This window comes from Impatiens glandulifera, chromosome 1 (assembly GCF_907164915.1).
Source record: "Impatiens glandulifera chromosome 1, dImpGla2.1, whole genome shotgun sequence".
Taxonomy (NCBI): Eukaryota; Viridiplantae; Streptophyta; class Magnoliopsida; order Ericales; family Balsaminaceae; genus Impatiens; species Impatiens glandulifera.
Window position 1 is genome coordinate 152764768 of NC_061862.1, and position 60948 is coordinate 152825715.

A 60948-nucleotide genomic window follows, 5' to 3' on the forward strand; every position below is an offset into this window, starting at 1 on the left:
CTAAACATATTGATGTGAGGTATCATTGGATACGGGATGCGTTAGATGAAAAGTTGTTGATTTTAGAAAAGGTGCATACAGACGATAATGGCGCCGATATGATGACTAAGGCACTACCACTAAACAAGTTCAAGTTTTGTTGTTCAACCGCCGGGTTGACAACATCTTTCCCATAGTTGTGAAGGGGGAGTTTGTTGGGTTTTATTTGGGCTCCCAACTATAAAAAGGCCCAATAGGGTTCAAGTTCACTTTTAATTCATTAAGAGTATTATAATATTTAAAGGGTTATGTCATAACCTAATTGCTCTAGTATAAAAAGAGCGGCAGCCGTCATTAGGAAGAAAAAGTCAAAAAATTAAAAGAGAGGAAGAAAGAGAAATTATTGTAGCAGACTTTCGCCTACAGTCACGCAGGTTCATCAAACTCACGTCGGAGATTCAAACAGAGTTTTTTTTTCTGGGGATTAAAGGTTCTTCCTAATTTAAGTTTTTATTTGACTTGTTTGGGACAAAAAAAGTTGTATCTTTTTGGGTATGCCCTTTTTATCTTTCTGCGGTATTAAAGGTTGTTATACCTTGATTGTATTCTCAACTCTGATTTTAGTGAAGCTTGAACTGGACGTAAAGTCCTGTGGTTTTTACTCCTTGTTTTGAGGAGGTTTTCCACGTAAAAATTCCATGTGTGCATTGTGTTATTTATTTCCGCTTTTACTTGTGCTTTATTTGCTCTTAAGTTTTTCAATCAAGTAGGGAATAAAATATACGTTTTTCCCAACAAAAAGAACCGGAAGACTCCTCAAGAAATGCGTAGAGTCACGCGCCCAAGGTAAAACTCTGCTTGTCCTGATTATTATTCAGATTATCTATTGGGGAAGAAATGCTTATTCTCGAGCTACTTGAGACTCAATTATTTTATGTTGTTTTCTTATTCACAGTGGAAGGGAAATGGACAACCACGGGAGACGGAGTCTAGAGAGGTCCTCCAAGCGTCGTATCTGTTGTTAGTTCTTTCTCCTGGCTAATTTCTTAATGCATTTCATTTTGATCAGATTATTTCCTATTTTAACGCTCATTGGAGCAGTAAAAACTCGAAATTACGGCTGTTAGGTTCACTTATCCTCTTGTTCATGGTGTCTAGAGGTCAAATAGTGAAGAAGATATAGTCTTCATAAGTGTGAGTTGAATTCTTATCATTTCCACGAGTCTTCATTATTTGTCATTTATTGATCACGAATAAAATTTGTACCTTCATTAGATTTTTGAACTTGGGCAACTTATTAGGATGAAGAAAATTATTTCCAAGGAGCTGACATAAATTTTCTTGAAGAGATTAAAGCGGTAAACAATGAACATATTTATGTAGTCTTTTAGTATGTTTGTGTGCCTATGTTAAAGATGATCGTAACAAATTTATAGGTACAATCTCGTTCTTCAAGTTGTGACTTTTATAGAAGAATTGATGTACTAGTAAGCAAAAGCAGCTGATGAGCTACTCTCCAAAGGAGTGGATTTGGGTAAATTCTCATCTCTTTTAGGCACAATTAGGATTTGACTAACATAAATTTCAATATCATAAATTGCAAAAAAAAGTGATGAGAAGTGTCATTTATGAGTTCTCTACTTAGTTAAAATATAAGACATTCATTTTTTTTTTCAGAGTTATATAATTAGCTTGCATAATTTTGTTGTTCACAAGTTCTTCTAATGCATATTGATGGAAGTGAGGAGAGTTGGAGCAAATGAGTTGTAGATGATTACTAAAATGGGAGTAGAGCTCTAATGCCTATGAATGAGAAGTGATGAGAGTTGAGTATTAAAATGTGAGTAGAGGCTAACTTTCACTTTTGTGTATTGATAGAAACAATTGAGTCACACATTTTGTTTATAAGTGAATGATTTTTTTGTTAGTAAATTTGTACTTACTCCTTTTTAATTAGTTTTTTTTTAATTATTATTATTAAATATAGTTGATAACTAAGAAAATATGTAATGTAATACGATAAATAATTAGGAAAATAAAATTTTAAAGAAATATATTACTTTCCAACAAATATTTTTATTGAATTATCACGAATTTTTTGATGAATATTCATGTGAAATTAGCACTAATTTTTCGACGGATATTCATACTAAAATTAACTCGAACTTTCCGAAGGATATTCTTATCGAATTATCACGATATTTTCGACGGAGTTTCCTACGGAAAGTTTCCAGTGAAATAAAAATCGTCACAAAAATTTCTGACGAATTATGTATTCGTCCGAAGATTTACCGATCGATATACCTCCGTTTTTATATTTATTATAAAAATAGAAAATATGTCACTAATTATAAATTCGTCAGAAATTATGTAAAAAATATACGTCACAAATAGTGTACCTCTTAGAATGTAGTGTTAAAACATGTTTTTTTCAATTATAGGTAAATATATGAATATAAGTTATAGGTAGTGATCACATTGGGGACAGTTGGAGCGCAGAATGTATTTACTATCTCTGTTCTGTTTTTATTTAGAGGATTTTTTTATTAACATTCTCGTCCTGTTCGATTTTGGGAAATCTCCGCGGGCACCGTTTATACCATATTTAAATATATATATATAATAAATTTATATAAATTGATTTTTTAATATAATATATTAAAAATTTATATTATTATAAAAAATAAACTTAAAACTCTTTTAAAATATATTGAATAAATAAATATATTAGTGATTTTATATATTTAATTGAGTTTATATTATTTAGGACAAAATTGGGGTGAGATCGGGACGCGGGACACAAATATCATTCTCGTCTCATCCCCGATCAACTACCGATCAAATCAGAGAAAAACCGCTCTCAAACTGGATAATTCGGTTCAATTAATGTGAGTCGGTTTCAAATTCCTAACCTTAATTCTAGGATGTTAGTAGTTTAAATATTTCATGGAAAATCTTCTTATTGATGCAATGTTGATATTTATCGACAAAGTTTTAATGTACCTAATTGAATTAGAATTATAAAGGCAGAATATAGCAGACTAATCTACGGCTGGAGGTAGAACGGCAACAGCGTGGAACAACTAAAGGAAGAGAACGGCAACTGGGTAGGCGCAGGGAGGATTTTGACAGAGAGAAGAAAGAGAGAGCACAAGGGAGGGTAAGGGAGAGTTTTTGCCAAAATCCCAATTTAAAGGGTCAATATCGAAAGATATAAAAAAATCTTTTGGTATTAACTTTTAACTAACGACCGAAAGATTTACCCATTTCTTTCGACTTTGTCCTTAATTAACTAGAAATTTTCTAAGTGTTGGGGATGGACAATACCGAAAAAATTGAGTAATATTTTTGATAAGATCCATATATTTAGAAACCAAAACACCGCTTAGAAAAGGAAAAATAAATTAGTGAAGAAGACAATTACCGAGAGAATTGGAGATAATCTTTCGGTATATGGTGTCAAAATTGACATATTTACCCATATATTTCGACTTTGGCCTTAATTACCCATAAATTCTCAAAGTGTTTGAAAGAGTCAATAACGAAAGAATTGGGTAATACCCTTAAATACCGAAAGAGTTGATATAAATATTTCGGTATTTAATTCCTTCAAATTTAATAATTAATCAGATTTAAGCCTGATTATATTTTATCTTTAAAAAACTAAACACAATCTATATGCTTCGATAATTAAACAAGATCCATATATATACTTCAAAACTAAAACACCACTTAAGAAAGGGAAAAAATTAGTGAATAATGTCAAAACCGACAAATTTAGTCTAAATCTTTCGACATACCCCTCTAGAAAAACCCAACACTTAGAAACAATTCTTATTTTTTGGAAGGGGCCAAAACCGACAAATTTAGTTTAAATCTTTCATCTAGAAAAACTACAAAACTTAGAGTTTTTTTCCTGTTTTTTGGAAGAGGCCAAAACTGACAGATTTAGTCTAAATCTTTCAGCATATATTCCCTCCAGAAAAACTCCAACAAATAGAATTTTTTCCTATTTTTTGGAAGAGTCATAACTCGACAGATTTAGTATAAATCTTTCGGTATTTCTCCTTCAGAAAAGCCTATTTTTGGAAGGATCTAAAGCCGATAAATATACACTATATTTGTCGGTATTTCATGACAATACCGACATATGTGGTGCACATGTCGGTATATATTCTCATTGACGACATATTTCTGTATTTCAGTATTTAAACCGAAAGATTTATATATTTGTTGTCGGTATTTAAACATAAATTTAGAGTTTAACAACAAATATTATAACCGAAGTTCAAATTTATTTCAAAATTAATTTATAACTTTTCCTTTTGACATAAAGATGAAAATGTTTAAGCTCCATCAAATTGGATAGATAATTATTTAGTAGAATTTTGTTTGAAATAGTTATTTTTGAAATCATTTTGTGTTCTTATTTAAATCAACTTTAAAACTTAAATACATCATGAATTGATTAATAAAAACTCAATAACATTTCCAAATTTATATCTATAAGACTAGAAAAGATCTTAGACAAATTAGAATAGAGAATTCAATTAAATCAAATTTATTTTCTCAATAGAATTTTATTCTAATGTCAAAGACTTAAGAAGAAGGAGAGGAGAAGAGTTAAAAAATTTAAAGTTATAATTTTTTGTTTGTTTGAAGAAATCTGATAGTGAACTAGAATATTCAAGGCTAAAAAGTTAGTCATTTTTCTTATTAGTAAGGACTTATTCTTTTTTTTATTTTTATAAAACTTTGCATCCTTTAAAATAATTTAAATTCAATAGATAATTTATAAAATTTTACTAGTTTTGTTTTAATTTATTACAAATATAAGATATAAGATGTGCTAATTCCTAAAATTATATAAAGTGATTTTTTTATATAATAAATATTGTAATATATTAAAAATTCATATTATTCAAAAAAAATTATAAAATATGAAGAAAAAAATTATATATTATTTGTGTTTACTAGTATTTAGGAAAAATGACAAATTTCATGCCAACAAAGAAAAATCAAATTCTTATTTATTAACAAATAAAAAAATAAAATTTAATAATAAAAATAAAAATAATTCAAATTAAAATTAAAATTAAAATTAAAATTAAAATATATAATGGTTAATTTAATATATTAAGTATATAGATTGCAATGTCTGATTAAAAAGTAAAACTGAAATATAGATACAAACAAAAATATAAATACAAATATAAAAAATGTATTATCTAAACATTAATTCTTTCAAAATCAAACATCATAATAAATTACAATTAAGAAATTGTTCTTAACCATCACTGATGGGTAAATCAATCTCTATTAACAAGAAAATTTTGTATAAACAAAGGAAGAGAGAGAAAAGCTCTAGAGATACGATCGACACAGTTAGCACATCATAATTGACGACACGATTAGCACGGTTGGTACGATCAACACCAACGGCACGAACGACACGATTCGCGAAGTAAGTGTCGATAACCCTAAATCTCTCAGAATTTTGTTGGTAACTTTTTCTGGATGCTTATTTCCTAATTGCGAGCGTCGGTGTGTTCTCTAATCTTTGGTGTTCTCGGAGGTTGCCTTTTGAAACGGTTTTGTCACTAAATCTTTAGGGTTTCTGAATTTCCCTATTTCTACATTTATTCTGCTTTATTATGTGTCATCTTCTTCAACAATAGGGAAAAAGAAGAGTAATAAAGCTAAGGAAGTCAAAGAGTTTGTTATTGAAGATCTCAAGGAGATTGCTGAAGAAGTCATTCAAGAAAAACATGACAAAAGCAAAGGAAAATCAAATGTTGTAGAAAATTCTGAAGAAAATAATTAAAGAAAGCAGGGGAAGAAGACTTTTGAAGAAATTAATGTAGGAAAGCAAGGAAAGAATGAAGGAGTCTGAAAGGTTGGTTACAATGAAAGAGCCAATCTATTTGGCCTCAAAAACCAAATCACCAAGCTTCTGATGCATTCTAAAAAAGGAGAGATTGTTCTTAATAAGGAGAAAGTCCAACATATAACAATTCAACTCAATATTCATTATCTACAGGACTGGAATTTGCTGGAAGAAGGAAGAATATGAAGAGATAGTAAATTGGTCAGTGACTATAATGAGGGAGTTGATTAAGGCTCCTAAATCGAAGACCTATATAATCAGGAGTAACACTACCTGGAAAGTAAATGAGGTATGGAATAAAAATGCAGGAAAGAAAGCTGAAGACCATGCCTATAAAGGAAATATCTTCTTGGGGGGTGTTAAAACAAAAGTGGAGGTACTTAATTCTCCTTTTGAATTTAAATTTCCCTATGAAGTAGAAGAAAGTGCATAAAGGAATGGGAAAATGTGGTGGTACGAATTTATATTGGAAAAAACAGAGTATCATTCTCAATCACTAAATAAGCTTTAATGAAGTGAAGGTAGCAAAAGTAAGTCTAAAAAACCGACGTGGCATGCCACGTGGGTAAGAGAGAGAATTTTTTATAAAAAATACTATTCGATAAAAATTCAATCCAAAACCCACCATTTATTTCTCTCTCTCAAACTTTTGGGTCTTGAAATATCTAGAAATGACACATTTTGGGTCCCGAAATCAACACCAAAACATGCGTAGTAGATCTTTCTTATTTGCAAAAATGAAACCCACAATGACTTCATCTCGTGTATCTATGTTGATCTTTTCAAAAGAAGATTTTTTTATCAGCCGTTTTGCAATATGTTTTTCTTCATGTACAATCTTTACAACACTAACCACCATTTGTAAAATATTTTCTGTTTATATAGCCACCAATTCGAGTGTTTTTAAAACACTAATCACCATTTGTAAAGGATTTTCCTCTTGTACCACCACTTCGGGTGTTTTTTTCAACTACAATCTCTTTTTCTTGTACCACCACTTCTAGTGTTTTTTCAACTACAAGCTCATTTTGTTGTACCACAACTTTGGGTATTTTTCCAACTACAATCTCCTCTTCTTGTACCACCACTTCGGGAGTTTCACTTTCTATAGTGGGTATTTTTCCAACTTTGGGTGTTTTTTCTTTGAAGTATTTTTGAACTGAATCCCTAAGACGTTTATCATTGTCCATAGCATTATATAATACGTAGATCGAGTTGTCATACAATGGCGACGTGTCCCAATCAACACTTACATCTGCCAACACTTTTGTGGCCTTGGTAACAATCTATGTAGATGTATCAATCTGCATCAATGCATCATTAAAAATATGCATCCTTGTTTTCTTCTGAGGCGTTGCCTTCTGAATCATCTCCTCATTCTCTTCGTCCTATAATTCATATGTCATACGTGGAAGAGGTGGAAGTGGAAGGCGTCCAACATCGTTTCCACATATGTTGGTTTCGAGTGCATTCCGCCTGTTTTTGGCGACTTGAACTTGAAACCCGATTCACCGCCGTAGTGCCCTTTACGCCCATTCATTCCGAAGCCTCGAGTACGAGCGCGAGTAAGATATTAAACGTCCCTCGTATGGATCTACTGCATGAACCTATTCCATCGCCTCGGCTGGATCGACATGAATGTTGAAGGGAAGGCGGAAGCAAAGGCATTAGGATAGGAATGACAAGGATAAGAACTAGAATCTTACATGTGCCAACTCTGTTTCCATCCTAACCTTCAACTTACTATCATTCCAACATGACAGTATAGGAAATCGACGTTCATCATGAGGTATTTGGAGTTTAGGGTTGCTGACCCTATATAAGTAGCACAGCTGAAAATATACATATATTGATTGAATAAATATGTTAAAAATATTTACATTTGAAACCACCAAAATAAACTAGTGATGACAAAGATTATTTACGATGAGAAATGTCTGTGGTCCTTGAAATGTCGATTTTCGTTCAGCTTCCATTTTTCGCATGATTCAACTAATCGTCAAGTACGAATTTACACCAATAAAACTTTTGGATATTACAAAAATCTAAAATAGATTTCAGAATTCTAAACATTCAAGTACAAAAATAGATTTTAGGATTATTAACAATGCATATACCTATGTGTCAGTTTTGTGATATGCCTGAATAGTTGACCCTGGTGCGATGTCTAGAGAAAGCAACTGACAACACATAATAAGAAGTCTATCTTAAAATTATTGTTAGTTGCTTTGTTCTTCAAGATTTTCTTTGGCATATCGGTCACTATAGGACCGCCACCTGCTGGTTTACCCCCATCGAGTAGTAAAGGCCGTCAACTTCGTATCGGTCTCGTTCCCATCGTATTCTGCAATCTCCAACTCCCATTTGGGGATGCCCAATACAATTTTAACATCCTGTTCTTCGATTTTTATTTTCTCGCCACTCTTAGGATGAATGCACATTTAATACAGTCAAACTTTCTGACGAGATAACGAGAGATTTCGTCGTGGCATTTTGAAAGGGATAGTGACAAAAGAGATCCAAAGCCTATGGCCTTCACAACCTCTTTTTGTTGATCAGATAGTAGTTGAAGAAGATTGAAAAGGCCATAAAACGAGGTCCTCGTTAAAAATATGTTGTGGACTTCTTTGATTTTTTGGAGAGGGTTCGGGTGAATTCTCTTCTTGGGTCACCTTCCTTTTACTTTTATTTGCTTTACAAAAATAAAAGAAGCAAATGAACAAAAATAAATGAACCATGAACAAAAATGAGATAAACATACAACTAAACAGATAAACTTACTGATAAAGAGATAAACATTTATACATAACAGAAAAAAATTACGAGAAAAGTTGTCTTGAAATGGACATTTCAGGACAAAAGTGTTCAGAAATTTCAAAAAATGTTGCATTTTGGGTCCCGAAATGTCCTGAAATATCATTTTGGGATGCTTTTGTACTGAAATGTGAGCATTTCGAGTGCAGTTAAACCCAAAATGCAGCTAAACCCTAATCGCTAAACAAAATATTGATATCAAAATTGTTTCTATGTTAAACCCTAATCGCTAAAATATCAAAATCCTTTCTATGCTAAACCCCAATCCCTAAAATATCAAAATCGATAAACCCTAATCCCTAAAATATTCGTTTCGAAAAAGATGGATAACATGGTGTAGGGATTTTACCTTGGAGTTCGTGGAGTCTTGTCGAACGATGAACCTGGACCAGACTAAAAAGAAGAGAAGAAGTATGAAAGACTTACCATTTTCGTAACGAAAGGAAGATAAACGAATGAAAGAGAAAAGGCTTACCATTTTTTATCAGACGACAATAAAGATAAAAATAAGAAGAAGACCGCTGAAGTCGTTCAAAAAATCGCCAAAGAAGAATGAAAGGTAATGAATCGTCGGAGAAGGAAGAGAGATTGAGCGGGAAAAATATGAAACGTTTTATATATATATAATTTCACTTCACCGATTTAAACAAAGAAAAGAAAATAGTATATTTTTTTTTGTCAAAGTGACGTGATAATATATATCTGTCCAAAAATATAACTCCCTATTGATTTTGGATAAATATGAGAAATTTTGGCTCATAAACATAGAGCATATTTATAGTAGGTTGGTGGATAAATATAAGATTTTGCCCTAATTTCCGGACATACCAACACTCTTACCCACTTTCATGTATAAATATGGTATTTAACCCTTTAATAAACCGAAGTATTTTCTTATTAATTTTTTCATTAAAGGCTTCTCATTGTGACGTCATTTTTCTATAGAGGTTATTTAGATAAGTTTAAAGATGTAAAATATTATCTCTTTCAGGGACGATCCCAGGATTTTGAACTGAAGTGAGCTTGAAAAAAAATTTAAGATAATCTTAAAATAATAACGAGAAAATTTTGAAAAAAACAAGTATATAAAAGTAGGTTTTACCAATTTTTTAATAATTAGATAAAAAAAAATGAATTATATTAAAAAAAATTTAAGAAATTAAGGGTAATGTTATATTTCTATCGTAAATATATATATATATATATATATATATATATATATATATATTCTTTTTGGGTGGGCTTCGGCCCACCCGAGGCCTACATAGATCCGTCTTTTCTCTTCTGTAGAGAGTTGGAGACTTACCAAAAAAAAAAAAAAAAAAAAAAAAAAAAAAAAAAAAAGTTGTTAAAGTTGGCAATAGAGAACTTCATGGTTTTTTGTTAACAGAAAACTTAACCAAAGTTGTACACTAAGGTCAAGATAGTGTGAAAATAACAATTGTTGAGGTAGCATATCATTTTGTTATAAGTTATTGTTTTATTGAATTATGTAATATCTAGAATTAGTGTCTTAATTATCTATTTAATCAATTATGCAAAATTTCTTTTAGATTCTTAGGCTACCAAGGTTTGATAAGAGAATAACTGTGTTTTTTTTTTTTTTTTCAGAAAAGAAGTTTCACATAAATGTTATAATATAAGCTAAAAACAGGGTCAACACAGTTCATTTAAGTTCAAATTCGATTTCAAGATTGAGACACATTTTGGTAATTTCTAAAGATTGAGACACATTTAATTATAAAAGTGAAGCTGGAATTTTCTTGCCCATCTATATTTTATTTATGTTCAACATCATGCATGAAGTACTGCACATACACTTTTGATTCACTAATTAAGAAACAACACATTATTTTAATACACTGCTCGGATCACACAAAACCCTAGCTTGTTGATATGCGAAAAACAAACACTAGATCTGATCTTGATCCTCTTGCTGCAGCCTTTTCTTGTGCTGAGATTGATCAGAAGGTCCCTTGAAGAAAAACTCTTCGGATTGGCTCTCGAACACCTCCCTGATTTCTTTCTCCTGTACCCCACCGAAAGACAACTCCAACGCAGTCTTCTCCAGCTGCCTTATTATATTCCTCCGTCCAGCTAATGTATTTTTCTCGTTCTTTAACCCATTCACTTCCAGACTGAGAAGTTCCAGGTTCTGACTGCCATGACTGACCGTAATGACCGGATGTCCTGCAGGCACTACATAGATGACACCTTTTCGCAACTCCCCGCTCACTTTCACGTAGGCATGTTGTTTTTGTTGGTCATGAGATTGAGGGGACGCCAGTTCGAAGTAACCTTCTCCTCTGATCACGAAGACTATCTTTGTGGCCTTGGAGTTGAAGAGCGGAGCTGTCATGGATCCCTTGGTGATGTTCGCAAAGGAGACCCCAACGTTCAGTTCGCGCAAGTCCTTGTTGTCATCGGCAGCAACCTCGAACAACTGTCCGTATTGGTTTGATTTTGATTCAGAGGCATAACGCTTCTCGAATAGATTCAAAGGACCTTCACTGCCTCTTCTGAATGGCCGACGAATTCCAGCTGCCTCTTCCTCCTGTGATATGGCTTCAATCTGTTGTTCCGAAGCTTTAACGATTACTCCCTGGTTCTGTTTTTCGAACACCCTCTGGAATTTCTCCCTCTTAACGTTGAAAGCAGACTCGAGCAGTTCTGGGCTGAAAACGTTGAAAAATGATTCGTGATCTTTACCTGCAGGACCAAAGAATGACTCGAAATGGCCCGGGGTTGAGACGGGCTGTAAAAGCTTGATCACAACGAGCTTCTCTTTTCTATCTTTGTTAATCAAGTAGACTGTTGTACCGGAAGGGATTCGAATGATATCGCCTCTCCTTAGACCGAAAGTCTCTCTTTTGTCCTGCTGGCGAACCAGGTTGATAGTTGCTTTACCCTCGGCCACGAAGAAGAGGGCGTCGGCATCCAAATGGTATGGAACTATGAAAGTGCTGGGATTGGCTTCGAGGATGGAGACGCGATGGTTATTGAGGCCTGCGAGTAGCTTTGACCTTTCGGCAAAGTTTTGAAGAAGCCTAATTCTCCCATACTCTGACTCGAACTTTGTCTGAAAGTGTTGGTCTTCGAAGACGTAGGGCTTCCTCTCCTCCCTGTCTTGGCCATGAACTACTAGGTTAGTAGATAGCACTAGGAAGACGAAGAAGAAAAGAAATACGCTCCTAATTGTGATTGCCATTTTTACCAACAGATGGTGATGTGATGATATATTGATCGATCAAGAACATATCTATATATATAGAGAGAGACTATCTAGTAGCTATAGAGAGTGAAAGGATATGAATGAAATAAAAGTTACAGGTGGTTACTAGTGCATGCATGGAGGAAAACAGCTGTCGCCGCCGGAAGAACAAACCAACAATAAATTGAAGCTAGAAAACAAACAAAGAGATAATCCGTGAGCGTATGCATCTGGACAGATCCACGTCTATGTTAACCCGGAGAGGATATGTTCCTGCTTTGCATGCCAGATTACTTGCGTCTTTAATTTGTACGATGGATTGGAATGAAATGAGTGATTTATTTATTCCTTTATTCCTTTATTTTTAAAGTTTTTATTTACAAAAAAATATAAATATACTGTAAGCCCAAATTTTTGCCGTGAAATTGATGATTAATTATTATTTTTATATAAATTAAAAGTAATGATAGGTCAGAAAAATTGGTGAAAGAATGTGAGAGAACAACATGATGCATGTTATAGGGTGGAAAAAGAAAGGAAAAAAAAAAATATAACCAGAGCCCCCATTTTCTTTCTCATTTCACAATGACAGGGAGAAGAACTATGGATTCATATATTCATGCTTTTTCATGATCCAATCAATTGAGATATTCATGTTTTCATCTATGGATTCCAATAAACCCAATCCATCCCCTTCAAAATATGACTTTTCAATTTCAAAACCGTTAGCAAAACCAAATAAAACCCTAAACCCGACGATTCTTACGATTTCATGGATCTAAGGCTGATAGATTTAGAAGGTAAGAAAGAAAGAAATTACCCAAAGAGAGATTCTCAAATTTTCATATACTGTAAAAGTATGTTACATTATTGTTTATACAATAGCAATTATAGACAGTTAGATTACCTTATACTTAATATTATTTAAATATATAATATTCTTAATTATATTAATTTACACTCCCCTCAAGTTGGGAGATACAAATTGTGCATCCTTAACTTGGTACACAAATCTTTAAAAATAGTCCTTGGTAGCACTTTGGTTAGAACATCGACAATTTGGAACCATGATGGTATGTGGGAGAGTTCAATTAGCCCATTGTTGACTTTCTCAACGATGAAGTGTCTATCGATCTCAATATACTTTGTTCTATCGTGATGAACCGGATTTTTGGCGATAATAATGGCTGCAAAATTATTACAATAAAGCTTAATTGTAGTATCATTAATAACACTAATATCTTTTAGAATTCTAACGGCCCAAAGTCCTTCACATAACCCGAGTGTAAGAGCTCCCAACTCTGCTTCGACACTACTTCAAAATACAACTGATTGTTTCTTGATTCTTCGCGTCACAAGATTACCCCACACATAAGTACAATAAGTCGAAGTGGATTTTCTATCTGATGTCTCCGACCCAATCAACATCCATATAAATTAACACATCCTTCCTTTCATTTTTAAGGAACATTCATCTTATTATCATATCCCCAGAAGTGGAAGCGGAAAACGATATTCAGGAGTATGTCGTGCAATGTCCAGCACAATTAAGTCATGGAATATTGATCCTTCTTCACTAGACACAAAATAAGTAAACATGATCTGAGATCATGGGTGTATACCACCAAGACGTTGGTTGTTGTGTGTCCAGATCGTCCATACCAACAATATGAATGTTCCGCATCTTGATAGACTTGTACATGAGTAACGTTTATAGCACCAATGCAATCATATGAGGGCATAAATTAGTTAGTTTATTACAAGAAATAAATCTCTAAAATAAAAAATAAGAACTTCCACCTTGAATATTTGTCTTAAAGGTGTTTTATAAATTTTTGATGAACAACATTTTGATCAATCATAACTATCTCAAATTCTATAAAACGTATTAAGAGACCGTTCACTTAGAATGACCAAATGCTATTCTAAAAAGAAAACATGTTATGATCATGGGCTAAATATTGTAATGTCATCACAACTTATTCCTCCATTCGGATTGAAGACCATGAAATAGCTTAATCATATTTTTCCACAAATTATAATTAAAGGCATTGTTAGACATCATCAACAAGTTGCATGCCTGGATTAGAAGAATAGCTCTCTATGTACGTCCTTAAGATATATATATATATATATATATATATATATATATATATATATATACATATATATATATATATATATATATATATATATATATATATATATATATATATATATATATATATATATATATATATATATATATATATTCCTTTCTATTTAATTTATTTATTTGTACTTTTTTAGGTTTATTTAAAAAAAGTCTGGATTTTAATTATTTTAAAAATGGATTAATACATTAATATTTTAAAATTAATTATTTATTTTAATTCCCGTGCAATTAGTCTATATAAGTATTTTAAAAAATATTTTAGTTGGTTTGAGATTATTTATAATATTATAAACTAGAATAAAATAATTGGTTAAAAAATGTTTAATTTAATTATATATTATATTTATAAAATTTAATAATTCCTAAATTTAGAAGGTAAAAAAAAGTTTGAGAAGGAGAATGAATGAATGAATATAACCTAAATAATAAATTTCAAAATAACCGAGATCCTTGATTTTGCTGACATTTTTATGAATGGTAATAGGGTTTGGTTATTAATTTAAGGGTGAGGTGTATACATTGCTCTTATATATTGTATATTTTGATATTTCAACCTCATCACTCTCACTTTCTTCTATTTTCAATTTCCAGTAAAAGAGAGAAGAAACCGGAATTACTACATAATCGAAAACCATGTGCCATGGTAGCCAACAGAAAAAAAAAAAAATAATACCTTGTGTTAAGGAATGACAATAGTGTGGTTGTCGTTAACATTCACAACCAGTTTTTACTTCGAAATTATTTTACTACCGTCCTGTCAAGTCTGTTTTTAGGGAATCTCTGTAGGACACCTTTTATACCCTATTTTCTAAAAATAAAATAATTTTTTATATAATAAATTTATATAAATAGATTTTTTAATATATTAAAAATTTATATTATTATAAAAAGTTTAAAACTCTTATAAAATATAATAAATAAATAAATATATTGGTAGTTTTATACATTTAATTATGTGTATAATGTTCGGGATAGAATCGGGGTGAGAGTGGGGCGGCACTGCAAATGAGTCAAGTCGTCGTGAGCTGCTTGCGAGCCGCTCGGTCAAATGCCGGCTTGTGCTTGACTTTGATCGAGTTCGAGTCGAGATCGAGCCGACTCGTTTAATATTCAAGCCGAACTCGAGCTCATATAATGTTTGCTTGATGACTTGTCGAACTTTTTCGAACCTAATAATATATAATATATTTATTTATTTAATATAAAAAACTTAAAATTTAAAATATTTTTTTTTTCTCTCTTTTCAAAGCCATATAGAAGGCTCACAATCCACATTATTATATTCTATTGTCATAAAGCAAAACCTTAATTCCTAATGTATCAAATCTTAAGGGACTCTTCGTCTATTTTTCTCATGTCTTCACCGTTTCTTCTTCTTTTTCCATTTATTCTTCTTCTTCACTCTTCATCATTTCTTCTTCTTTCGCCTTCATCATTACTTTCACTCATTCATAATTGGTTAATACATTTTTTATGTTATCTCTCATCTACACAATTTCTCTCGTTCATTCGCAAGAAATTTATAGGTAAATTAAAATATATTTCATTTCTACTGTAGCTAATACTCCTACTATTAGATAACCTTGATTTTTTATTATAAGAAATTTGTGCTTATATAGATCATTCATAGATCTATACAGAAAACACTATTATATATATTGATCAATTAGTCAAGAACAAAATAGTTTACATGAGTTAGATTGATGATAGAAAAAAGGGCGTGGACAATATTATATTATATATAATATTAAAAAGAAACAAAATTAATAAATTATATATAATATTAAAAAAGATAAAAAAATATTAATATATTATATATAATAATAATAAATATTAATATATATTTTGTATATATTATGAAGAAATAAAAAAATGTTATTATATATTATATATAATATGTTAGAGAGAAAAAATGAATTTATAAAATTAATAATATATTATAATATATAAATAAATTAATAGATTCTTGCTATAAATAAGTTAATAAATTTTTATTATATTTGTATTTAAATAATTAAATATATATAATAATAATATTTAATAGAAAATAGGTTAAATTTGTTTTTTTGATATCTACTATTAAGTAAGTTAATTTTTTTATTATTTGTTTTAATATGTATTTTTTATATTAATTATTTTTAAGCTTAAACATTTCATATTACTAAATGAAGGTAGTTGTATTTGTGCTATGTTTGAATAATGTGACTTAAAAAAAAATTAATATATTCAATGTTCAAACAATTTATATAGTTTTGTATTTTGATTTTGGAATTTTATATTTTATATTTTTGATTAGTAATTGTAGTTTGATATTTTTTGGATTATCATATTTTTGGAATTTTAAATAGTTATGATTGTTTCATATTTTTATTTTAAAATATTGTGTTTTAAATGTTAAATATGTATGAAAGTTTAATTTTTCATTTTGAAAATAATTTTTTTTTTATTTCGAGCTTGAGTTTGATTTTGAGCTCGAGCTCGAGCTTGAGTTCAAGCTTGAGTTTAAACTTTTCGAGTCGAGCCGAGCTTATAGGTAAATAGTTGAGTCGAGCTCGAGTTCAAATTTATAAACTCGTTCGAGCTCGAGTTCGAATCGAGCTAATAAACACTAAATCAAGTCGAGCTCGAGCTTAAACAAATTAGAGCTCGACTCGACTCATTTGCAGCCCTAGAAGGGAGACACAAATATTATACTTGTCCATTCCCGGTCAACTATCGGTCAAACTGGGGAAAACTACCTCAAATGGGGAAATTTGATTTGGTTACCATGGGAGATTTCAAATTATTATCTTTACTTGTGTCTCGTCGTACATGCATACTTATTATTCTATGTATTTATGTATTTTGTCTCTTCTTGATTATTATTATTTAGGGTTTCGTATTGCGTTATTTAAAAAACCTAAGAGAGAAGAAATGAATTAATAGTAATGATTTTGAAAAATTAATAATCGATTTAAAATATATTCATATTAAATAAAATAAAAATTAATAATTTTAAATAAATGGTATTTTAATATTTTAGTTAATAAATTGAATGATGTTAGATAAGAGGAGAAGTGAAATGATGTTTGATTTGTTTGAGTTATTAAAATACCTAAACTCAAACCGAACAATGTCTTAGGACTAGTTTGATTCAAGCTATACATCTTATTAAATTATTAAACGTTTTTATTTGATGTGTGGTTTTTGGTTTTATCGAAATTATTCATATTTATTAACTCTAAAAAGAAGAGAGAAAATTAAAATATAAGGATATTTTTATAATTTAACAAAAAAATCTAATATTTTACAAGTAATTTTTTAAGGAAAAAACCCTGAAAAAAAAAATCATTTCATCAAACAAACCATGTTATTCAGTTTATGTTTGATATCTTTAAACACACAGTTTAAATGTATTATTATTTAAAATATTACATGTATATTAAAAAGTAATATTTAACTTATATATATATATATATATATATATATATATATATATATATATTGAAATAATTTAATAATATTATATAATTAAATGTATTATTATTTAAAACATTAATCACTAATATTTTTTAATTAATTTTTCTAAACATCAATATCTAATGATTAATTACTCAATTATATATTATATCATAAATAATATAATTTAAAATAATAATAAATATATAAAAATATTATATATATATATAAATATATATATATATCTTAAATTCAAATAATTTACAATTTTATCTTATATATAAATTTTTTTTTAAATAGTTTATATATTATAAAAAAATGATAATTCATAATATTTATGTTTCTCTTTGAATTTATTTTATTTTATTACTATTTGTTGAGAACTTTTTTGATTTGATTAAGTAAATTTAATATGTGATGAAATGTGATGTTTTTTTTCAAATAATTATATATATATATATTTAAAAATGAATAATATTGAGAGAAAACATGTATTGTGTGAAAGAAAAAAGGTTCACTAATTTATCATGGTGTGTGACAGAAAAAAAGGTTCACTAATTTATCATGATCGAGAGTGATAGCTACAAACATTTCGAATCTTGTTTATTTTCAATGTTTATGGTTAGATGATTATCTCAAATATAAATGGTTTAGTTTGATTAATCTTTTTCTGTTTTTTTGGCTCCATTATATTGGTTGAATTTATTTATTTATTTATTATTTAAATATTTTTAAATAATACATATATTACAAAATGATTAGAATAGTTTATGCTTATCTCCACCAAAATATAAAAATAAAAACTAATAAAAATATTAAAATAATAAAACCACGTTACTCAATGAATTCTCGAGAAGAGAATAATTTTTCGACCGACTACATCAATTTTACGGAAAGAATTTCATATAACGTCTTAATAATAAGATTATAAATAATATGCAACTATCATTGAAGATTTAACAAATTCTTGTTGTCAAATAATTCACAAAATAAATAATTTGTAGTGTAACTTCTGGGAAAATACTTTGGTCGCGTGACAAGCTCGAGTTTCGAGAATTTCAACATCAACTTTCATGTCAGAAATCTTTTTTTAAAATAAAACATTATTTTAGAAGATGTTGAATAATTTCTAATAGCTTTTAAAATTAATTATAAAAATAATTAATTTTGGTTCAAATTTAAATAATTCAAAATTTTACGTAATCAATTTATAATTTTATATTTAAGAAATTCGTTGTTTAAATTAATTAAAAATAATTAATTTGAAAGATTATTTCTTTTAAACAATATCGTCATATAATTTTTTAAAATTAATAAAAATGGCATACGTGTACAAACGTATTAGCTAGAGTTTTTTTTATTTCGTAGATTGGTGATATACAAGAAAGGCCTTTCGCGTTCATCCTCCGTACCCGTTTTAAAAACGGTTTCTATTTATAAATTTGGCTTTTAAAAATCTGATTATTCTTCTAGTCCTAAACATGCATAAGCTTTAGCGTTATTTAAAAAATTGTAACAACAATTATTTAAATGTTGGTACATGTTGTTGATGACAACTAGAGAGGAAATTACCTGAAGAACATCAGTTTAGAAGACATTAAAATTTAAAATTAAATCATAAATAAGCCTTTGTCAAAATACTTTTTTTAGAAATATCCCAAAAATATTTTGAAATCAATTTCTAATTTTTCAAGATTTTTAGAAAATGGTTTAGAGTTTTAAAATTATAAAAATAAATTTGGAATTTTAAAAGAGGAACAAAACAGGCCTTCGAGCCAATGTGATAGGATCGACTTTATCGATAGAGACGGGGGTCTAGCTAAGGATGAAGGCTTATGAAAAACAGTTTGAAAGAAATCCTGTTAGGGATTTAATTCGCTTTCTATTCTACGCAAACTTGTGTAAACACTTGAAACGGATTTAAGGCGGAATTGTTTACTTGAGTTTGAAGCACAAGATGAAATATGAAAAGATGATAGAAATGAAGAACACATCAGTTTGTTTATGGATGTTCGGAGAAACTCTCCTACGTCACCCCTTCTTCCAACCACCGGAAGGATTCACTATAAGATGATAAGAATCAAATACAGTTTACACACACTTAGCTCACTATTGAACAGAACACTTTCTGTTCAATTACAGATGAAGAATATCACTCAGCTAAAGGTGTTTTGATTCTAGCTCTCTCTCTCGATTCACACACAGTACAATCAGAAAGAAGCTTCACAGAATAAGTTCAGTAAGCAAGATGATTGAGTAGTTTCTCTCTCTGCAAAATCAGATTGCTTATTCGTTGTATTCGCTTGTTCGTAAGGTAAGGTTACTCGTAAGGTTCTTCGTCCGTTGTCCTTATGATTGGTTAAATACTGAGCATGAGCTAACGGTCGAATCTTCAAGAATGATACGTGGCACTCTTCCATTGGAAAGCCTCCATTGTACACAGAAGGATCTGAGCACAAGGATCGTGGCCGTACAGAACTGGTAGTGCGCCGAATATTCCATCAGGGATGTACTTGCAAAACGGGTAATGTGAGGAAAATTCTCTTACGTGGCATTCCTTGATTGGATGCATATAGCTGCTGTACTAATCTTCAAAAGAAAGTGGAGCAGATGTAGGGTACAGCTATAGCACGTGGGTAGGAGAAATGATAGATTCAAGCGTACTGCTTAAACTGAGCATTAGACGTATTTCAGTTAGACGGATTGTGAGAATCAGTCTAATGAAATAGGTCATCTCCTTCTAATGGAAAAACGTCTATTAGACCGCCTGGTCTAATAGAATTAGACTAGCGTCTAATTACAATAACCATTAGACTGGCACGTCTAACTCCACTGAGTTAGACTGGCACGTCTAATTCCGGTTCTACCTCAGACTTGTCTGAAGGAGTTAGACGTACGTCTAACTTTCACTAATTAAACCACACGTCTAATTATTCAATAACCATTAGATCGGCACGTCTAACTCCACTGAGTTAGACTGCACGTCTAATTTCGGTTCTACCTCAGACTTGTCTGAAGGAGTTAGACGCACGTCTAACTTTCACTAATTAGACCATACGTCTAATTATTCAATAACCATTAGACCGGCACGTCTAACTCCACTGAGTTAGACTGCAGGTCTAATTCCGGTTCTACCTCAGACTTGTCTGAAAGAGTTAGACGCACGTCTAACTTTCACTAATTAGACGACACGTCTAATTATTCAATAACCATTAGACCGGCATGTCTAACTCCACTGAGTTAGACTGCACGTCTAATTCCGAATATCAATTAGACTACTCGTCTAATTACAAGTATATTAGACTACACGTCTAACTCCGATGAGTTAGACTGTACATCTAATTCTATTAGACTTACGTCTAATTCCGTGTATTCATTAGATCATCCGTCTAATTCTTTACATCTATTAGACTACACGTCTAACTCCGATGAGTTAGACTGTACGTCTAATTCTATTAGACTTACGTCTAATTCCGTCTATTCATTAGACCATCCGTCTAATTCTTTACATCTATTAGACTACACGTCTAACTCCGATGAGTTAGACTGTACGTCTAATTCTATTAGACTTACATCTAATTCCGTGTATTTATTAGACCATTCGTCTAATTCTTTACATCTGTTAGACTACACGTCTAACTCCGATGAGTTAGACTGTACGTCTAATTCTATTAGACTTACGTCTAATTCCGTGTATTCATTAGACCATCCGTCTAATTACACGTCTATTAGACTGTACGTCTAACTCCAATAAGTTAGACTGTGCGTCTAATTTTATGCGAATGAAAATCAAAATCGGTGTAATGACCCTCATTAGATCCAAGTCTTATAACATATTGTCTCAATACACCTGTATCGAAACTCATAAATTATTTCATTATCAAAATATCAATGGTTAAATTATTTCAACACTTAGTCGAAATAATTTGACCCAACACAGTGTCCTAGGTCCTAGGTTCATTTTATCGGTCAAGGGTTAAGAACCTTCGGTCTTAGGTCAAAATCCCCTTGCTTCAGGTTTGGGATACTTATTTGGAGTGCAGGAGTCCCTCGGTATGGGTGCTAAGGCCTCTCGGTCCTTGGTTAGAATTCAGAGTCGGACGCTTCGGTCCTAGGTGGAAGTCATCGGTCCTAGGTTTGAGAGTTCTTAGTTGAATGTGAGACTCCTCGGTTGGACATCTCGGTCCTAGGTGAAAGTCATCGGTCCTGAATTCAGTAGTTCTCGGTCGAGTGCGAGACTCATCGGTCCTAAGTCTGAATTCTCAGTTGGATGTAAAAATCTTCGGTCGGACCTCTTGGTCCTAGCTGAAAAGCCTCAGTCCTATGTTAGATTTCTCGGTTGGACCTCTCTCTCCTCAAGAACATCAAAATTGCAAGTTTTACAATTTTGATGGAGGTTTAGATTCTTTTATCCAAGGGTCTGGGTAGTTTCAGAAAGCTCACATTAACATTTAGAACATCATCCCAATGTATCTACCGACCGAGGTGATGATTAATTCATTCAAAACAATTTATGGCCAAAAATCGGGTTTTTGGTTTAAAAGTTGTTTTGAAGTAAAAAGGAATTTGTAAATAATTTCTTTATACTTCATATACTTGATTGATACCAAAATATGAACACTGGCTATTCATTTGGATCATTCAAGAACTCAAAATTTTCATTTATTTTGCTTTTGATCAAACATGATCTGGACTAATTAAATATGGTCCAAATAGTTGTCCAACATCATTAGAAACATGTTGGAAAGTTTTGTAAGTTGTTGTTCTTGAGGATTAGTTCAAGAAGAGCAAACCTGGTTTTTGAATTTTCAAAATTCAAATTTGGGTTTTCTGTTTAAGGTTGATTGATTGATTCTATCCTAAACAGGAAGCTTGAAAATGATCTTACGATGATTTCTAATCCTAAAATTCAACAATCAGACATTATACAAACTTGTGAAACTTGAAATATAAAATTTCAAATTGAAGTATGAATTAAAAGGTGATTGGAAACATACCAAGGATTGAAAACACATTCCTAAGAACTTAAGGAAGTTTTTGGGATGCCTGTATCCAAACTTTAAGGCCTTATGCAAAGATTTCGAAAAATCTAAAAGCTTGAAACATTAATGGCGGATTTCTGATTTTATTTGATTTGAAGCAGGAGATTGGATCTTTTGGCTTCATAATTGTTGGTTGGAGGAGTCAAGTGGACTTAATCAGCCAAAAGTCATTAATGGCATTTTGATTGTTCTTCATCTAACTTGCCGAAATAGGCATCATTCCTGTCTATAGATGTAGGGTGATCATTTCACCTTTCGAGTCAGCCGAAATTGTGGATTAACGACGGAGTTCCATCTTTGAAAAGTCAAATATGGTTGTCGTCCTTATCCCTCCAGCGTTCGCGATGAAGAAGATGGTCGCAGACGAAACAGTGTCATTTTGGGCGATGTTGGTGAACGTGAAGCGTTCCGTCAAGGCGCAGGTGGTCTGTCTGTGTTGGAGGAGACGTCGTTGGAGCGACCGTTTCGTGATCCACTGCTCAGCGTACGCGTCTTCTTCTTCTACAACGGGCGACGCAGACTACTTCTGGGCGTTTGATGACAATCCAGCGTCCATCAGATGGTCGCGACTTTGACTGTAACTATTCTTCCGAATTTCGGTTATACCCGACTGCATATTTAATTTTTTTATAAATTTTAAGAGTTTGTTTGAAATTTATTTTTATTTCACCCTTTTGGCTTTAATTATTTTCTTTTAAAATACACAATATATTAAAAATAAATATGACAAATATTTTGCTAATTTATTTTATTTTTATTTTTATTTTTATTTTTATTTTTATTTTTATGTTTTAGGGTTAAATAAATAAATTTTGGCCTAAATTATTTATTTTAATCCCTTAATTATTCTAAAATTATTTTAAGATAAAATGAGTAAAATATTTATTCCAAATAATTTTATTTTTTGTTTTGGTCATTTTCCTTAATTAATTATGTTTTAATTATCACAATAATTAATCTAACTAATATTTTTAATTAGGTTTTGGCCATGAAGTTAAATATTTTAATTTTATTTATTCAAAAACATATAAAAATACTTATTTTAATTTTATAAATTGGGTATATAGATGTATAGTTCTTACCGGTATAGTTACCCAAATATACATGTCTCTCATCGTAGACGCTTCAATCGAAACTTATCAACAACTATCAAATGACTCGAACATAATTTAATGATTCGTAAGAGGTGGATATTCATCCTAAGGTTTTGAGTTCGAGCCCGTCAGGCGACAAGTTTTACGCCTGGTTAAATGGATAAGTGTGTTTGCGGGTTACATACTTAATCCGTTGTCCCATGTTTTTTAAAAATTTAATGATTTTGAGTAAAGATGATGTTAGGATCTAGGTAGCCGCTGGAGGACCGGGGGTTGGACCGGTTAGCGGTTCTCACTCGAAGGGTGGTGGTTAATCCGGTTAGAGATTAACACCGGGGTTTCAATACTACACAACCTGTCACAAACCCTTGAACTAGGTTCAAGCGCGGAAGAGGTTTGCTTTCAGGTTGAAGCGGCACACTTGTATGATAGGCAGAATCGGTATTGTATAATGGAGATTTGAAATTTGATGGGTCGGCTTCGGTAATCTGGAAGTTCGGCTTGGATAGGGTTAAGTCGGTTATAGCGGTACGGATCGGTTAGATAATGAAACCGGCAGACAGTAAATAATAAGACAGATTTTATGGATGTTCGGAGATAAAACTCCTACGTCACCCCTTCCTCTCGAAACCGCGAGAAGGATATTCACTAAGGAATACAAGTACAATCCGATCGAGACTTATTTCCTGCTCGATAACACTCTTACAATTTACACCGAAATTGTAAAACACACTTTAACTTTAGCACTTAGGCTTTCTTAGAACAACACAGTCTTATCACTTGTAGAATAAATGCTCTTAGAGTTTCTCACTTGTCCCACTGTGTCGCGCTGTGTCCCACATTTACTCTTCTTCAACTGCCCCTTTTATAGGTGAAATATGTCAACGGTCATATTTCACTGCCTTGAATCTGATTGGCTGAGCAGAGGTGCATTGATTCAGTGTTTCAGAGATTCAGACATGCGGTCGTTTCCTCAGACCTGATGGTCAACCTCAGACTTGCAGTCTGTTCTTCGGGTATGTAAGACAGACCTGTTAGGTTTGTCTTTTACTCAATGTAGGCATTGTCTGTTGGACAGTTGTCTGTACTTGGAAGATCTTCTTTCTGACTTATCCCGAAGTGGAAAGATCTGGTAGTACTGTCTTCTGCAGCCTATAGTCTTTCCTCAGACTTGTATGGATATGGAAGTGTTCAGTCTGTTCCTTTGGTATCATTCTCACCAGATACCCGAATTGTCTTCTTGTACTGGTCGGCCATTTGTCTTAACCGAATGACTTTTGGTATGAGTGATGTAACCGGACTTCTTCCAGTTATTCCTCTGCCTTGTGACTGATCGGCTGTTTGATGTTTCCGGTTTTAAGCTTTGGCCGATCCTTTCTTTGTGCGGTCAAGTTCCAGGTATTCTTGGTCGATTTACTAGCTTGACCGGTTAGTTTTCTTTAGCCGGTTCTTTTGTTTATCCGGTCTGGTTCCTTGTTCCTGCATGGAAAGTTTATTTAAGTTAGGTTTATTTGAACCGGTCTGATTTTATCTAACAGATGATAATGGGGAAAATCGGATGAAAAATATATTTATCATACACGCTCTGTTTTACTTCAGATATTTTTTATTATCATTCCCGTCCCGTTTTGTTTCAGGAGAATCCCAACTTGACGTCGTTTATAGCATGTTCTCTAATATATATATATATAAACGGATTTTTTTTAATATAATATATATTGAAAATTCATATTTTTATAATGAAATAAATTAATGCTTTTTTTTATAAAATATACCGCAAAATAAATATATTTGTGATTGTTATTTTAATTGTGTTTATAGTGTTTGGGACAAATTTAGAATAAAATCGGGACAAAATCAGACGGATGACACAAATATCATCACTACCTTATTCGCATCCAACTACCAATCTAACCCAAAAAACTGTCTCTAACGGCACAAATCGATTCAAAATGAGGAAAAAAGTTATAATTTTCATTCCTAAATTTAAGTGATACTCTAGAAGGAACTCTAGATACCTGCATTTACCAACATTATAAAAATAGGTTAGTGGTCTATTCCACCAACTTATAACCCAAAAAACTGTCTCTAACGGCACAAATCGATTCAAAATGAGGAAAAAAGTTATAATTTTCATTCCTAAATTTAAGTGATACTCTAGAAGGAACTCTAGATACCTGCATTTACCAACATTATAAAAATAGGTTAGTGGTCTATTCCACCAACTTATAACATATACAACAAACATTTCTTATAATACAATTTTTTTTTTCACAAATATATATTCATAATATTCAGTTTGTTTTAATGCAACGTGTTTAATAAAATGAATAACTTAACATTTTATTTATTTATTTATTTTATACATATTTAATATTTAATATTTAATATTATATATATTTAGATAGTATTTAGATATATTGATCATAAAAAACATTATTAATAATAAATAATTTAATATTCAAATATATATTATTTCATTATATTATATATATATATATATATATAAATATGTATATATTTAATATTTTAATTTATTATAAAATAAAATAAAATGTATCAAAATAATTTGAAATTCTAATTGTTTTATAATGAGATTAATAATTTAAATATATATATTCTTTACATTTGTTAAAATTAAAATTAATTTTAAAAATAATTTGATTTTTAATAAAATTTTAATTTATATATAAATTTGCTTATAATATATTTTATTATGAATAATTATTTAAATAAAATTATTTAAAATAAAAAATCTTTTTAAGACAATGACTAATAATTTTATTATATTAAATATATTTTAATAATATATTATAAATAAAACCCTAATTATTAAGAGCACGTGTCAAAAAGTAACTTTGTTAATAAACCTAATAGTGAGGATATTATTGTGACTATCGTTCAATTTTCTGATGCTAAATATCAATAGCATTTGAATCCTTGCATATTTGTGAATGTTAATTACTTTCTTTCGTCACTCTCATCTTTGAGCTTCCTCTTTATAATTACGTCGAATCCATAGATAAGTCAGATAAAAACTATATATAGAATGGAATGGATGCTTCATTGATTGATTAATTAATAAGAGAAAGCAGATGGCCACATTTATCAAATAAACTGGCCTACAGACTTGAAAGGAACACAACATAACATAAACCTTAATTAAGCCACATATTACTAGCTAGCTAGAAGAAAACAAACCATTCATGCATGCATACATAGTGCAGGACTTGTCCTCTTAAGGCTTCAAATAGCAGATCTGATCCCTTCTGCTAGCTGCTGAGAAGACTCTTTAAAGGGATTCAGGAGTTTGACATCAGAATGACCTGCTGGGGTTGAGACGGGTTGTGGAAACTTGATCACAACAAGCTTCTCCATTGTATCTTTGTTTATCATCAAGACTTTTGTACCCAACGGAATTCGAATGATATCGCCCATCTTTAGACCCAAAGTCTCTCTTTTGCCCTGTAGAATCAAGTCTATAGTTGCTTTACCCTGAGCCACGAAGAAGAGGGCATCGGAATCCCAATGGCCTGGAGCTATCAAAGTGTTGGGATTGGCTTCGAGGATGGCCACGCCATGGTTAAAGAGGCCGGTGAGTATCTTTGACTTTTCCTCAAAGTTTTGAACAAGCTCAACTCTTTCATGCTCATCCGTCTCAAATCCATTCTTCAAAATTGAGCATCCTTGCATACATATGTATGCAGCCATGGCCGGTTTCGGAGCGAGGCAACTTATGCAGTAGTCCACCTCCATCTCAAGACCCCTATAATATTTTTTATTTATTAAAAAACTACTTTACAAATGTTTGTAACCTAATACCTAATCTAAACTATTATAACATTTAAATAACTAAATTTGTATTAAATAAAATACAAAATTATTAATGTTTTTAATATGACAAGTTAAAAAAAAATTCGCCAAACTTCTGGACTGCCTTGCATGCAGCATTGAGAATGGATATGTATCAACAAAATAAATAGAATTATTATCAAAGGTTTTAGCTCTGAAACAACAATTATAACTATATATGCATGATTAGCTATATATAAATGAGGCTTTTCTTTTGTAATGCGATAGGAGACTAGGATAATAACATTCTCCGGTACTTCATGAATTGATGAAATTTTGTTGAGAAATGAATTTGACACTTAAGCTTTAATTATTATTACTATTATTATTACTTTAAATATGGAAGGAGTTGAGAAACGAACACTGGATTGTCCAAATTTTTTACAATTTCGCAAGCAGAAATGCACTGATCGTAAGCATGATTCCCATGAACTAGATCAGTAGCTAGTACGAGGAAGGCGAAGAAGAAAAGAAAGGGAGATATGATCCTTGATTTTGCTGTCATTTTTGCAAATTGTGATTTAGGGTTAAGAGTGAGGTGTGAACATATATAATGATCTCTTCTTATATGTACGTGTATATATATATATATATATATATATACTAGTTGAATGAAGCCGCGTGAAACTCGTGTATTTCTTTTTTATAAATTTTCAGGATTTTTTTTTAGAAAGAGTAGTCCTTTATCACACAATGTGAAAAGACTCCACATTGTGGGGGCATGTATGAATATTATTCCATGTCTTTTGTATTTATGTGATTATTATTGTTTCAAATTATTTTTAATTTATTTTATTTTTAATTTTAAATAAAAATGTAAAATGAGATATATTCAACAAGGAAAGTGAAAATTAATGAAATTAAATATGTAGAGGTTAAAATAATAGGAGTTTAAACTTAATATAAAAAAATTATAAATAAAAATACATTTGAAAGGAATTAAATTATGGGAAAATATATAATATTTAAAAAAATTATAAATAAATAATCATTTTAAGTTTCTTTAGGCTGGGTCTTGTATTATATATTGAATTATTCAATTTTCATATACATTAAAAGAAAAAGAGAAAGAAGATTATGGAATTATTCAGTTAAAATTATTTAAATAATTCAATAGAAAAATAACATTTCAATTTTTCATATATCATATAATTCAATTAATTTAAACAATAATAATTCAAACAACACATGTGTTTTTTTCTCACTCTATAAAGACTGAATGATTATTATTCCTGTCTTTTATCTTTACGTGATTATTATGTACGGCCTGTTTCGCTTCTTTTATATTTTTTGGTGTAACTTCATATTAAAATTTCAAAAGAAATTAGCTCTTTTTTAATTAAATTATTAATATGAATATAAAAATAGATTTGTAAGATTATTTTGGAATTAAAGTAAAACTAGAATGATACATCAATTTTTATTTTTTTTTTTAATCAAAACAATTTCAGATGGAGTTGCATAGACATTTTGATCTTTTAAGTCAATTTTTATCACTGAATTACCTTGATGGGTTGACTTGCAAGACTATTGAAGTTATAACATAAGTGAATGTCAATATTTACAATTACTTTACTATTTTGTGTTACCGGTGAGAATCACATTTGATTCGGTGTTTAAACGTTTAACGTTTGCGTAATAAGTTGTTACAGTAATTTTACATAATAAGCTCACGTAAAAAATTATAGTCAAACACATTTTGCGTTTAAACTCAATTTTATCGCTACCTCCCCTTATCGTTTAAGCTACTAATCTCAACATTTTTATCTATCATCACTTTTAAATATTTTTTTATTGGGCTAATAAGAATAATATTCCTTATACATTCAACTAAGTTAATATCTCACTATACATGATATTGCTTTAAATTTGATCTTTATACATTTGTTTTTGTTTAAAATTGCTCCTTGTACATTTATTTTTTTGTTTAAAATTGTTTCTTATTATATTTATTTTTATTTGAAATAGTTTGAATCTTTCAAATAATACAAATGAAGAACATAACTCAAAGTATATAACAATTCTTATTTTATGGTCAAAATTTGAACACTCTTGATAACTAATTTCAAATCATTGATTGTTAAAGGTTTCAACAAAGTTTTGTTTCTTAGATTTGAATTATAACTTATTTTGACCAATAAATTAATTTTGTCTTAAAAAAATATTTATATTAATTATCCCTCTCAATTCATTCTCACTAAGAGTATAATCGACATTTTGTGTAAGTCATATCTAGCTGACCGATTCAACCATACTACAAATATTTTTATTATGATATCATATTTTATATCTCGTAATGTTTATCATAATATTTATATTTTAACTATATAACTATCGTACATATTTTTCTCCTTCATCATCATTCAACGTCAATATTCTTTATCGCTTAGATGATTTTAGAGGCACAACACAAACACATAATATCTAAATATAGATGAAATGAATTAGTAACAACTTTGTCGCCGTCTTAGTCTGTAACATCATTTTCTAAAAATATAACATAATAAATGCGTCATCGTTTAAGAATTGAGTTATATAAATCATCATCAAGACGAATGTGAAATTTTTTCTAGCAATAGAATTTAGAAAAATAAAAATGAATATATCACTCATAAGAGAAATTTGTGCATATAGATTTATAAGATTTTAAATGGTTTTAGATATTTATGGTGTAAATTCAAATTAATAGACATTGTTAGGTTCAATCTCGATTGGGTTCAATACATTGATACATATCACAATCTAACAACACTTTCTAAGATTTGCTAGTGTGATTTACATCTCATACCTAAGGAATCATATTAGACGTTCCCAATAGCACATGATTGAGAGAAATATGGTAATCGTATTCCCAATGAAAATTTGAGAAAAAAAACCATAGAGGTTAAAGCAATCGTATTCAAACCGAACTGGATAACTCACGAATGACCATCATTTTTGAGAGGTGTGGTCAAGAAGGTCATATGAGACGTAGTCAACGATTTCCTGAGCAAAATCGTTAGTAAGTTAGAAAAATGATGAATGTAATCATTTTTATGAATGATTAATTATTGTATTGTTATGGTTATAAGATATTTTAAATTTATTAGTATTTATCAATTATTTATTAGAATGCTAAAGGAATATTTATTATATTATATAAATAATAATTAAAATGTATATATATATATGTATATAAATAATTAAATAATTGAATTTATAAAATATAATAATTTAAAATATAATAATTTAAAATATATAATATAAATAATCAAATTTATAAAAATAAAAAATTAAAATATATATCAAAATAAAAATAATTTAATTTATACAAATAAAAATTTAAATATATCAAATTTATAAAAATAATAATTTAAATATATTTATATAATAATAATAATGAGTTTAAATATAATAAATAAATTGATTTAAAAAAATGAGTTAGAATAGTAAACTAGGTTAATTTGAGAATAATAAATAAATTAAGTTAATTTAAAAATTTAAACGCCAAATCAGGTCATTTTGGGAATTGGTTCCCGATCTCATCCAGATCCTATCTTAAAAACTATAAACCTAATTTAATATATAAAATTAGTAATATATTTATTTGTTCATTATATTTTATAAGAGTTTAAGTTTATTTCTTTATAATAATATAAATTTTTAATATATTATATTAAAAAATAAGTTTATATAAATTTGTTATATAATAATTTTATAAAGAATATGGTATAAAACGAATCGGACGGGAATGGCAATAAAAAGAATCCTCGAATTAAAAATAGAAGGGAGATGGGTAAATACATTCACCGCTAGGAACTGCTCCCGTTCTTATCCCTACCTGGAATTATATTCATATATTTTACCTATAATTAAAAAAAAGAAAAAAAAATGTTTTAACACTACTAATCTAAGGGGAGGTACTCATTGTTCAGTTCCGATGGGTTTAAATCATGTTTCTGATCATTTTAAGAAAATAATTATATATTCTAACATTTAATCTCAAACATAAAATATAAGTAATTTATTATTATTATTATTATTATTATTATTATTATTATTAAGTTTGTGTTATTTTAATAATCTTTAAATAACCTCTTGTCTTTTTACATGTTCCTTATAATTACATTAATTAAATTATTAAACAAAACATTAAAATTTATTATATATATATATTTAAATATATATTTATATAATTATTATTTTCTATAAACCTGATTTAAATCTGAATAGTTTCATTTTATCAAATAATTAAATTTTGTAATAAATTATTTAAATGACAATACCTAATTTTTATGTATTATATATTTGTTTCAACTAAAGTTAGTATAAATATCATTTTAAGTAAAAAATAAATGCATTAAAAAGATGGTATTGTTTATATAACAATTATTTAAATAACTTGACTTATTTAAAAAATAATAATTAGTAATAATTTTAAATAAATGTAAAATTTGTTTATAAAATAATAAAAATAAAAATAAATACGAATTTAGAATACAGAATAAAAAAAATTATGTAATCTTTAATTAACATGTTCCTATGTTTCTTTCTTACCAGGAGAGGTAAATAAATAAAAAAAAATATTTATTTACCATATTACCTTCTCGAAAGATTAACATGAAAATATGTTAATTTGGCAACATAAGATTTCATTAGGGAAAAAAGCAATGTAGGAGAGAATCTTTACTTTTTGCAATAGGATTATTATTTACTTTCTTTTGTCTTTAATTATGTGATTATTATTATTTAATTAGGGTCAGTTTGATCAAATTTTGTCTTAACATAATTAATAAATTGCTACAATAACATAAATAAAAAATGAATAACGTACTTGAACATCTTTAAACAATAAATATATCAAACTAAAATGAATACTATCAAACTTATATTAAATTTTAATGAATAAGATAAAAAAAATAAACTGAATCAAACTAACCATTACTTCATTTACAAATTATATTTTGATTTATTTTAACATCTATAAGGAAAAAAAACCACATCAAAAGATCTCTGAACACTTAAAATTAGGAAAAATTTTATAAATTTTAAAATATTAAAACATTTTTTTATTAAACTTGACTCATGAATATTAGAGGTGATTTCACTTTTTATAAATGTAATAAAAATCAATGGTAATATAAAAATAATTGGGGGCTGATATTTGATTTGTTTTTTCAAAGCTACATTTAAAATATTTATTGTTAATTTATATAATATGGATATTAGTTTGTTCAAATAGCCCCATTTAATTGTTTCATGAGAGAGTTGTATTTTTTTTATTTTTGTGATTTATTTTTCTTTGTTTAGCGTAGTTGTTGATATATTTGTGTCATTTGTCTCTAATATTAATAAATTCAATTAACATATATACAGGCACATATTATTTTGGTAAGATTTGACTCATAACCTAAATAATATTTAAAGTTTGTATCTTGAACCATTAGACTATAATTAATTAATCTTTATATTTTATAAAAATAAATTTATTTTTATAATAATATGTAATTTTTAATATATTACAATATATTATATAAAAAAAATCTTTTGTATAATTTTAGGAATCATCACATTTTACATTTGTAATCAATTAAAACAAAACTAATAAAGTTTTATAAATTATCTTTATGGATGAAAGTTATTTATAGGATCCAAGTTTACACATAAAGAATGAATAATTAATGGCTGATTTCTTCAAACAAAAACAAAATTTATCATTTTAAAGTTTTTAATAGATATAAATGAAGCCTCTTCCTCATCTCCTCTTTTCTTCTTCTTCAAGTCTTTGATAAGATATTTTAAAATAAAATTCTCTTGAGAAATTTAATTAATTATATTTAATTGAATTATGTTCTTTCATTCTAATTTGTCTAAGATCTTCTCTAGTCTCATAAATATAAATTTGGAAATCTTCATAAATATAAATTTGGAAATCTTCTTAAGTTTTGAATAATCAATAATGATGTATTCAAAATTTAAAATTGATTTAAAAAAATGATTTAAAGAATAAACGTAGCAGTCTAACTATTTTAAATTAATTTCTATTAAACGTAGAAGATAATGATTTTTTTTATAAAAATATTTAAAAGGTATTAATATATAAATAAAATAAAAAATTATAACTTAAAATATAAGGTATTTTAATATTTTGATAAACCAATTGAGTGATACGGTGGTTGAAATGAGAAATGAAATGATATTTGATTAGTTTGGGTTATTAAAAAAACTCAAATTGAAGAAGGCCTAAGAGTGAGATGTAGGGCTGCAAATGAGTAAGTCCCTCGTGAGTTGTTCGCGAGCCGCTCGATTAAAGCACAACTTGAGCTTGACTTTGACCGAGTTCGAGTCGAGCTTAAACCGACTCGTTTAATATTCGAGTTAAGCTCAAACTCATATATTATTTGTTCGATGACTTATCAAGCTTTTTTGAGCCTGATAAATACTAAAACTTAAAATAAATATTTTTGTATTCTCCCTCTTCAAAATATATGTATGTTAGGACTACAGTCCACATTATTATATTTTATTGCCTAAAAGTTAATATTCCATAAAATATTATCATATTTGACATTAGTCTTTCTCTTCACTATTTCTCTCATTTATTTATAAAAGTTTTCATTTCTTCATATTATTTCTTACTTACATCATTTCTCTCACTCATTCACAAATGATTTTTTTATATTATCTCTAACTTACACTATTTTTCTCACTCGTTTACAATAGATTCTTTAATTTCTTCATATTATCTCTCATTTATTCACCAATATAGTATTCTCTTTAATTGTTATTGTTTTTAAATAACTCTAATAATTTTTGTTTTAAGAAAAATCGAAGACAAAGGAAAAAACTTTTTATGTAATGTTTTTAAATTTTGAATAATTATTATGTTTTTATATTTTCATTTTAAAATATCATATTTTAAAGGTTGAATATGCAGGTAAGTTTGATATTTCATTTAAAAAAAATTGATTTAAATTCGAGCTTGAAAATTTAACTTTTGTTAAAGTTTTTGAGTTAAGCCGAATTTGTAGGTAATAGTCGAGTCGAGCTCGAGCTTATAATTTCGTTCGAACTCGAGTTCAAGTCAAGCTCGAACTTATAATCTTGTTCTAACTCGAGTTCGAGTCGAGCTAATAAATATTTAAGGTTCGAGCTCAAATAATCTTGGACTGAACTTATTTGTGACCCAGATTTTATACATTATAGATATATTAATACATTAATATTGCAAACTAATGAATCTGAATAAAAAAATTTAAATAAAAGAAATAGAAAACCGGGAGTACTGCATAATTGAAAACCATGTGCTATGCTAGCCAACAAAAAAAAAAAGAAACAAAACATTGGGTCTTTACCGTACATATATATGCATGATTATTATTCTCTGTATTTTGTTTTACTCAATTATTTTTACTAAAGGTTAGTTTGATTCAAGTTGTACGTCTTATTAAACTGTTCATATACATTAATTATCCATAAAGATAAAGACAGCTTGTTAATATTTAATATATTCTAAATTATATATATTATAAAATAGTTTATATATTATAAAATGATAATTCATAATATTTGACTTTCACTTGAATTTTTATTTTTTCTATTATTTTATTATTATTTGTTGATAACTTTTTAAAATTTATTAAGTGATATATATATTTAAAAATTAATAATGTTGAGAGAAAGCTGCATTGCGTGTAAGAGAAAAAAAAAGAAGAAGTTGCAATCAGGTTAGTGTGAGCCACCCAATATTTTGGTACGATTATGAGAAATAGTTATAGGTTAAATTGATTTTTTTTTTAATAGTGACTCCAGTATATTAATTTGATGATTTTTATATTTTTATATACTTATTTGAATAGTTTAAATACAACCAATAAAAAAATTAAAGACATGAAAATAATAATAATACAAAATGTTACCCAATACATTTTATGGAGTTGATAAATTTTGGAGGGGGACAATCCATTTATCAACCAACTTTTAGAACAAATGTCAGAAAACGATGTAATAATAACATTATAAATGATACGAAGAACAAATGTCAGAAAATGTCGTAATAATAACATTATAAATGATACGAATATAATGACTACGATCAATTAAAATTCATCAGATTCTTACCGTTGGATAGTCCAAAAAAATAATTTATATTGTTACTAAATATGTATTTTTGTCCTACAAGACGTATTAATTCAAACTTTTCAACAATTACATAAGAACTCGTTCACCATTTAATAAATTTTGTTGTATGACTAATATATATTCTTTTGTGAAACTAGTACACTCTAGTTGAAGAAAAAATATTAAATTTTTAATGGTAGTTGTCGTCCGATATATATTTGCGATGATTTTGACCCTTTATGAGATTTTATTTTAAAAAATCGGTGGAGTTGGTTAGAGATATAATTGTTCTTCTCGAGTACCCACGAGCTCGATAACATATTTGATAATGTGTTTGTATTTGTTTTCCTTCATATTATCACGTTTTGTGACTTTTATTTATTGTTTAAATAATTTATAATTTTTAATATATATATATATATATATAAATCATTTAAATTAATATTATTTATTATTAATACAAAACTTATATTATTATAAATTGTGTATATATTAATTAATTTATTAAATATATATATACTTTTAAAAATTTAAAGTGAGAAAAAAATCATGATTATTGATAATTTTGAAGATGTGATCATTAATTTTGGTAAAAAAAACTTAAAAAGTATTAATATATAAATAAAAAATAAAAAATTAAAATTAAAATTATTTTAATATTTTGATTAATGAAATAAGTGATATAATTGTTTAAAAGTAATTATTAAGAAATTGATTTTGTTTGAAATATTTTAAAACACATGCAGAACAAGGTCATAATGTGCTCATGCTTGATATATCGATCCTGGATGGACTTATGGGCTGAGGTGGGCTTAAGCCGAAACCAGATTCTAGCCAAGATCTTAAGAAGAGAAATCACTGAATTCCGACATAGAATAATTAAAGTTTGAGGGACAGAGAGAAAAATAATCAATATTTGAGTGAGATGAGATAGAAAGAGAGGACTTGTTTGATTTATTTATTTATTTTTAATTGGGTTTGATAAAATAATTATATAATTTAATTGTAAAAAAGTTAGTTTCTTAAAAATTGATTGATTATTCTACCCTTTAAATATATTACATGTAGAGCATATATATTAAATGAAATGTACTTTATTATTTTATGAACAAAGTAATAATGAAATATATGAAGTAAAATATGAAAAAATATTAAATTTAGATAAAAATTTCAAAAAAAACCTATTATCAAACAAGCTCTATGATATTAAATTATTATTATTATTATTGATATTTTTTTTTGTTAAAGTTTATTTGATTATGATTATTTAGATGATAGTTATTTTTTAGAATTTTTGTGTGATAGAATTATTTAAGTGTTTTTATAATTTATAGGTATTTTTATCTCTCATATTGTGTTTATTTATTTTATCTTTAAATAATATTTTACAATATATAATTATTTGTTTAAAATAATTAACTCTATGATATTATAGTTCAAATATTTTAATAATAATAATAATAATAATAATAATAATAATAATAATAATAATAATAATAATAATAATAATAATATCAATTCCAAATTTGTTTTGAAAGACTTTATCTATCAAATAATTATCAAAATTATAATTCATTTATTGGCAACGAAGATCTCCTACGTTTTTCAATTTAGATCTCTCAAAAAATCATTCAATACTAAAAATATTCTACACAAGATTCTAAAACTTATACCCGACTAAAAACAACAATAATAAGTTAGAAGCATTAACCATGGATCCCTAAAATAATAATTATTATTATTTGTTTAATCATGGTAGATATGTATGTGTTCATGTCTATGAACAAATAAAAAAAATATTTTTATTTTTTATTTTATTTTCTTTTACGTTTCAAATTTGATGATACCTTTAATTTTTTTTAAAAAAATTAATATAATTTATTATTTATTTATATAGTTATTAAAAAAAAATGGTAAATTTTACTTTTATCCACTCATTTAATTTAGAATTTTTTCGTTATTTTTTTTAAGTCCACCTAATTTTATTTTCAAGCCCACGCTATCCTTAAATGATGGGTCCGTCCTCCATGTAACTGCATGTAAAGAATCTTTCTTTACTATGGATTTCAATCTTCAACGCTTGAATGAGCAATCCCCATTATACAATCATCCGTTTTCTTCAGCGGGTACTTCCCAAACCCTGTCGATTCAAGCGCAGCAATTCAGAGGGAAATAGAAAAGGATCGAATCAGAGAGGAAAGATTGATGAAGGAAGAGAATATGCAGAGTTTATGCATCTTCCAAGAAAGAGATTCACTGATTTTGGTATGTTTTCTGTTAGACTGTATTGGTCAATCCATACAAAGATTGTTAGCCAGTTACCAAATTTAATAACCAAAGGGAACAAGAGGTGGCAAGTATGCTTATACTTCTAATTGAAGTCACTCATTATTAGACAAAAGTATTTTTATCTTATGTTCATTGACCACTCATTTACAATCATTTTGTTCCATACATGTCTTCATTTGTCTGGTTATCATATTGCTGCATCTTCATTCTCCATTTTGTAATTGTTTTTCCATCTTATACCATAGTAGTTCATCATCAATTGTGAATTGTGCAGCTGCTGTGAGGAAGGAGATAGCTGATGAGACTGATAGAGAAACTGGTCGCTCAAAGCAGATTTCAACTGTCCCAATTTATCTTAGCTATCCACTCTTCCAATGGTAAGACATCTCATGATTCTTTTCATCCTTATTTACATACTTTTCATCCTGTACATATAGTATTAGTGTAGGCAGTGAAATATTGTGAGATATATTGTAGGAAGTTATAATTAGTTACAAAGTGGAGTGGAGACTCATAAGCTCAATGGTAGATCGCAGAAACTTGTGTCCTCAAGACTATGTGTTCGAGTCTTCACACCCGGACCATTTAAAAAAAATAGTTACAGTGGAAGTATGAGTTTCTTTGTTAGTTGTTATTTCCCAGAAAACACTGAAAATATATTGTGGCTATGTAGTAATTACTAATGTGTCCCTTAGAAAATTGTTGCTGTCATTGATATTGCAAGTGCTACTACCATTAAAAGTATGATTTGACATAAATTTTTACGTACATGTCCAATTTTGCTTCCAGATAGGCTTGATATCCATGTTTGACACTATATTATCTCATGACTATTTATTTGGATTTGACAGTTGTGAATTTGACACTTATTGATCTTCCGGGGCTTACAAAAGTAGCTGTTGGTAAGTTAAAATTTTTACATTATAATTTCCCCTCCAGCAACATTGCACTGTTTTATTTCCTTATGTTTTGCTGGTTTTAGATGGTCAACCGGACAGTATTGTTGCTGATATTGAGAATATGGTTAGATCTTTTATTGAGAAGGTAATTGCATTTTGATATTATTCCAATGTTTTTATTAGTATAAGTGTCTATGAGGTGACATATTCTAATGTTCTTAACAACTTACAATCAGCCCAATTCCGTAATATTAGCTATTTCTCCTGCTAATCAAGATCTTGCGACGTCAGATGCAATTAAAATTTCTCTTGACGTTGATCCCACAGGTAATATATTGTCGGATTTTACTTCCTGTGCCTTTTGGTTCTAGATAATTATCATACTGCTCGATTGGCATGTGAATAGGTAATAAATATCTTCTGCAATGTGGAAATTTCCCTTATATAGAACAGTGGTAAATCAACTTTTCAAGTGCAATTTGTGGGAATTTAGGGAGAGGGATTAATGACCTCTGTTTTGTGTGTTTTAATGAATGAAATTACATGAATATTTATAGAAAGAAAATAAAGAAGGGATAACAACCACTAATATAGAAATTACTTTAGCTGGTTCCACTAATAACTAATCACTACTCAGTTGATTCCACTAAGCAGGGCATAATATTAAATTCGTTTAGGATAAATTTTGGTGCCATAATTTGTTTTAACTTTTTCATAATAATCATCATCAGGAAAAAAATACATTTGTTATGTTTGCAAAAAAATCACAATAATTTGAAAAAAAAAATCTGAATCATGATAAAAAAATCTCTATACTAAATTAAGGAAAAATTCATTAGAATTTGGATCATGATCTAAAAGATAATTTGTATATGAAATAAAGCATACAAAATCACATTATAATTTGGATCATGATAAAAAAAAACTTATACCAAATAAAAATAAACGCTTTTAATTTTAACATTTAATCGTTCTCATATATTGTTCTTCTTTGAGTTTGAACATATTCTTTGCAGCTAATATTAACGTCTAAAAATGATAGGAAGCGGTATGCTAATGTTCTGGTACTATTTTCTTTGGTGGTTATACTTCAGGAGAAAGGACACTTGGAGTTTTAACTAAGATCGATCTTATGGACAAGGGTACTGATGCAGTTGAGGTATGTTCCTTTTGGTGAGCTTATACACAGAATGATGAATTGGCAACTTCTTGAATGTTTATGATGCATGGCTTATAACATGCTATATCTGTAAATATTGACAGTTTCCTTTTATATTACTCTTTCTTTTATAAGCATCAACAATGAGTCTATGCTGTCTTTCTCTTATTAAATCTTCTAGTATTAGTTATTGGATGAAAACATGAGATGGTACATTTTTTAAACTCTATTTTCAGATATTGGAAGGAAAAACTTATAAGCTAAAGTTTCCATGGGTCGGTGTTGTTAACCGCTCCCAAGCTGACATCAACAAAAACACTGACATGATAGCTGCCAGACGTAGGGAACGCGACTATTTTGCAACTACACCAGAATACAAACACCTGGCTCATAGGATGGGTTATGAGCATCTAGGGAAGATTCTTTCCAAGGTAAGCCCTAATGGAAACATACTTTAGAAATATGTATAGTTTATGGGGATTTATGTAAATTTTGATTGTAACTAATTTTGAGAATACATTTTTTTTCTCCTTTGTTCAGCATCTGGAGCAAGTCATCAAGTTTAGAATCCCTAGTCTAGAATCCCTGGCCTTCAGTCCCTTATTAGCAAAACTGTTATGAACTAGAAACATAACTGAGCAGCCTTGGGAAGCCTGTTGCTAATGACGTTTGGAGTAAGTTTTTTGCTTACACTTATATTTTCTCCATGATATTAGGATGCTTGTGTACAATCAAAATAAAAATAAATTATACTTCTTCAATAAAAAATCAAAATAATGAAAATGAAGTCGTCCATACTGATGTTCAACAAAAAAAAAAAAAAACCCCACTTACGTAAAATTTTATATAAGATTTTAAAATGTTTAAAGAAAAGATAGTGTAGAATTATTCTCAAATATGGAAAGACTATTGATTTGCTAACTGACCGAGAATGGAAAGTCATTAATAAATCAATTAATTAGACTAATTGATTGAAGATTTGCTATCAAATCAATTATATGATTTTATCGTTTAAATCATTTCCTTTTCTGCAAATGTATTTTTCACTCACTACAACAAAAATGACTTTCGGCGACGCTTAAAAAGATTTCTGCCAACCTTTAAAAGCGTCGCCAAAAACATTACCCACACTTATTCTTGCGTCGCCAGAAGCAGGGTGGGCGCAAGCGTCGGTACAAGCGTTGCCAAAAACATTACCCACACTTATTCTTGCGTCGCCAGAAGCAGGGTGGGCGCAAGCGTCGGTACAAGCGTTGCCGAAAGGCGAAAGTTTTAACAACGTTGGCAAAATTAAAAAAACGTCGCTAAAAGTCTATTTTATTTTTAAACTATTTTTTTTTCTATTTTCATTTTAGATGTTATTTTTTTATCTCTACTATTATCACATTTGTCCTTCATCTCTCAAGTACCTGTTGAACATAACCCTAAACCCTTAGGGTGAACCCATATTCCAGCACATTATAATCTTAAAAACACTTCAGAAACTAATGAACTCTCTCATATTTTATATACCAAAAACTTCTTCTTTTTCTCCGATGTGGGATAAATGTCATATTAACTTTTAATTTAATTTAACACTTCAGAAACTAATGAACTCTCTCATATTTAACTTTTAATTTAATTAAATTTAAATAATAATTAAATAAAAGACATATATTACTATAAAAGGTTTAAAAATTATGTTATATAAAAAATATTAATTAAATTTTAATGTTAAAAAAAATTTAAGTCAAATTTAATTTTAAAAAAATTAAAAAATTAAAATAAAATATTTACAAAGTTTAAAAATAAAACATAAAAATTATTAAAATTTAGAATATTTAAATTATAAGGTTTTAAAAAGTTACAAAGTTGGTATATAAAAAAAATAAAGGTGGTGGTATAGATATAAAGGTTGGCAAAAGTTTTTTCTTTTAATTTTTACCCACGCTTAATATGAGTTGACATATAAGGGTCGCTGAAAGTATGTTTTGTTGTAGTGACTATTTAAGCATTGGACTTCCTATGTAAGACAAAAAAAACTAGCAATAAAATTTCTCCATTTTCCTCATTTTTTCTACATGGTATCAAAGCGAGTTTTTCCATTTTGAAGAAATCGACTCACAATTTTCCTGCCTCCTCCAATGGTGGAAATAACCATTGGAGGAGAACTCAAATAATTCTATAATCTCATATTTCTCTAATCACAAATCTCAGTGCATTTTTTTTGAGGAGACACTGGAGAATTATCCTCAAATATGGAAAGTCAGTAGAAAATCAATTAATTAGATTATTGATTTGCTAACTGACCGAGAATAGAAAGTCATTAACAAATTAATCAATTAGACTAATTGATTAAAGATTTGTTATCAAATCAATTATATTATTTTATCGTTTAAATCATTTCTTTTTCTACAAATGTATTTTTTACTATTTGAGCATTGGACATCCTATGTAAGACAACAACCAATAAACAAGAAATAAAATTTCTCTCTTTTCATTATTTTTTTACATGGTATTAGAGCAGATTTTTCCATCTTGAAGGAACCTGTTCACAACTTCCGCTGTCTCCTCCAATGGTGGAAATAGCCATTGCAGGAGAACTCAAATGATTATATTATTTTATATTTCTTAAATTTTATTTTTCTTTATTTTATTTCCACAATGTTAAACAAGTGGGACGTCATTTCAAATTGCATTTTATATTATCACTTTTCACTTCAAGAGCTGAGCCAAGAGCCAAGAGCCACTCCTCTAACTAAGTGAATAATGGATTAGAATCAGACAAATTGAAAGAATGTCATCAACATTCAGCGACACTCCTGCGTTTCAAGCCAACTCGTTGTCATCAAATTCCAGTGAAACTCCGACGTTTCAAGTCTTTTCACTGCCAACGACACTCCGGCGTTTCAAGCCAACTCGTTGTCATCAAATTCCAGTTTAAAAAAAATATTTTCATAACAATAAGAAAAAACTAATATATATAACTCAAATCTTAATAAATTGGATTTTGTTTGTAACATCTAGATAATCAAATTAAATTCAATTTAAAAGATAAATATAGTACATTAAAAGATTTGGTAAATTAATCTTATGTCCATAACTTCATATCATAAGTTATTTTGGGTTCAAGATCAAATAAACCATTACAACTTATAAAATAGAAAAAGTTATAAATCTTAGTTAAAATTCACACTAAAACCGCTGTAAATTAATAACAAAATCAAATCACAAGTATCAACAACCTAACATCCAAAATATAGCACACGAAAAGGGCAAGATAGAATGCAAGAACATATTAGTTCAGAACAAAATGAACTGACAAGTTCTTGATCTACATAAGACAGGAGTTGATGTTCTATAATATTACTTGCAACAACAACTGATACAAAATACAAAATGCAACCTACCAGAGTTGTATTCCATTCTTCTTGTGGCTGATCTTTCACATCAATGGCTGATTCTTCAATCACAAATGTTTCTTTTCGTTCTTCTTATAAACTTTCATATCTTGTTCTTCTTCTGTAAAGGAACATATATTCTCGATAATCCCTTCTTCACTTCAGTTTTTTACCAACGTGATAAGAAGTCAAATCTTTAACTTTATCAGATAAGCAATAATCTATCTTTATTTCTTGTTTCTCCACCTGTTTTTGGGAAAAATCTAATCTGAAAGTTCTTCCCTCCCCATGTCCTAATTTAAGCACAATGGACTTGTGTTTCTTCCCTTTGAGGTGTTCCTTGAGATTTTCCTTGCAAGTAGCACCAACTTTGCATAGTGAACAATAATTCAACTCAGTCATCTTCTCTAATTAAGTGATTGGTGTATTGGTTTTACGCTTCGAGCCGAATAGATTCACTGTGGGCTTGTCCTAAAATGGAAATAAGAACCCTAGTTACTTATTATGCAAAAAAGTAACAAAAACAAATGGATAGATAAAAGAATGATGAGACTTCCAAGTTCAAAATAACCCTCGAGATTTAAAAGATTTTCCCAAATTTCTTCATTTGGAAAGGGATACAAGAAAATTGAACATCTTGCTTTCATCCAGTAGATAATATCTACAAGTCTCGAAATGATTTTCCATATGAAAACATTATGGTTTATCAAGACATGAACATAAGCACATGAGTTCTACAATGACCCTAATTCCAAATTATGTATATGGAATTGGATAATTTCCAAATGTGATACCATCTGGATCCAATTCAAGAAATTAGAGAGAAAAAAGTGTTGTCAAATGAGGTCATTATCAAGTTGACATATGGGTATATTTGCACAGATATTTTGGACACATTCAATATGAATATAAATCAAAATCTCATACAAAAATTGCAATGAATTTCTGAATCTATGTTAAACTTCTTTATGTTTCCCAAGATGGAAACCAAGAAAGAAAGGTATCTGAATCTATCTTTCTTTATGTAATTTTACTAGGATTCAAACATATAGCTTGCTTTCAAATTGAAGCCCATTCAATGATTCCAAATTTCAATGAATGATAACTGTACCAAATTTATAATGTTTCCAAATCTCAATATACTTAAAGGAGACAGTGAAAAAAAAGAAAAGAAGTCATATACTGCAGGAAATTCTGAAATTGCATATTCAGAAATTCAGAAATTGCATATTCAAAAATTCAAAAATTGCATAGAATCCAAACCTTCAAATCTACTAACTGAAGGAAATTCTCAAAAGACAATTTCAGCATAGTTCAGAGCCTAGGGTTTCAACTGTCAAAATTCTTCCTTTAAAGGCTTGTGAGGAGAAAGCTCAGTCAATGGTCAGTATATGGCTCCCTTTCTCTTTTTTCACTGTCTCCTTTAAACATACTTTAATCATATTGAGATTTGAAAGCATTATAAATTTTGTACAGTTATCATTCATTGAAATTTGGAATCATTGAATGGGCTTCAATTTGAAAGCAAGCTATATGTTTGAATCCTAGTGAAATTACATAAAGAAAGATAGATTCAAATACCTTTCTTGGTTTCCATCTAGAAAAACATAAAGAAGTTTAACATAGATTCAGAAATTCATTGCAATTTTTGTATGAGATTTTGATTTAGATTCATATAGAATGCGTCCAAAATATTTGTGCAAATATACCCATATGTCAACTTGATAATGACCTCATTTGACAACACTTTTTTCTCTTTGATTTCTTGAATTGAATCCAGATGGTATCACATTTGGAAATTATCCAATTCCATATACATAATTTTGAATTAGGGTCATTGTAGAACTCATGTTCTTATGTTGATGTCTTGATAAACTATAATGTTTTCATACTAGATGAAAGCAAGATGTTCAATTTTCTTGTATCCCTTTCCAAATGAAGAAATTTGGGAAAATCTTTTAAATCTCAAGGGTTATTTTGAACTTGGAAGTCTCGTCATTCTTTTATCTATCCATTTGTTTTTGTTATTTTTTGCATAGTAAGTAACTAGGGTTCTTATTTCCATTTTTAGGACAAGCCCACAATGAATCTCTCCGGCTCGAAGCGTAAAGCCGATACACCAGTCACTTCATCAGAGAAGATGACATATAAGACTGAGTTGAATTATTGTTCACTATGCAAAGTTGGTGCTACTTGCAAGGAAAATCTCAAGGAACACCTCAGAGGGAAGAAACACAAGTCCAATGTGCTTAAATTAGGACATGGGGAGGGGAAGAACATTCCGATTGGATTTTCCCCAAAGACAGCTGTGGAGAAACAAAAAATAAAGATAGATTATTGCTTATTGATAAAGTTAAAGAGCTTCTGATCGCGTTGGTAAAAAAACTGAAGTGAAGAAGAGATTATCGAGAATATATGTTCCTTTATAGAAGAAGAACAAGATGATGAAAGTTTATAAGAAGAACGGAAAGAAGCATTTGTGATTGAAGAATCAGTCATTGATGTGAAAGATCAGCCACAAGAAGAATGTAATACAACTCTGGTAGTTTGTTGCAAGTAATATTATAGAACATCAACTCATGTCTTATGTGGATCAAGAATTTGTCAGTTCATTTTGTTCTGAACTAATATGTTCTTGCATTCTATCTTGCATTTTTTGTGTGCGATATTTTGGATGTTAGGTTGTTAATACTTGTGATTTGATTTTGTTATTAATTTTACAGCGATTTTAGTGTGAATTTTAACTAAGATTTATAACTTTTTTTTATTTCATAAGTTGTAATGGTTTATTTGATCTTGAACCCAAAATAACTTATGATATTAAGTTAGGGACAACATAACATTATTTTTATCAAATCTTTTAATGTACTTTATTTATCTTTTAAATTGAATTTAATTTGATTATGTAGATGTTACCAACAAAATCCAATTTATTGAGATTTGAGGTATATATATTAGTTTTTTCTTATTATTATGAAAATATATTTTTTTAAATGTTCAAAGAGAAGTATTAAAAAAAACTATAACAAACTAATTTTAATATTATAAATAATATAACATTAATTTGATATTTTAAATAAAATTAAATACATAACGATTGATTGATTAATAAATTATTTTCCATGTGACTCTTTCTAAATAAATAAAAAGCAACTGATTTAAGAAAATGATGTGCTCTATCTTTTCTTGCTTTTTTTTATTGAAGATTATTATATCGATTTTTTATATCAGTTCACAAGTTTTATTCGTTTCATTTAGGCCCTAAATTCAAAACAATTTTTATGGTATAAATATTCAAATTTAAATATAAGTTCATATCAATGAAGCATACACACATGGACGAAGCTATGTAGGGGTTCGACTCACTCAGAAAAAAAATAAAATTTCTTTATGGTAAAATTATGATATTACCCATAATTTCTTAAATTTTTTTAATATAATTCATTTTTTTTTATCTAATTATTAAAAAAATGGTAAAACTTTACTTTAATATACTTGTTTTTTTCAAAATTTTCTTGTTAATATTTTAAGTCCACTCTAAATTTTTTTCAAGCCCACCACAATTCAAAATCCTGAATCCGTCCCTACCTATTCTCATGATCTCACTCTGCACATTTTGTACTCAATCATTTTATTAACAAATATTTAACAATCATTATCTCTTATTCCCCAATCGACCTCACAATTAATCTCGTCACTTCATTTCGAGCATTTTACACCCCAACTATTTCATCATATTACTCACTTCTCTCACTTCGGTTAAACCAATAAATCTCATTTACATATTAACTACAATTATCTTTTGTTTTCCAATCGTATTTCTAGTACTTAATCTCGTGACCTCACTCCAAGTATTTTATACACAATCATCTCATTTACATATTTAACCATGATCTTTTATTCCCTAATCGACCTCTCACAATTAATCTTGTGACATCGATCCAAGCATTTTACTCCCCAACTATCTATCATCATATTACTCCCCTCTCCTCACTTTGATTAAAGCAACAAATCTCTTAAACTCATTTATTCAGATACTTCATTTATGTTTTTAGTTTTTATTCAGAATGTTACGATTTCAAAATCATTCTAGGCCTGTCTAGAATGATCTCTTAAACTTGTGTTTTTTTCCCCTTTTTGGAAATTTTTAATGAAATGACGCTAAGTCGTTTTTCCCCAAAAAAAGCAACAAATCTCATTCATATATTAACCACAATTATCACTTATTTTTTAATCGACCTTTCAATACTTAATGACCTCACTCTAAGTATTTTTGTACTTAAATCTCATCATTATCAACCTCTTATCATCATTTTGGTCGACCAATCATCTCTCATTCATATATTTAACCACCATATATCTATTTGTTCCCAATCAAACTCTCATTACTAATATGTGACCTCATTTTGAGCATTCTGCACCCAATTATTACTTCGATCAACTAATCAAACTATCTCATTCACATATTTATAACCACAAACATATCTCCTTGTATCTCAATCGAACTCTCATTATTAATCTCGTGACCCCATTTCGAGTATTTTGCAATCAACCATATCATTATTGTCGACTTCTTATTATTACTTCAGTCAAACATTAATTTCATTCACATATTTAACCACTATTATCACTTGTTGTCCAACTTTTCAATACTTAATCTCGTGACACCTCACTCAAAACATTTTGTACCACAATCATCTCATACTTAACCATCATTATCTCTTATTCTATAATCGATCTTTCAGTATTTATCGCATGACCTCACTTCAAACATTTTGTACTCGACAATTTCATCGTTACCAACCTCTTCGACAAACCTCATTTTGAATATTTTACACAAAATCATTACTTCGATCAACTAACCATCTCATCTACATATATTTAACCACCACATATCCCCTCATGCCCCCAATGAACACTCATTATTAATCTCGTGATCTCGAACCATATCATGAGTATTGACATCTTACCATCATTTCGATCAACCAACCATTCCATTATTTATTCATATAATTTTTATAATTATTTTATATTTATACCTCATGGGATTCAAACATGGATCTTTATTATGTGAAGATGTTGAAAAATATAGTCGAACACAAGCCCTTAACGAACCATATGTTTTGGATTTTATCAAAAATATTATTTTTAGTAAATTTTGTTTGGAATTTTAAAAAAAATATTAAAACATAAAAAGCATAAAACAAATTATAAATAATTACAGCCATGCAAACAAATAAGCCCAAACAAAAACGGGTTAGGGTCCTACGGTAGGGCGTGGAGGAGTATCACTTATAAAAATTATAAAATTAAAAAAAACATCAAAGATTCATCGTTGTAGGTTTATAAAAAAACATTTGGTTAAATGTAAAATATGTATCTTTAATTGTTTAGTGTGTTGTACTAATGATAGGTTCAACATTTATATTTTTTTAATCTTATATTTCTCAAATTAACCGTTTCATGTTTTGAGGTCAGATCAATCCAAAAAAACAATCCGGTCCATAAAAAAATATCAAATATTGATTTTTATATTTTATAAAATTATTTGATTGAAATTAAAATATAAATATTAATTAACTAATTAATTGATTAGTGTGTTGTATATATATATGATATAATTATATGTTTCACTCAATACTTATATTTATTATTCACGAAACTAAAAATAGTGCATCTGTATCTATCGAGTACATGCAATTTTTTAATTTTTTTCCACTAATAGAATTTATTTGACATAGTTAGTTTTTGACACGTTACACACTATATTACTCATTTTGGTATAATATATATTTCCCCTTTTTCCTTTCTTTCTCACTTCATTCTCTATATTCTTTTCCATTGTTTTCCACTCTATTTTCTCTATTTTTTACCCTTGGGAAAATCCCTAACTACGTAGCTTAGCACATGTTAGATGACACATGACAATACAGGAATCTGGGGTGACTCAATGTTTGATGGTTTAAAAATTATTTTACGTGTCAGACAATTTTTTAAAATAAAATATTATTTTTAAAGATTCAGATACTTTTAAAATTAACTATAAAAAAAAAAATTAATTTTATTCAAATTAACTGTAATTTATGACCGGTTGTGGGTAAAGACGTTACTGATGGGGTTCTGGAGTTTTTCAAAAACAGGAAGATGTTAAAGCAATGTAATATAGCGGTCCTAACCTTGATCCTCAAAACTGCGGTACCCGAGAAAGTACAAGATTTCAGACCAATTTCCTGCTGTAATGTGATTTATAAAATAATTTCAAAAATCATTTCTAAACGATTTAAAAATGTCATAGGAAAAATTATAAATCTTAACCAATCTGCATTCATCTCCGGTAGGACAATCTCTCATAATATTCTTCTCATGCAGAGCCTTTTAAAAGGCTACGGGAATAAGAAAATATCCCCGAGAGTGGCTTTCAAAATAGATATCAAGAAAGTTTTCGACTCTGTTAGATGGGAAGTCATTCGAGACTTTCTAGTTGTATCTGATTTTCCTATGATTTTTATTGATTGGATTATGTTGTGCGTTTCATCATCATGCTTTGTTGTTAGCGTCAATGGAGTCCACGGAGGTTATTTCAAGGGTGAAAACAGGGTAAGGCAAGGGGACCCCCTCTCTTCTTACCTTTTTGTAGGTATCATGACGATCTTTGAGAGCATCTTCGCGATGTTCCGAAAGAATCGTCCATACATCTTTCACCCATTCTGTGAGGTAGAGGAGGTAACCCATTTATGCTTTGCTAATGATTTGTTCATTCTAGCGCACGCAAACATTGATTCCATTAAAACTATTAGGTCTGCACTAACGTTCTTTTCTGAGGTTACAGGTTTAACTATTAATGAAAGTAAAAGTATGGCATTTTATGGAGGCATGAATGACGAAACGAAGCAGGACATTTCCAACTTCATGGGCATCATGGAAGGCAACTTTCCCGTAAGGTACTTAGGAATTCCGTTAACTGTGAAGCAGATCGAGATCTCACAATGCAAGCTGCTGATTAAAAAGGTAAAAAATACGATATCTGGCTGGGCAGCGAAAAAACTTTCTTATGCAGGGAGAATTGAACTTATCAAAACCGTGGTCATGGGCATAGTTGGCTACTGAGCGTAACAAATAGTCATTCCGAAGAAGGTAATGAAGAAACTTGATACACTAATGAGGAACTTTATATGGGACAGCAGCAGAAGAGGAGGAAAAAAAGTCAAATGGACCGCTCTCTACAAACCGAAGGACGGGGGAGGCATCGACTTGAAGAACTGTATCGAGTGAAACAAGGCTCTCACCTTCAAGAATTTGTGGACTTTGAAGCGCAATCATGAGTCACTATGGATCAAATGGGTGCATACGAGGTTTATAAAATACGAAACCAGCATCTGGACCTGCAAAATTCATGAAGGTAAGAGTTGGTCTCTAAAAAAGATTCTTAAACTAAGAAGCGATATTGCAGATCTTTATGACATCCAGCTAGGGGACGGGAAAGACACTCTATTCTGGCATGACCCCTAGTTCGAAAACCAGCCTATCATCCACAAGGAGGAGTTTCAAAATACCCGCATCAGAAGGGATTGCACAAAAGCGAAAATTAGAGATATTAAAGACGAGAATTGAGACTCACTTCTGAGAAGAAATCTAGAAGGACAGAGGATACTTGATCATATAAGTAACATACAACTACACGACAGACCGTATATTCATGAATGAAAAGCTGAGGACAATGGGAAACTGGTATCGAAGAAAATATGGGAGGTAACACGGGAAAAAGCACAGAAAGTAGAATGGGCTCCTCTTGTATGATCAACGAAGATTATCCCTAGACACTAGTTCATCATATGGCTCGCCTTCTGGGAAGGACTCAGCACTCGTGATCGTATCAACAAGTATATGAGCATCCCGGACACGAACTGTCTTCTATGTAGAGGAAATGAAGAAACTATAGATCACATATTCGGGAGCTACTGTATTGCTTCAGAGTTTTGGGACAGATTCTATAAAAGCCTAGAGCTGATCAGTTTCCTGAGCGAATGGAATGAAATCAAAGATGCAACACTACTCAAAGTCAAGGGAAATAGATTTACAACAAGCGTGTTTAAGTGCAGCTTTGGAGCAGTGGTGTATACCATTTGGCAAGAACGGAATGCAAGGGTATATGACAGAACCCACATGAGCGTTGAAGAGTTATGGAAAGATATTGTATCAGATTGCAGCGCCCTCATAGGAACGTGGATAAGAATTTCAAGCACGAAGCAGAACTAGAATATCTGTAGAAACTAGAATTTACCGTTTTTTAAACTCACTAGAATTGAAAGCATTGTAATCAGATAATTCATTTACGTTTTTAGCTTTTTAGCTTTTATTCAGAATGTTACAACTTCAAACTCATTCTAGGCCTGTCTAGAATGATCTCTTAAACTCGTGTTTTTTTTTTTCCATTTTGGGGAATTTTTAATGAAATGACGCCAAGTCGTTTTCCCCAAAAAATTTTTTGTTATTTATGACCAAATAATCTGAGTTCAGTATCGAGCCTCCTGAATCCTCCAGTCCTCTAACCGAGTACCCTAAGCCTTGATATAGAGCACCCTCGGTCTAGACCGAGCCCATCCGGTCACCGACCGGTAAAAAAATGGACCTAAGCCCTAGGACTCCGGTCCTAAGGCCTGTTTGATTCAACTTTTCAAAACCTAAAATTATTTTTACAATTTTGGAACCCCAATCCATTTTCAAATAATCATGATAGGTTAGAAAATGATTTAAAAATATTTTCGGGATATTTCCCAAACAAATATTTTGACTAAGGCTTCGTTTGGAATTTATTTTTAAATTCTAAATACTTTTATGATATTTTAGAGGTCTATTACTCAATCTTAAATAATCGCAATAGCATGTACACACTTCTAAATAATTTTATACAATTATTTAAGTAATCTAAACTTATCATTGTTTAGGACCCCCAGACTATGAATTAAAGGAAATAAATGCTGTAAATAAATCTTTTGATATCCAAATTAAAAAAATTAAACCAATTTCAATGGGCGCGGAGGACATAGCGCGAAGCCCTTTCTCAAGCGTAACCAAATAACGAACCCCTTATGGAAACTCTGGTATAAAGTGCGCGGAGGACATTAGAGCTTCGGCGACTGTTTTGTAGAGAAATCATTCAGGTGATACAAGCTTCGATCCAGAGTTATGAAAAGCTTCATAAAGACTATTGGAGTGTTCTCCAATCAATAGTAAGCTTTCAAACCTACTGTAATTCAAATTGTGATTCAAAATTGGAAATTTTCAATTCGACCTGGTTGATCATATTTAGGATTCAATTTCGTGCTTTCTATAGTTGAAATCAATCCCTAGATGATGCCTAAGCTTTCTGTTGAAAAATATTTCATCAATTCAACCCTAATAAAAAAACTTAAATTTGATTTGAAAATCTGGAAAATTTGAAATTCGTGTTCTTAAGCTTTTAAGCTTGAATTTTGATTCATATAGTTTCCTAATATGTTTGTAAACATTTTAGGATGATTTTTAAATGATATTACGTACATCCCGATCATGTTTGATTGATCTGAAATTTTAGAAAAATAAATTTAAATTTCAGTTGAAAAGTTGTTATAAAGCTTGTTTAATGTTCTTATTTTGGTCGTGTTCGATTGTAAACATGATTTTGAAGCTGTTGGAACAAGAATTATGTCAAGAGATGGCCTAAATAAAAAGTTCTCAAATTTTGCCCTAAATATCATTTTGAAAAATCAATCGTTGTAGAGTTTGATTAATCGGGTTTATGATTAGGGGTTATTATCCCTACATCCAATGGAATTGATATCAACTTACAAATCATGTTTTCATGATCTGTATAAAAAATGCAAACCTACAATCTTCATACCAATTGAAGAACACCCGGTCCTCTTAGACCGCGTCTTGTAGGACCAAGGACCGAGAATTCTCAGTCCTGACCGAAGCCAAGGACCGAAAAAATTGACCTAGGACTAAGACTAAGGACTAGTGTTCTTGAGTTATGACCAAGACCTATGACCGGTGTTATTGAGCAAGGACCAAGAAATCCGACCGAGGGTTTTCCTATAGGACTGAGAGGTCTAGCCTGGGACCGAGACTCCTAAGACCCACGAACTAGAACTCTAGAACTAGGACCGAGACTCCAAGACTTAGGACCGAACAATTCAAGCTCAAGACCGAGTCTCTCGAACCCTAGGGTCGAACCCTCTAGTCCTTTGACCGAGTATCCTAAGCCCCGATCTAGAGCACCCTTGGTCTCCGAATATTAATAAACGGACCTAAGCCCTAGGACTCTAATCCTAAGGCATGTTTGGCTCAACTTTTCAAAACCCAAAATTATTTTTATAATTTTGGAACCCCAATCTATTTTCAAATAATCTCGAGAGATCATTAAATGATTTCAAAATATTTTTAGAATATTTCCCAAATAAATATTTTGACTAAGGCTCCGTTTGGAATTTATTTTTAAATTTTAAATACTTTTATGATATTTTTCAGGTCTATTACTCAATCTTAAATAACCGCAATCGCAAGTACGCACTTCTAAATAATTTTGTACAATTATTTAATTAATTTAAACTTATCCTTGTTTAGGACCCCCGTACTACTAATGAAAGGAAATAAATCTTTTAAATAAATATTTTGATAGCCAGATTTTCAAAAAATAAAACCGTTTTCAACGGGCGCGGAGGACATATCGTGAAAGTCATTTCCCGAGCGTAACCAAATAACGAACCTCTTATGGAAATTCTTGTATAAAGTACGTTTATATACGTATATTTGACTGATTTTCCTAAAATCATTTGGCGAATTTGTTTTTTTTCAAATAAATAATCTACTCACACAGATTATTGTTGTCGTTGCACCACTCCCACTTCTTTTCCTACTCGAACACGGTATCTCTACTTACACAGATTTTCTCACAACCTGGATCAAGAAACCTGTGTGCCTTGCTTCCGTCTTCGAAGTTCACATTTCCAGTAATTTTCTCGTCGAGTTTATTGAGCTTTTCTCGTTAGCCCATCATATGGTTGCTTGCTCCATTGTCAAGGTTTACACTCATCGCCAATTGAGAGAAGTTTCTCCATGACTTTCTCTTCATTGAGCAACACCACCTCTGGTTCCTCCATGGACGGTTCTTGAACGATTTTTTCAAGGTTTGTCTCCTCGTCTCCGGGAAAAACAATTGTCACTCCCTCAAAAAACATTAATATTGGTTCCTCATCATAGAAACTAATGAGGTTTGTCTCATTGTCTTCGGGCAAAGCATTCGTCACTACCTCAACAAACATTAATGATGGCTCCTCATCATAGAAGTTAGTGAAGTTTGCCTTATCGTCAGACCTTTTGTTAGAGTACGAAGATGCGTAGTGCTCGTACTTTTGACAAGTGTAACACTTCACTATGCTCTTGTATTTGCGGGGCTTGACGTCTTCTTATCGAGGTGAGCTTTCTACACGACCTCACCTCGTCCTTTGCTACGACCTCAGTTATCTCCACCATTTCCACTGCGACTTCACAATCTAGAAGAAAAATCGACTTCTTTGTTTTTCTTCATTCGTGACATCCATTCATCATGCGTGAGTAATAGGTGCTCCTCCTCTCGGTCTCCGTAGCCGTGAAGTCTTTCCTCATAGATTTTGAGACGACCGACGATCTCCTTGATGGTCATATTCTTGAGGTCACCAAATTGTTCGATCGATGTAATGATCTGCATGTATGTTTGTGGTACGACTCAAAGGAACTTCTTGACGACGGAGATCTCCTCCACCCTCTCCCCCAACAAGCGGATACCAGTCACGATAAATGTCAATTTTATGGCAAAATCATCCACCGATTCCAATCTTCATTGTCGTCGCATCTCTAGTTGATTTTGACTACATGATCTTTAGATAGGCTCTGATACCAAATGTTGGTTCTGATCATTGGATTTTCTAAGAACATTTATGAAGAAATAAAACTCTGGAAAATATTGGGAAGGACAATAATATTTGTTAAAGAGGAAAAGTGTTAAGAGTTTCAAGTGTTGTATATTAACCTTTACAAACAACCCTTATAAAGGAATAATTATCCTAGAAACCCTAAATTACTTATATATACAAGTCCAAACCCATTAATAATTAAAGAAAAATGATTGGGAGCACGACTTTGGGGGAGCGACTCGTACAGCGAAAGTGACATCGCTGTTATACGAAAGTGACCTCGTTGTTATACGAAAGTGACGAGGTCTCTTTTGTATAACAGCGATGTCACTTTCGTATAACAGCGAGGTCACTTTCGTTGTACGAGTCGCTCCTCCAAAGTCGTGTTCCCTATCATTCCTAATAATTAAATAAGCCCTAATTGCATAAAAGACAATTAAGACCCACGACTCTCAATTTACTGATAATCAGTACTTAAACTCACTGTGGCCTTGGATGTCCATTTATAAATATATATTCTATTTAGCCCATTTATTTAATTATATATTAGTTGGTATTTTTTTTAAAATATTTTAGATTTTAATTATTTTAGAATTTGATCGATAAAACAGAGTTTTTAAATTAATTATTTTTTTTAATCTTGTGAAATAAATTCGTATAGAATTGGTTAGAATCTTTGTTGGGTCATAATTATTTAAAAATTATAAATTAAGGTCATAATTTATGGGTAAAATAAGCATTCTTGCCAATTGAAAAGAAGTCTTTGTTTTCATTTTCAATATTGCCTTTAATTTGTTGATAGAAAAAAAAAAGGCACATTCAAGTAATAAAGTAAATCAATATTATGTCCATAGAACAAGTTTAAATTTTTGAAACAAATTAATTAATTCCGATAAAGCAAAACTTCAAAATATATAGTAATAAAGTAAATCAATATTTATTCCAAACGACGTACAAATTAAAGACGTAAGTAATCTGGCATGCAAAGCAGGAACATATATCCTCTCCGGCTTAACATAGACGTGGGTCTGTCCAGATGCATACGCTCACGGATTATCTATTTGTTTGTTTTCTAGCTTCAATTTATTGTTGTTTTGTTCTTCCGGCGGCGACAGCTGTTTTCCTCCATGCATGCAGTAGTAACCATCTACATTACGCGTGTAACTTAGATTTCATTCATATCCTTTCACTCTCTCTAGCTACTAGCTAGTCTCTCTCTCTATATATAGATAATGTTCTCGATCGATCAATATATCATCATCACCATCTAATTGGTAAAAATGGCAATCACAATTAGGAGCATATTTCTTTTCTTCTTCGTCTTCCTAGTGCTATCTACTAACCTAGTAGTTCATGGACAAGACAGGGAGGAGAGGAAGCCCTACGTCTTCGAAGACCAACACTTTCAGACAAAGTTCGAGTCAGAGTATGGAAGAATTAGGCTTCTTCAAAACTTTGCCGAAAGGTCCAAACTACTCGCAGGCCTCAATAACCACCGCGTCTCCATCCTCGAAGCCAATCCCAGCACTTTCATAGCTCCATACCATTTGGACGCCGACGCCCTCTTCTTCGTGGCCGAGGGTAAAGCAACTATCAACTTGGTTCGCCAGCAGGACAAAAGAGAGACTTTCGGTCTAAGGAGGGGCGATATCATTCGAATCCCTTCGGGTACAACAGTCTACTTGATTAACAAAGATAGAAAAGAGAAGCTCATTGTGATCAAGCTCTTACAGCCCGTCTCAACCCCGGGCCATTTCGAGTCATTCTTCGGTCCTGCAGGTAAAGATCACGAATCATTTTTTAACGTTTTCAGTCCAGAACTGCTCGAGTCTGCTTTCAACGTTAAGAGGGAGAAAATCCAGAGGGTGTTCGAAAAACAGAGCCAGGGAGTGATCGTTAAAGCTTCGGAACAACAGATTAAAGCCATATCACAGGAGGAACAGGCCGCAGGTGGAATTCGTCGGCCATTCAGAAGAGGCAGTGAAGGTCCTTTGAATCTATTCGAGAAGCGTTATGCCTCTGAATCAAAATCAAACCAATACGGACAGTTGTTTGAGGTTTCAGCCGATGACAACAAGGACTTGCGCGAACTGAACGTTGGGGTCTCCTTTGCGAACATCACCAAGGGATCCATGACAGCTCCACTCTTCAACTCCAAGGCCACAAAGATAGTCTTCGTGATCAGAGGAGAAGGTTACTTCGAACTGGCGTCCCCTCAATCTCATGACCACCAAAAGCAACAAGATGGCAGCACCAGCTACGAGAAAGTGAGTGCAAAGTTGCGAAAAGGAGTCATCTATGTAGTACCTGCCGGACATCCTGTCATCACGGTTAGTCATGGCAGTCAGAACCTGGAACTTCTCTGCCTCGATGTAAACGGCTTGCAGAACGAGAAAAATACATTAGCTGGACGGAGGAATATTATAAGGCAGCTGGAAAAGACTGCGTTGGAATTGTCTTTTGGCGGGGTACAAGAGAAAGAAGTGAGGGAAGTGTTCGAGAGCCAATCCGAAGAGTTCTTCTTCAAGGGACCTTCTGAGCAATCTCACCACAAGAAAAGGCAGCAGCAAGAGGATCAAGATCAGATCTAGTGTTTGAGTTTCACCTACCTAGCTAGCTAGGGTTTTGTGATCCTTCGTGACCGCGTCACTCTTGAAGAGTAATGTTTTTTAAATAATGTCTTGTTTCTTAAAAAGTGGATAAAAAGTGTATGTGTGCACTACTTCATGATGTTGAACATAAATAAAATATAGATGGGCACGAAAATTCCAGCTTTAGTTTAAAATAAAGTATTTTCCTCAATAAGCAAATACTAAATAAAAACAAGTAAACATAGTGTTTATAGATTAAGAACTCTTAAAAATACCAAAATGGGTGGTTCCTATGATTCTCACTTGGAACTAATTAAGCAGTGTAGAAGTAGGGTCAATCATTAACTGTTTAAAAAAATACCAAATGAAAGCTCGAGTTCCTTTAGCAGTTGACCATTAAGAACTATTGATCCTGTTTTAGCTTAAAAAAAAAAGCATTTAATCTCTTATAAAAGCTTGGTAGCATAAGAATCTAAGACATTATTTCAAGATATTACATAATTTATTAAAACAATATCTTATAAGTATAATTTTCATAATGATAGACACCGGATTTTTACACTCAAATAATTAAAATAAATATATTCAGTATAGTATAATATTCATACATAAAAACTAGACAATAATATTTAAAATAAATAAATAACTCATAAACCGAACCCTTTTTTGGTATATTTCGGGTTGATTCAAACACCACTTTTAAAAAATACCCAAAATATAGACAAACAGACACATCCACGATGACCGGCTCAAAAAATTGTGAGGTTTAAAATAAATAAATAACTCATAAACCGACTCTTTTTTGGTATATTTCGGGTTGATTCAAACACCACTTTTAAAAAATACTCAAAATTTAGGCAAACAGACACATCCACGATGACCGGCTCGAAAAATTGTGAGGTTTAAAATAAATAAATAACTCATAAACCGATCCTTTTTGGTATATTTCGGGTTGATTCAAACACCACTTTTAAAAAATACTCAAAATTTAGGCAAACAGACACATCCACGATGACCGACTCGAAAAATCGTGAGATTTGATGTAAATAAATATTGCAATTGCTTCTTTGCACAATCTTGAAGTCCATCAAATGAATGTAAATTTGATGGATGTAAAAACTATTTTTTTAAATGGAGAATTGGAAGAAGAAATTTACATAGATCAACCTCAAGGGCTTTCTACTTAAGGGCAAGAAAATAAATATTGTAAATTGGTTAAGTATTTGTATGGCTTAAAGCAAGTTCTAAAACACTGGCTTGAGAAATTTAATCATGCTATGATCTCAAGTGGATTCAAAATCAATGAATGTGATAAATACATTTATATTAATGACATAAAAACTGGTTACTTCATTTTATGTCTTTATGTAAATGACATACTTATTATTGAAAATAATGATAAATAGTTTAATCCACTAAAAATATGTTAAATTCAAAATTTGACATTAAAGATATGAAATTGACAGACATGACTATTGGAATCAAAATGATTAGAACATCATAAGGGATAATTATAAGTCAATCACATTATGTGAATAAGATCCTTGAAATTTTTAAGAAATATGATTTTGCATTGGCTAAGACTTTGATAGATACGAGTCAACATCTATCTAAAATTTGTGGAGAAAATGGTCCTTGAGCTAAACTGGACTGTATTATTCCCATTAGGGATTGTTTCCAATTTAGGTTTCTTCCATCTCTTAGGGCTGCCATAAAGCTTTCTGGTAAACCTTCTAAGGTTAAAGGTTTAAATGCCACCTGCACTAGTCTTATATGTAGAAATTTATAGGATCGTTTATAATATGCTATATCCATATCTGATAGTAGTTTTATTACCATATCACTATTATCTAGTGAAACTGACTCTTCAGTAGTTTGTACTACTTGTTTTAAACCCATTTTTTCAAATGTTCCTAATTGATATATCAATCTAGGTTCAACTTTCGGAATTGTCCACTTGTTTAGGAGGTCTAAATCCTTAGGAATATCATATTCCTCTTTCTTTGTATTCTTAATGTTTTTATTTCTTGAAATGATGTTCATTAGATTCATTATTAGTAAGGTGTGTTGATCATTCTGCATAACTACCCCCTGGCTCTGATACCATTTGTATCTAATTTAAAGGATCGAAATTAAAAATTAGAACTTACAGAGAAAGTCTGAAGAGGGACAACTTCTGTGTTTAGGATAATAGAAATGCCTATCAACCAATTATAATACTTAACTTCAATTTAAAGTTCCAAAATGTCCAACATGCCTAAAACAGTGGCTCAATAGGACCAAACAGGAACACAAAATTAAAGTACCATTTTATAAAAGAGATCGACATTTCAAATCCATGCCAGATGTCCATTCAAACTTCTAAGATAAGCTTTAATTTTTTATTAATTACTTTTTTTTTTATGAAGGGTAGTTAGCGGTCATGATCAACACCTAATTTGATTAGCCTATTAGGCTTGACATTTAAAGCAAATAATTAAATACGTAGTAAGATTTGGAACGTACCCGGGAATGAAGGTTAAACACACTGTCCTCCAAACTTTTATTGATGATGCTTCAAATTTATTACAACTGGATGATGGTGCTAGAGAGTACAATAGAGAGAGAGAGTACAATACAGATTTCAGGGGTCGTTTTCGCCTCCTCTTTCAACCCAACATAAACAACTATTTATAGTAAAATATTTAAATAAAAGTTAAAAACTTGAACAGTGATTCCCAGGATTCCCGGGATAAGTTTTTTCCGCAAATTACGGATCTTGTCTTCTTCTTCTGCAAACAGTACCTCCCGGGATTCCCGGGATAAGTTTTTTCCCGCATCTTCCGGATCTTGTTTCTCTTTAAATTTTGAACTGGTTGGATGATGATGATCCAACGTCTTTCTTTGAAATATTTTCAACCAAGGTGTCTTTGATTGCTTCGAAAATGTCTTCAATGGCTACATCACTTTGAGCGTCTTGAAGATAATCGGATGCCATAGTTGAATCTGATTTGTTTGATTTATTATCATCTTCAAATTTAGACATAAAGTCTTTCTTCATTTCTTCAATATATGCAGATATCATCTGACTTTTTGATAAGTTCTCTGACCTCATTCGAATTTTTTTTGGAGATATAATCAAACGG

The 60948-nt window shown here is 30.3% G+C and overlaps 2 protein-coding genes and 1 pseudogene across 2 annotated transcripts; 2 read left to right on the forward strand and 1 right to left on the reverse strand.

The window, feature by feature from the left end:
- Nucleotides 1-10423: 10423 nt before the first annotated feature.
- Nucleotides 10424-11888, reverse strand: LOC124911553 (vicilin Cor a 11.0101-like). The gene has a single exon (XM_047452057.1). It carries the CDS (start codon nt 11886-11888, stop codon nt 10593-10595), a length of 1296 nt encoding a protein of 431 aa, XP_047308013.1. The 3' UTR covers nt 10424-10592.
- Nucleotides 11889-37656: 25768 nt separating this feature from the next.
- LOC124911561 lies at nt 37657-45667 on the forward strand (annotated as a pseudogene).
- A 10845-nt stretch (nt 45668-56512) lies between these two features.
- Nucleotides 56513-57823, forward strand: LOC124911571 (vicilin Cor a 11.0101-like). The gene has a single exon (XM_047452077.1). The coding sequence runs from the start codon at nt 56513-56515 to the stop codon at nt 57821-57823; it is 1311 nt and encodes a 436-aa protein (XP_047308033.1).
- Nucleotides 57824-60948: the final 3125 nt, after the last annotated feature.

Excerpts from the sequence above, each read along its gene's own strand:
- LOC124911571 (XM_047452077.1), top strand. The coding sequence starts at position 56,513 with ATGGCAATCACAATTAGGAGCATATTTCTTTTCTTCTTCGTCTTCCTA.
- LOC124911553 (XM_047452057.1), bottom strand. The coding sequence starts at position 11,888 with ATGGCAATCACAATTAGGAGCGTATTTCTTTTCTTCTTCGTCTTCCTA.